Consider the following 59,581-nt stretch of genomic DNA (forward strand, 5'->3'; position numbering starts at 1 on the left):
AGCTGCATGACAAAGAGGTGTCGCAATGGCCCTATTGTATTTAACTATGGAAGTAGAAGAATCTCTGATGAGAGTGACCAGAGTCAATGGTTTTCATGGTGGAGGACGCTTCAGTTTCTGTACTTCTTGCCGTTTTTTGGCTGATTTGTGTACAAAGTTATTTATTTGTCTTCAGGAATGAATCGGGTTGGAAACAAGTATATGGCATTTGAAATGTTTTTCAGTATCATCTCAAAGTAGTCACAGTCATTTTCCTCCGTGCCGTCTGTATTGCTTCTCATTCTTTACAATAACAGCTAGACTCCCATCTTGCATCAGAGCAGCTTCTGTGAATCTTGTTTCATGTTATTAAATTTTGGCACTGCATCATCATTGAGCATTGTTGTTCTAAAAAAGTCAGGACAAGCAATTTTTGATTACATTGTAGCTTGTAAGTGTTACAAATAGTCATGTTCTATCATTCTTTTTCTTATGCTTTCATACAATTATCATTTGCATTCTTTTAACGGTCATACAAATCAACATATTTTTCATTTAGTTTTTTAAGCAATCATTCAAATGAGCCTTAACAAAAAGTGTTTTTTTCTTGAACAATTTTTCTTCAACAATTGTCAGGTAAGCACTTAAGGGCCATCATGGCCTTCTTGTTCTTCAGTCATAGAAAAGACTTTGTTGTGGAAGATCTTGCTCTATAAATATGAAAGACATTAAAGCAGCTTGATGGATCAGTTTTTGGTTAAAGTAAAATTTATCACACAAAAACTCACTTAACCAGTTCATTATTATTCATCTTTATGGCTTTATGAGATATTGTTCTTATGAATGTCTTATATGATAATCTTTAGTCCATTCATGATGTTGAAATAATCAACAGGCACAATTTTTGTTTCCTATCAGTGCTTTAACATCTGATTTTAAATAATTGCCTAACACTACAAGTTTTATTTCATGTATCACCTATGTTATGAAAAGACAGCAACCATATTTGGAATGCTGTTTTGCTGCCTTTTTACAGATGGTCAGAACCTTTGCCTTTTTTTTTAGATCCTTAAGTCTGTCTGCAACCTGATACACCAAGAAAAAAGATTGTCTCGCATTGAATTCATCAGAAAACCAGCTTGTGTTGGTCAAATAGCATGTGTGTTTGCGATTATTTGTAGCAGAAGTTTTACACAAATTGACATTTTGAGTTAGAGTGGAAATCTTTTATATTTCAATAAACTAGTGTGTGTTTTTTCTCCAAATAATGTTTTTTTGCATGTGAACCCTTCACAAGTTCATAAAAATACATATTTGAGTAATCAAAAACAGTTTATAAACTAATTGTACAAGACAAGAGGTCTGTGATGGCCATAAAGCGCTCATCTGAGTTGAAGTTGTCAAAGACTTGACCTGGTGTCCCATCTTTTGATCTCACTTGACACATATGCAACCATGGGAACCATATAGACAAAATTTTATTAAATTGAGTCATATGTTTGGGTTTTTTATTAGTAACAAGATAAAATATATATCTTTGACCTGCTGGCCTTGTTTAGGGACAAAAATGACCCAAAGTCCATCTTTACATAAAAATTCTTACCAAGTTTTATCAAGATTTAGTCATACATGTGGCATTAAAAAACAGTAAATTTTTTTTTAAATTTCACTTTGTTCCATACTTTGTGGGTGCATGCACAGTGATAGAGATTCAAATCTTGCCTAGATATAGCAAGATTAAAGTGTGGCCTCTAGTGTGATAAAAAGCTCATTAATGACAATGTACCACTATGGACAAAGACTGGACTGGATTTTTATTTGGTGTTTGTTTATGATTTGTTGTAAGTTTTCACACCAATGTTTGTTTATTTGATCATCTTTGGGGATGTCTGATATCGCCTTAATGTTGTTCATCCAATCTTGACCAACATTTTGCACAGCAGCCAGAAATAACTTCTCAGACAAGTCCAATTGTCCTACTGTTGTTTTCTTGATAATCTAGGAGACGGGCAGGCAATGTGTGGCAGACATTGAAATTAGAAAATAACATGTCTGGCAAATAACACATTTTTGTCTGATGCAGTGATGACACCCAGGTGTTTTGGCAGGATAAAAAGAAAATATAATAAAGCAACATTTTTTCTGTCCTGGACATTGCAATTGATTTTACTGTTTGTTTCGGCTTGCACAAACAACAAATGCTGTAACTCTTTTTACTTCTATCATTGTTGGCATGCTTTTCCTTTCAATAATTTTCATGAATAATTTAAGATTACTTTTTTTGTTAATTTAGCTGTTTTACCAAACGTGAAACAAGTTTTCTTGCCAACTCTGACAATAACAAGTACTTGACAGCCCAAGATGGCTACTACAACATATGAGTTTTGCTCTAGGAAAACAAAGCTTGATGCATCTGTGTAAAGTGTCCTCAAATATACACATGTGAAGTCCGTATAGGCCAGTCAGGGACAACACTTCTGACAAAACTGAATTTTCTGTAAATGCAAAATTCATAAAAAGTGGAAAGTGTCGTCTCTGATTTACCTCTTCAGAATAGACAGGCTTATCTGGGATGACGCTTCACCCACATGCATTTAGCTCTGTTTTCCCAGGGCATTGATCATAAACTAATCCCGGAGATAGCTTTACTGTCCTCAGACAGCATAGTATGTAATAAACTAATCCCGGAGATAGCTTTACTGTCCTCAGACAGCATATGTATGTAATAAACTAATCCCGGAGATAGCTTTACTGTCCTCAGACAGCATATGTATGTAATAAACTAATCCCGGAGATAGCTTTACTGTCCTCAGACAGCATATGTATGTAATAAACTAATCCCGGAGATAGCTTTACTGTCCTCAGACAGCATATGTATGTAATGATCGAGTAGCAAAATAGAAATAATGAGTATCAATTTTATTAATGCATATTTTATTTCAGTACACAATTTTGTTAATTAGAATCTACTGGTCAGTCCAAAATATAATTTTCTAGTAAAAACACTGAGAACCCATTGAAGGACAAGTAAAGTATGTTAGCTGTTACCTATAGTCTGATATCAATTAATACATTTACAAGAATTAACATAATGTATGTCATCACAAACCTAAAAGTTTAAACAACATCAACAAAACATCTACATCAATATAACACAAGTGGACATGTGCTTTGGACATTGCTTATTATATGTAATTAATATTTCTCAACCATTTTCTTTGTGAGTCCTGCATGACGATAAATGCTACTACATGAATTATGAAATGTGTCTCGTTCTGATAAAACTCAGGCATAATGCATGTGCGTAAAGTGTCGTCCCAGGCTAATCAGGGATGACACTTTCCGCTTAAACTAGGTTTTTGGTAAAAATGGACTTCCTTAAACAAAAATACCATTAAAGCGGAAAGTGTTGTTCCTGATTAGCCTGTGCGGACTGCACAGGCTTATCTGGGACAACACTTTACGCACATGCATTTCGCCCAATTTTCACAGAACAAGACACATATGATTATTTTTGTCCAAGCATCATCATTAGCACTTTTTAAATATCAGTCACCTTTCTAAAGCTTAAACTATGATATATAGGATAAAAGCACGAGGCTTTACTGGTGAAACATGCAACATTTCTAGCTTTTTATTAATGTCTTCCAGAATTGCTAGCAGAGTTCGAAAAAGCAGATATTTACTGTGTTGCCCAGAGGACTATTTTCACTGACTAAATTAAGATGGATTTCTCTTTGTCAGAAAACTCAATAAATCTTGAATTTAAAATGTTATCTTTGAAACTGCATTTGGTGTGGTGCATATAGAAATAGATAACTTTCAATGTTGGTGATAAAGGGAAATTTAATAATTGTTTCTAACAAAGCGTTCAACCGTAAGGTAATCTGGATATGTAATTATAATTAATCTTAAAGGTGAACATGGTGCAGTTTAAAGGATATTTATGTCAAGGTTTTCAGACTTCTCTGTAATACAAATGATGTATATATTTATGTAATCCCAGATTGCACCCTTAGATCTCTGAAATTGGATGCAGCTACAATCTATGGCCAATTATCACATGCATACTTTTAAAGTTTAAAGTTTTCGCATTTTTTAGATGAGTTAAAATTTGACCAACATGCTCATTTTGTTGTTCACTTGTGTTTTTATGAGTTTTGAATCAGATTCACTACTGACTTTGAGAAATAATATGCTGAAATTCTTATCGCTGAGACTTGGAATGTTTGTGAGCTGACTGACATTCTCAATACTCATCTTCTGAGTTGAGCTCAATCCTTTAGAATGTTTGTCATGCTGGGCCCTAATGTTTGCCAATCTGATTGGATAAATAACAAAAGATCCATAAGATTATATCAGTATATTATTGCACATTATGCAAGGTCATTATTAACATGATCATATTTGCCGCTCTGACTTAGAGAATTAAAGGTTGTTCAGTAAATTGCAGATAAGCGTTACAGTAAATATAATATGTGTAACATATTTATGCAAATTTCTAATATTATTAAAAAATACCAGAAAATACAGCCTAATGGCCACTTGCGCCCCTTTGTGATTATCATGTCCTTACGTGATTGTCATAATATATGATATTTAGTACATTATTTTCAATTTGACTGAATTAAGTGTCTGTAATTTTTGCACAATTCCAAGCTATTTTGCTGCAACTGCTTGCATTATATTTTTAAGTGACAGGGTTCAGTAAGTTTTCTAGATACTAACACATTTTGTTTGTGTTCCAAATATTTATAGAGACTGAGTCAAAGCATTTTCTGATTTTTAGCTCCACTGGCCAGAGGGCTTATGTCATGGTCCTGTGTCCATCGTGCGTGCGTGCATGTGTTCGTGCGTTAACTTTTTCTTTAAACATCTTCTTCTCCTAAACTACTGGTCCAATTCTGATGAAATTTCTCAGGAATGTTCTTGGGGTGAACCTCTTCCAAATTTGTTCAAATTATGCTCCTGGGGTTAAATTTGACCCTGCCCCGGGGGTCAAAAAATTGAAAATTTGCTTATATAAGGCCTATTTTGTGAAAACTTTAAAAATCTTCTTGTCCATAACCATTTGGCCTAGGGCTACCAAATTTAGTATGTAGTGACATCTTATAGTCCTCTACCAAGTTTCTTCAAATTATGCCCCTGGGGTCAAATTTGACCCTGCCCCGGGTGGTCAAAAAATTGAAAATTTGCTTATAAAAGGCCTGTTTTGTGAAAACTTTAAAAATCTTCTTGTCCATAACCATTGGGCCTAGGGCTACCAAATTTAGTATGTAGTGGCATCTTATAGTCCTCTACCAAGTTTCTTCAAATTATGCCCCTGGGGTCAAATTTGACCCTGCCCCGGGGGGTCAAAACATTGAAAATTTGCTTATATCAGGCCTATTTTGTGAAAACTTTAGAAATCTTCTTGTCCATAACCATAGGGCCTAGGGCTACCAAATTTGGTATGTAGTGACATCTTATAGTCCTCGACCAAGTTTCTTCAAATTATGCCCCTTGGGTCAAATTTGACCCTGCCCCCGGGGGGTCAAACAATTGAAAATTTGCTTATATAAGGCCTGTTTTGTGCAAACTTTCAAAATCTTCTTGTCCATAACCGTATGGCATAGGGCTACCAAATTTGGTAGTCCTCTACCAAGTTTGTTCAAATTAAGCCCCTTGGATCAAATTTGACCGTTCCCCAGGGGTCACAAAATTGAACATATGCTTATTTCAGGCCCATTTTTTGCAAACGTTAAAAATCTTCTTGTCCATAACTATTGGGCCTATTTCTACCAAATTCGGTATGTAGTGACATCTAATAGGTCTCTACTTAGTTTGTTCAAATTATGCCCCTGGGGACAAATTTGACCCTGCCCCGGGGGTCACAAAAATGAACATATGCTTAAATAAGGCCTATTTTGTGCAAACTTTAAAAATCTTCTTGTTCATAATTATAGAGCCTAGGGCTACTTAATTTGGTATGTAGTGATATCTAATAGTCCTCTACCAAATATGTTCATGACTCGCAGATGACCCCCCTATTGATTTTCAGGTCACAAGGTCAAAGGTCACGGTGACCTGAAAGAGTAAAATGGTTTCCGGATGATAACTCAAGAATGCTTGATCATGAAACTTCATAGGTACATTGATCATGACTCGCAGATGACCCCTATTGATTTTCAGGTCACTAGGTCAAAGGTCAAGGTCACGGTGACCCAAATTGTAAAATGGTTTCCGGATGTTAACTCAAGAACACTTATGCCTAGGCTAGGATCATGAAACTTCATAGGTACATTGATCATGACTCGCAGATGACCCCTATTGATTTTCAGGTCACTAGGTCAAAGGTCAAGGTCACGGTGACTCAACTTAGAAAAATGGTTTCCGGATGATAACTCAAGAAGGCTTACACCTAGGATCATGAAACTTCATAGGTACATTGATCATGACTCGCAGATGACCCCTATTGATTTTTCGGTCACTTGGTCAAAGGTCAAGGTCACAGAGCCAAATAACGTATTCACACAATGGCTGCCACTACAACTGACAGCCCATATGGGGGGCATGCATGTTTTACAAAGAGCCCTTGTTATATTTTGAGATGATTCTTTACAAAGAAAGATGCTACTATTGTATTTGTTATAGATGTGTGAAAGGCTCTTAAGAAGGAACCAGAGATTATTAACCCTTTACCAAACACTAACAGGATTTTACAGGTTTGTAGCTGACAACTTTATAAATAATTGTTATAAAAGGAGAAATTGCTCAAGATGAGCAATTTCTCCTTTTATCACAATTATTTCTTCCCTACCTGATCATTTCCTTCAGATTCCATTAAAATTTAATTGTCGTCTGCAACCTCTTTCAAATTGGGAATGTCTAAAATGTGTTGTTTGGTAAAGGGGTAAGGCATTTTGATTCATATGGGTCTTGTGAATCTGTTTCAAATCAATTTCGTAGATTTGATCTTCAGCATCTAAAAATATGTGAAATAGAAAGAAGGACAATATCTTTTGGAGAGATAAATGTACCTACGTTATAAGCAAAGGACCCGTGCAACAATTCCCAGGCTTTTTAGTCTGTTTAGTTAACACAGTAGTAACTTTTTATGTCCCCCACTATAGTAGTGGGGGACATATTGTTTTTGCCCTGTCTGTTGGTTGGTTGGTTGGTCTGTCTGTCTGTCTGTCTGTCTGTTTGCGCCAACTTTAACATTTTGAGATAACTTTTGCTATATTGAAGATAGCAACTTCATATTTGGCATGCATGTGTAGCTCATGAGCGGCACTTTTTGAGTGGTGAAAGGTCAAGGTCAAGGTCATCCTCCAGGACAGAGGTCAAATATATGTGGCAAAAATCGCTCATTTTATGAATACTTTTGCAATATTGAAGATAGCAACTTGATATTTGGCATGCATGTGTATCTCATGAAGCTGCACATTTTGAGTGGTGAAAGGTCAAGGTCATCCTTCAAGGTCAGAGGTCAAATATATATGGCCCAAATCGCTTATTTTATGAATAGTTTTGCGATATTGAAGATAGCAACTTGATATTTGGCATGCATGTGTATCTCATGGAGCTGCACATTTTGAGTGGTGAAAGGTCAAGGTCAAGGTCATCCTTCAAGGTCAGAGGTCAAATATATGTGGCCCAAATCGCTTATTTTATGAATACTTTTGCGATATTGAAGATAGCAACTTGATATTTGGCATGCATGTGTATCTCATGGAGCTGCACATTTTGAGTGGTGAAAGGTCAAGGTCAAGGTCATTCTTCAAGGTCAGAGGTCAAATATATGTGGCCCAAATCGCTTATTTTATAAATACTTTTGCGATATTGAAGATAGCAACTTGATATTTGGCATGCATGTGTATCTCATGGAGCTGCACATTTTGAGTGGTGAAAGGTCAAGGTCATCCTTCAAGGTCAAATATATGAGTCAAAATTGCGCATGTAATGTCACTTCTGCAATATTGAAGCTAGCAATTTTATATTAGAAATGCGTGTGTATCTCAAGGAGCTGCACATTTCGAGTGGTGAAGGGTCAAGGTCAAGGTCATCCTACAAGGTCAAACATCATATAGAGGGACATTGTGTTTCACAAACACATCTTGTTTATATATAAAAATGCTCACCCTTCCAACTTTAAGCGCCCAGTGGGACGAGGGATAGAAAGAGAAAGTCACATGCTTGAGTACATTTCAACCCATGCGCATTGCACGTTTTTTTTCACATAAAAAAACAGTGGAGCGATACAGGGCCATCATGGCCCTCTTGTTTAATCTTAATTTAGAATTGGCTTATGCTTGTAAAAACGTTAAAATCAGTTGGAAATATGTTGTGTGTTTTTTTCACAGGTAAACTACATTCTGGTTTGTTCATCATAGAAGATAAAACAATAAATCCCACAGGAAAATGTTTCTATTTTGGAATAATGATTTTGTTTTTGTTGTTTAAAGCCTCAGTGTAAGAGACTTCTTCAATGCATATAAAACACAGCAAATTAATTGATAAAATTAATGAGTGTTTGGGGAATTTCCTCTTTGCCAATGTTAAAAGAGAATACTGTGCCAGTAGACATATTTCCATCAATGTAACAATTTTTAAATACAAGGCCCAATTATTCTGACAGTCACTGTCATTTAAATCAATAATAAATGTAACTTAGAGATCTTATTATGTGACAATTCAGGCAAAAGATATTGATATATGTGTTTGCTAATGAAAAACATATTTGCTGGTTTCACAGAAATCTGTTGGATTTCCATAAAATGCAGATTGAACTAAGAATCCAGGTTGCTTATTGTCCTTGCCAGTTAGGTCATATCATCAATATTCTTGCCTTTGTTCTACCAACAATTTTGTCTGAACCATCTAAGGCCATCCCCCAACCATTTTTTTAACGAATCCAAATTTAATAAGAATATTCAATGACATGCAGAAATCTTTCATATCTCTATTTTACATTCTTTCTTTATGTAATTTTAGTTAATTTAAAGTTTAAAGCAAAAATGATCAAAACCCCAACCTGGAAAACAAAATAAGTATAGGGTCCATTTTTTTTTAAATAAGAAGACACTTAAAATTATTAAAAAATTAACACTTATATTTTTGGAAATTGAAGGGATTTGAAACAATTAATTTTTGTGAAGATATTTTAAAAAATTGAATAAATGTGGGCAAATGTATTCTGAAATATTTTATTTGATAACTGGTTTGTGAGATTGATGAAATTATTTGTCTATCATAGTTTGCTATCGTTATTTGTCTATCATAGTTTGCTATCGTTATTTGTCTATCATAGTTTGCTATCGTTATTTGTCTATCATAGTTTGCTATCATTATTTGTCTCTCATACTTTGCTATTTTTATTTGTCTCTCATAGTTTGCTATCGTTATTTGTTTCTCATAGTTTGCTATCGTTATTTGTCTCTCATAGTTTGCTATCGCATATCGAAGGGTAAGGAGTATAGAAGCGTAGGAATTAAATCTTGAGTGTTAATATAAACTAGGAGAGAAAATATACTATTTTGAATCTTACCCAATTATGCATGAGAACTTTATTTTTCCATACTCAACCTATCTTTCTACTTAGTCCAATCACCTGCAAAAAGCAATGACGTCATCGAACCATAACAATTCAATATAGTGTGACCTTCATTCATAAAAAGTATAACTAGAGATTGTATGGCAATAGTTTGCTTTTGTTATGAAATTGCATGTTTGTAACAATATTGATTACTTGTAAATGGGTATATTTCACTGTTTAATTTCCCACGGGTTTCCTAAGAACTATTTTCAAAACATATTCAGGCTCCAACATAATAATTGCAGAATGACACATGTGGGATTTTCTTCCTTGTCTATAGATAACAAGTCTCATGTTGTGCTAGAATTACTGATAAAGTATTCTTTATGTACAGTTGCTTTTAAACAAATAACTACCTGTGTTAAATGGCACACTATGATTTATTGGTGATTTATGTTTCCATTGTGCCTGTAAAAATACATAGAAACTGAAATATGGACATGTTTTTATATCCAGACAACAACATAGTCTTACTTTATTGCACCATTCTAACAAACTGAAACCCACAAATATTTCATTTATTTCTCATTGTTGACAGATAATGAAAGTGAAAGTGGATGGGATGAGTGAGAAACCCAGGTCAGCTGAACAAGCACAATATGGAGTTTCATCGGAGGCTGAACTGGAGAGCGACGTTGCTAGGCAACAAGAACAGGAAGGGGATGCAACAACCAATGGAAATGTTGACCCTGGACCAGATCAGGAGTTTGAGGGAGTTGAGAGGGTTTGTGGATTGGATTTCTCATTGGAGACTAATTCTACAAAAAACTGGGCTTTATGCATGTGCAGACTGCGCAGGCTAATCTGGGTTGGCACTTTATGCACATGCATTAGTTTTCCCAGAATCAGGCTTATTGAATAATTCTAAGTTTTAAATGTGTTAACTATTTCTAAGCTTTATCATGTTTGATTAGATTCTATATAAATGTCATGCTTATAAGCTTTGAAAGCATTTGTCAAATGATACTGACAGCATCTACTGAACATCCTTGTGGATCCTTTTTTTAAATGATTGTATTTTTTTAAATACATTTTTGAGATTAGAAACAAACAGTTTTTACATTTCCATAAGGCTGCAATAATTCCTGACCCAGATTTTTGCTTTGAATGTTGAGTTTCTTATAAGGTCTACTGGAGAAATAGATCTTAAAATTTAATTTCTTTAGGATACAGACAGCATCGTAAAACCAGAACCCCCACCGAGGGTGGACAGCAACCAGCCCGAGAGTACCCGCAATCAAGGGGTAAATGTCTCCAGCGACCCAGAACCAGTCAGCTTATTCAGTCAGCGAGTCTGTCCGCCAAAAATGCCCCGGAAGCGCCACCTAGTGGATTATCTGGGTCAAGAGGAGGAGGGAACTTTCATGTGGGATTCGCAGCGGGCGTACCTCATCACATGCATGGGCTTCATAAACAGTCTTGGATGTCTGCTGAAGGCGTCGGTTGGCCTCGTGAAACATGGCGGAGGTGAGTTTTGTAGTGTTTATTGCTTGGGTAAGAATTGAAAAGATCATGCACATGAACTATGTGACTTATCATGTAAAAGCATGGTTGAACCATGTAAAGCATTAAAAGAACATGTTTTATAATTAATTATTTCAAATAATCATGACAATCCAACCTAAAAGTCACTTAAGCAAATGTTAAATATATCAGGTCCTGCACAAAGATTTTTCCAACTAATTGAACTTGGGTCAAAACTGGCCATGCTCAAAGCATCACATGCTTATTTTGTTTTACATATTTGGTCACTGTGAGTTCATGCATCCGTCTTACCGGAAAAGCTTATCCAGACGGTCAATTAGTCATTCTATCATAATTATAGGTCATAGGTAAAATTTAAGAATTTAAATACAGTTTGGGGGGATTTTGACTTGATCATAAACAATTAAAATAAAACATGTATGTTTGTCATAAAGAGACAGTGTGTTATGTGTAAGACCCTTGTCACTAGCTCAAAGTTCAATTGTACTCTTAGGTCAAAGGATCTGTTTGGGTACATAACACTTTCTGTAGACTTTTAATGCCTCATGTTTCACCCTAAATGTTCACCTCATACAAAGTACCAGATGTTTATCATGCAAAGACAGGTATTCCCCTGGACCTCCCATGCCATGATGAGTATACTCATAATAGGTCCAAGAATGCCCTGACTTTGTCTCTGGTTCAAGGTCAAAGTCACAGTAAGACGTTTTATGTCAAAACAAGGCATGATACTCTTGTTGAGAGTGTAACTTTAAAATTTATAATTTCCCTTTCACATGTGTTCAGCATGTGGGGATGGCTTGTCTTTGGAAAATCCTGTGTCTTTTTATGGTCCCCCAAAAAATTTTGGGAGGAGCATATATTCGCCGCTTCGTCTGTCCATCCGTGCACAAATTTGGTCCGGGCTATTTCTCAGCAATGAATGGCCGGAATTCAATGAAACTTTATGGGAAGCTTCACTACCAAAAGGAGATGTGCATATTATCAGCCGGTTCTTTTTGGATGATTTAACACAGAGTTATGGCCTTTTGAAATTTTCCATTAACTGTACATATAGTGCAATTCTTGTCCGGGCTATTTCTCAGCAACTAATGACCGGAATTCAATGAAACTTTATGGGAAGCTTCACTACCAAGACGAGATGTGCATATTATCAGCGGGTTCTGGTCGGATGATTTTTCACAGAGTTATGGCCCTTTGAAATTTTCTATTAAAAAAATATTGTTCCCCCCAACTACTGTGCCCTCAAGACGTTTCCTTTTATCTGAATATATAGTGCAATATTGTGACAAAAAAACACTTTGGGGAGCATCACCCGTCTCCAACGGTTTCTTGTGTTCAAATGTCAAGGTAACACCTAGAGGTCAATCACCAAATATGGACATAATGAAACTTTTTCAGACAGTTACTTGGTCATTCAAAACACATTTTACAATATAATGCCAAAACAATGTTACCAATATGACAGTCAAGGTCACAATTTAGAGTGTAGGCTCTTATGTTGTCATCATTTAGCCTGTGCAGACTGTTACTTTGTCATATTTAAAATGATTGTCCATGGGGTTTGTTTTGTACCATATATGTATTTAAGACCATACTAACAGCCATGTTTATATAATGGCATTCTTGACCGCAAGCACCACATGTTGCTGATAGCCATCTTGTATAAACTTCAATAGCAAAATGGATTAAAAAATCTGCTTCAACAATTCTTCAATAAAGCTGAAATACTCCGATCTTGATACAAAGTGAGGGCATTAGGGCCATCATTCTGGTCCTCTTGTTTCATTTTGTTTTAAGATGATGTGTGTAACCATATCTTGCTGTAGAATTTACTACAACATAAATGTGATCATCTTATGAAGTTTTAATAGAAAGAAATTAATGAATAACAGCATCTGAGAATGTTTAATGTTGCTTTATTGCCTCAACAAACCTTTTATCGGAATAACAATAATTTTGTTTTAGCTACTGACTTGTTCATAAAAAAGCCATCAAATGTGCATGCCACTTTCATTTCTTATCTTTATATATGTGAACCCTCTGACATGCCTAACAAAGTACATGTATCATAAAGTAAACATTAAATGACAAGTGCTAATAGCTTGAGGTATGAAAGCGGCAGATTTTATGCATTCATTTGTGGAATTATTTTTTTTCCTGCATCATCAGGTGCAGATAAAAGGTTTTCTGTGAGAGGGGGTCGACTATAAACTATTACTTATCCTTCAATTCACAACAATCGCACACAACATTAAATAGGGTTTTATTGGCTAACACTCATTTACACAATTAGTAACAAACAACATGTAAACTTCACTCATGTACCAAGTGGAAAACAAATATGTCAATGATTTTGTAATTAGGTGGGATAGCCTGATGTGGCAAATTTTGTATACATTTGCATTGACTAGACATTGGTTCAATATAAATGTGTACACAGGAATGATATTGTGGTTTTCATTGATTGGAGATCAGATGTACAGCATATTTTGATGGAGGCTCCACATAAGCACAATGATGTAACTCAACCTTCATTTTTCTGTTATTCAAAATCGGTCACTACTGTTTCTTACAAAAGGTTATTATAGCGATAAAAACCTGCCGACCACTGGCCTCCCAAAAGGTTCATGCAAGCCAATTTGGCAAAGTAGGCATGTTAAAGGGTCTCTTTGTAATGACCTTGGATTATGACGTTCCCAATTGCAACGCTTCTGCATCTTTTTAGCGCCTTTGTAGCTTTATTATTATCCCCACCAGAGGCGGAGGGATATTGTTTTGGCGTTGTCTGTCCGTCCGGCCGTCCGTCCGTCCATCCGTCCGTCCGTCCGGCACTTTTGTGTCCGGAGCCATATCTTGGAAGTGCTTTGGCAGATTTCATTGAAACTTCGTATGAGTATATATATATGCATAAGAGGATGATGCATGCCAAATGGCATTGTACACCATCTGTTAAAAACAGAGTTATGGCCCTTTGTATCTTGAAAAAATGCTTTTTACTATAGGCACTTTTGTGTCCGGAGCCATATCTTGAAAGTGCTTTGGCGGATTTCATTGAAACTTGGTATGAGTATATATATGCATAAGAGGATGATGCACGCCAAATGGCATTGTACACCATCTGTTAAAAACAGAGTTATGGCCCTTTGTATCTTGAAAAAATGCTTTTTACTATAGGCACTTTTGTGTCCGGAGCCATATCTTGAAAGTGCTTTGGCGGATTTCATTGAAACTTGGTATGAGTATATATATGCATAAGAGGATAATGCACGTCAAATGGCATTGTACACCATCTGTTAAAGACTGAGTTATGGCCCTTTGTATCTTGAAAAAATGCTTTTTACTAAAGGCACTTTTGTGTCCGGAGCCATATCTTGGAAGTGCTTTGGCGGATTTCATTGAAACTTGGTATGAGTATATATCCCCCACCAGAGGCGGAGGGATATTGTTTTGGCGCTGTCCGTCCGTCCGTCACTTTTGTGTCCGGAGCCATATCTTGGAAGTGCTTTGGCGTATTTCATTGAAACTTCGTATGAGTATATATATGCATGAGAGGATGATTCAGGCCAAATGGCATTGTACACCATCTGTTAAAAACAGAGTTATGGCCCTTTGTATCTTGTTATTTTGAGTTATTGTCCTTCGTCTGTCCATCTGTCAGTATGTTCATCCGTCCGATTTGCACCCATCCTCAAACAAAGCATATGTTGCGGGGGATATCAATTCTACGAATTTGCTTGTTGGAATTTAAATAACCTGACCATTCAAATTTAGAAAAGACGTAAAATTTGGGAACAAATTGTTTTATTTGCACATTTGTTTTGCATGTAAGCGTAATTAATCTGCTACCCTTCTGGACATTCTGCAACAAATTGCTACTAACTCAGCTTCTTTTGAAAGTAAATGATTGCTTCATATGTCTGTAATACATAATCCACACAGTTGATATTGATCCTGGTTGTATTGGTATAATTGCTTGGCTAGACACATATTTCAAGCCTTCAGCAATTCATTTGAGATTTCAATATTCATTAAGACTTTCTGTTCTAAGACCTTAAGGGATACACTGACTTTCGTAATCAGACACTGCCATGCCATCAATTTGCATCTCATATTTTATGCATTTTGTGTGTAAACATCAATATTATCTTATTTTCAATGAAGTGATACAACCTTAGAATAAGAAACTGTCTGAGACGGATGATTCTCCCCAAAGGTTTTTTGTGTCACAATATTGGACTATATATTCAGATAAAAGGAAACCTCTTGAGGCCACAGTAGTTGGGGGGATAAGAATTTTTCAAAGGGCCATAACTCTGTGAAAAATAATCCGTCCATAACCCACTGATAATATGCACATCTCCTCTTGGTAGTGAAGCTTCCCATAAAGTTTCATTGAATTCCGGTCATTAGTTGCTGAGATATTGCCCAGACAAGAATTGTACTATATGTACAGTTAATGAAAAATTTCAAAGGGCCATAACTCTGTGAAAAATCATTCGACCAGAACCAGCTGATAATATGCACATCTCCTCTTGGTAGTGAAGCTTCCCATAAAGTTTCATTGAATTCCGATCATTAGTTGCCGAGAAATAGCCTGGAAAAAAAATTGTGCACAGACGGACACACGGGAACACGGACTGACAGACGAAGCGACGACTATACGCTCCCCCCAAAATAAATTTTGGGGGAACATAAAAATACTACAACATAAAAGACTGATTTGTTGCCATTTACTTTAAGAACAGTGTTTGCTACAGTTTAAAGAGAATATATACATGTAGGTTGTTTGGGAACAGCCACCTTGGGCAATTTTAAACTCAATTAATTGAGGCTAGGTCTGGGAAAACTGGGCTTAATGCATGTGCGTTAAGTGTTATGCCAGATTAGCCTGTGCTGCTTTTAAGGTTGTTTTGTTTTAAGGAAGTCTCTTCTAGTGAAAATCCAGTTTAGGCGGAAACTGGCGTCCAGATTAGCTTGTGTTGACTAACAATCTGAGAAAACACTTAACGCACAATCATTAAACCCAGTTTTTCGAGAACATGGCTTCTTTAATACTGACACAGGGTAGTTAATATATAATGGGCCCTAGCTACGCCCAATTTCAATTTACTGACCCTGTGTCAAAATGTTTGAGGTCAGTAAGAATGAGGCAGTTCAACTAATAGTACAGGAGTCAACATTTGACTTCGTTAAGTGAATGACAAAAATATTCTGAAACAGGTAATATAATTATTCCCCCCTTCGAAGAAGAGGGGGGAAATTGCTTTGCACATGTCTGTCGGTCTGTCGGTCTGTGGGTCCGTCCACCAGGTGGTTTCCGGATGATAACTCAAGAACGCTTGGGCCTAGGATCATGGAACTTAATAGAAACATTTATCATGATTCGCAGATGACCCCTATTTATTTTGAGGTCACTAGGTCAAAGGTCAAGGTCACGGTGACCCGAAATAGTAAAATGGTTTCCGGATGATAGCTGAAAAACGCTTATTCCTAGGATCATGAAACTTGATAGGTAGATTGATCATGACTCGCAGATGACCCCTATTGATTTTCAGGTCACTAGGTCAAAGGTCAAGGTGACGGTGATCTGAAATAGTAAAATGGTTTCCGGATGATAAGTCAAGAATGCTTAGGCCTAGGATCATGAAACTTGATAGGTAGATTGATCATGACTCGCAGATGACCCCTATTGATTTTCAGGTCACTAGGTCAAAGGTCAAGGTCACAGTGACAAAAACATATTCACACAATGGCTGTCACTACAATGGAGAGCCCATATGGGGAGCATGCATGTTTTACAAACAGCCCTTGTAAGATATAGATTGTTTTAAGTAATTTAAGAAGAATATCACAAAATTACAAGAAAATACAAGTTAATGAAAAAAAAAGTTTTTGGGTAAAGAAATTGTATCAGATGTATAATTGGAAAGCAGCAACCATGCACAGTTTTACATTCATTTCTCTAAATGTCCATTTCAGGGGTTTTCTTCATAGCATACGTGATTAGTATGGTGGCATTTGGCTGCCCCCTGGTCTACCTTGAAACAACGCTCGGACAGTACGCTGTTGGAGGGCCACTGAATGCATGGAAAGTGATACCTCTGTTTACAGGTTGGTATATAACATTGTGTTCGTGTGTGTTTGTTCATGCTACCTTATATGTTCTAGAGATTTTTTATAAATAGATATTCGCAAGTTTTTGGTATCTCTTGATTTCCTGGGATTTTTAGTTGTGAACGTTAGCTCACAACTTATGTAGAGAGGCAGTTTTGCAAGTCAGTCTGCTTTAAGCTACGCAAGGAATGATAACCACTGCCTGTCTGCACTACCTGCAGTTAACTGATGCAGATGACGAATGCTAGGAGTGTCTGCTCTACTACCACATCTGCCTGTTTATAGTTCACCACTGGTACACTGCAGTGTGTGTATTTAATTAATAGTGTTTAACAGCTTGTAAGACAGGATTGGCCAGTCTAGTGTTTATCATTGAAATCTGTACATATTGGCTGCTTTCTGGGAAAATGGGGCTGAATGCATGTCAAATAAGATTAGCCTGTGCACACTGATTAGCCTGTGCAATGCGAACAAGCTAATCAAGGACGACACTTTCTGATTTTATGGTGTTTTTCATTTAAAGACAGTCTCTGGTACTGGAATGACAATTAATGCATATGCATTGAGCCCTGTTTTCCCAAATTGAAGCTTAAAGGATCTTTTTTATTAATGATTTGAAAAAAAACAACACATCTCAACCTGTGCTTTAAGACATACGCTTTATAAATTTGAATGGGTTGTGTTCATTTCAAACTTGCAATATAAAAAGCTATAACATAATTTTGAAAACTGAGTTGAGTCTTAGAATAAACAACAGCGAACACCTTCTGTGCCTTCAGCACTTTGATTGCCATTGAGTTGGAATGGTCATTTAAATCATATAAATTAAATAGAAAATTCTCTAATTGATAATTGGTAAACATCAAGGAAAGTACTCAATTATTTTATATTTGTGGTATTATGGTGGAACATGGTATGATAAAGGTGGTAATTCATTAATTAACATTATTGACATTTTAAATTCATTATGGCAATATTGTGGAGTTTTGCATTTCAAGATGGGGCATGCTATTTATTTTTACTTGAAAACTTATTTGGCATATGGTCATTCTACCTGACCGTGTGATAATCCTTTTTGTAAACTGCTGTTTTAGTTCTGCATTTTGACTTCAAAATTAACACTGTTACATACAATTGTGTGTTCCGGGTGTGTGTTGTTAATCAAAAGAAACGTTTATACAACACACTTAAAATAACAAATTAACAATAATAACAAATAAGCAAGAAACATACTTATTTGTGAGACACTTTGAAGATTTTACATGAGTTTTACATTAGTGCATGCATGTCAATATTTTTTAGAAGAAAACTATCTTAGCACTTGACTAATAGGACTCACACTTTCAACTGAAACAGTGATGCAATTGTTATTTAATTACTACCTTTAATACCAATACACAATCCATAATGTTTTCCTTAATTCTTTTTATCTTCTTCACATCCCATGATTGTTTGCTGGGAAAAAATATCAATGATTATTGTCTTATTGAGGTAATTGGACTTAAGTCATCTCAAATTAAGCTTTTCATGAAAGATGCAACTCCTGGGCATATTTTATCATATAATTTAAAATAAAAGGCCTAATATTTCAGTAAAAAAATAATGAGAAGTTCCTGTTTGATTGTAACAACCAGGATATAAAAGCCGGGATATAAATATGTCACTGGTGTGCTATAAAGTACAATTAGAATAAGAAAGAAATGTTAGTGCAAAACCAATAATTACTTGAAAGCATGCCATTTGTACAGCCAGAAGAACTCAGAATCTTTCTTGCCTTTTCCAGTTTTTATCCATTACAGAATTGATTCTCAGCAGTTTCATTGGATTGCAGCATGCAGCATTTATGTTTGCTTTGACATGTAATACTGGTCTTATACAAGGCTCTTAAAACACTTTGGTCCAGTTTATGACGATGCAAGGCCACTAGAGGCCTATTCTGATGGCTTGTAAACATTTCTGGGAATGCTCACAATGGAATAAATGAAATAAAATATCTTATTTGGGAAGATGATTGCCATTAATCCAAGTGGTTCTACCCTCGCAAGCAATAATGGTGCAAATATGGCGATTTTATACTGTAAAGATCTTGTGAACATTGCATACACGTAATTTTAGCTTATTATGCAACAATTACTTCCCAATATTAACAAACACATTTGAATAACGTGTTTAAATCAAAAAGGCAAATGTTCCTTTTTTGACGGAAGGGAGAGGAATTTTTAGGGAAAGAACTAAATTTTGTGTTTTCATACTAATATTTTCTTTAATGTACAGTTGTATGTTTCTGGGTTAAAAAAAATGAGGGTCTTGTTATCACAATATTTTTACTGATTGCTAATAGTCTTTGGTGTCATAACAGAGTACATTTTTTTTATAAGTGGATGCATCTGACTGTTAATTTGAAAATTCTTGACAATGCATCACCCAAAAAGAGGGATGCTTTAAGTTAGAAAACTGCTTTCTGAGAGTGAATCAAGTGTTGAAACAGTGGACATGGGTAGAAATGATATGCAGAAACTTTATATGACCACATGATATATTCTTAGATGATACCATATTGAAGAGCTTGCAATAGTACTGTATCCATTTAAATGAAAATCTCAATGTCAACAACAATGGAGGTATAGCATTTTAATATTAGGGGGACATTTTGTATAATCATACCATCTGAGCCAGGTCATGTTAAAATTGGTCTATGTCATATGCGGCAAGCAGAGCTCCAGACCAGCCTGCACATTGGAACAGTCTGGTAAGGATCTACCCTATCCACTAATGAGACCACGAAACCTTGTGTGACTTATGGCTGACACAGTAGCTTAAGACCGGACTGCGTGATTGATCTGGCTGGTCTGGAGCTAGGTTGGCCTTATAAATTATTAAGTTATAATGCGTGAAACCCATTTTTGCAGGACTCTGTGAATTGTTTTGCTGTTCAGGTGTAGGTTACTGTATGGTGGTCCTGACATTCCTGGTGTCCTCCTACTACGTGATGGAGGTGGTCTGGGCCATCTACTATTTTGGGGTTGCCATGTCAGTAGCCCTCGGTGGGAACCTGCTACCGTGGCAATGTGGCAATGGGTCAGGTAAGGAGATACTTGAGCAGAAAAACAGGCTTAATGCATGTGCGTAAAGTCTCATCCCAGATTAGCCTGTGTCGTCCGCCTAGAAGTCTCATCCCAGATTAGCCTGTGTCGTCCGCCTAGAGTGGATTTTCATTTAGAAGAGGCTTGCTTTAAATTGACAATGCTGCACAAGCGGAAAGTGTCGCGCCTGATTGACAATGCTGCACAAGCGGAAAGTGTCGCGCCTGATTAGCTTGTGCAGACTGCACAGGCTAATCTGAGTAAAACTTAATGCATTTGACACTTACACTTAACGCACTTGAATTAAACCCCTAAGTCTGTCAGCAAGTTAGTGGAGTAAACTACTTTCACATTTGTGTGGCTATCAAATTTAAGCCTACAACATTTCATTACCATGAAGTGTAGATGTGCAACACACTTTTGAACATAGCTCACAAAGAGGTGCATGGGTATAAGTTATGTGTGTGAAAAATCTCTAATCTTTGCTTTTATTAACATCAGTTTAATTTAACTTTTTTTAAAGATAAAAAAAATGAAATAAAGTTCTAGTCTTGTTTATAATATCTTAATTCTGGTAACATGCATGTTCAGTTTTTGAATTACTTGGATCACATAGATTTCTTTAAAAGAAGAAACTGTTTGCCAGGAATGGAAATTAGTTACATCCTTATTAGGAATTCTGTAACAAGTTGGCAAAGGTTCTGTAATTATCCCATGTTATAATACATACTTGTGTAAGCAAAATGATCAAATTAAGATGTTGACATTGTGCATTGTCTATAAAAGAGACAAGACCAAAAACTTAATTGATGTATTTCTAGAATGTGGGGCATCGAACGAAACGCTAGTAGCATTTTATGGCGACGTCAGCCATTTGCCGCGACATTGGGTGGACAACTCTTCACAGCTGATGCCAGAATCTCGGAGACATGCTGCAGAATATTCTGGAGCCTTCCAGTATTTCAAGTGAGTCCGTTTGACATGTGCAAACTAAATTGATTGGTTTCTCACTCAATCTTTCCTAGATTGTTTGAAATATTTGCAACCATTTCGAAGGGTTGGAAACATCTCATTTGATTGACTTGAATTGAATTGCAGTTTCCTAAATTGTTTAACTTATTGGTGACGTTTTGAAATTACTTTAAGTCTTCTCATATCAATTCTTTAAAAGATATTTATATTTGTAAGGATTGAGCGATTCTATTGAATGTATATTTACAAAGCAAGATATTTTAAGTACAGTTCTTCCTTTTTCTCCTCCATCTCCTCTTCCTCCTCCTTCTCATCAAAAGTTAAAGACCATTTGTTTCAAACTTTAGTTAAAAAATGAGCCTGGCTATGGGAAAACAGTACTAAATGCATGTGCCTAAAGTGCCATCCCAGATTAGCCTGTGCAGTCCACACAGGCTAATCAGAGACAACAATTTCCTTTTTTAATGGATTAAAAAAAAACTCATATAAATACAACTCCAGTTTAGGCAGAAAAAGTACTCCCTGACTCATCTGCAATGCCACTCAACAAACATTAATTAAGTCCAGTTTTCACTCAACATACATGAATTAAGCCAAGTTTTGACTCAACATACATGAATTAAGTCAAGTTTTCACTCAACACACATGAATTAAGCCCATGCAGTTTTCACTCAACACACATTCATTAAGCCCAGTGTTCACTCAACACACGTGAATTAAGTCCAGTTTTCACTCAACTCATGAGAATTAAGCCCAGTTTTTACTCAACACACATGAATTAAGCCCAGTTTTCACTAAACACACATGAATTAAGCCCAGTTTTCACTCAACACACATAGATAAAGCCCAGTTTTCACTCAACACACATGAATTAAGCCCAGTTTTCACTCAACACATATGAATTAAGCCCAGTTTTCATTCACCACACATGAATTAAGACCAGTTTTCACTCAACACACATGAATTAAGCCCAGTTTTCACTCAAACACGCATGAATTAAGCCCAGTTTTCACTCAAAACACATGAATTAAGCCCAGTTTCACTCAACACACATGAATTAAGCCCAATTTTCACTCAACACACAAGAATTAAGCCCAGTTTTCACTCAACACACATGAATTAAGCCCAGTTTTCACTCAACACACATAAATTAAGCCCAGTTTTAACTCAACACACATGAATTAAGCCCAGTTTTCACTCAACACACATGAATTAAGCCCAGTTTTCACTCAACACACATGAATAAAGCCAAGTTTTCACTCAACACACATGAATTAAGCCCAGTTTTCACTCAACACACGTGAATTAAGCCCAGTTTTTCTCAACACACATGAATTACGCCCAGTTTTCACATAACACACATGAGTTAAGCCCGGTTTTCACTCAACACACATGAATTAAGCCCAGTTTTCCCATGGTTTGGCTCATTCATTAAATTGAGCCAATACAGCACAGCATTCCTTTCAGTAGTGACATTCTGCAAGCCACAGAAGGCGTTACCAAGTTGGGTGAGCCCATCTGGTACCTGGTATTGTGTCTGCTTCTAGTCTGGGTGTTCATCTTCACGTGTCTCATCCATGGACCTAGCAGCATCGGCAAGGTACATGCTAGTGTTGTCCTGTAGGCAAGGTACATCCTAGTAGTGTCATGTAGGCAAGGTACATCCTAGTAGTGTCATGTAGGCAAGGTACATGCTAGTGTTGTCATGTAGGCAAGGTACATGCTAGTGTTGTCCTGTAGGCAAGGTACATCCTAGTAGTGTCATGTAGGCAAGGTACATGCTAGTGTTGTCATGTAGGCAAGGTACATCATAGTAGTGTCATGTAGGCAAGGTACATGCTAGTGTTGTCATGTAGGCAAGGTACATGCTAGTGTTGTCCTGTAGGCAAGGTACATCCTAGTAGTGTCATGTAGGCAAGGTACATGCTAGTGTTGTCATGTAGGCAAGGTACATGCTAGTGTTGTCATGTAGGCAAGGTACATGCTAGTGTTGTCATGTAGGCAAGGTACATCCTAGTAGTGTCATGTAGGCAAGGTACATGCTAGTGTTGTCCTGTAGGCAAGGTACATCCTAGTAGTGTCATGTAGGCAAGGTACATGCTAGTGTTGTCATGTAGGCAAGGTACATGCTAGTGTTGTCCTGTAGGCAAGGTACATCCTAGTAGTGTCATGAAGGCAAGGTACATGCTAGTGTTGTCATGTAGGCAAGGTACATCCTAGTAGTGTCATGTAGGCAAGGTACATCCTAGTAGTGTCATGTAGGCAAGGTACATGCTAGTGTTGTCATGTAGGCAAGGTACATCCTAGTAGTGTCATGTAGGCAAGGTACATGCTAGTGTTGTCATGTAGGCAAGGTACATGCTAGTGTTGTCATGTAGGCAAGGTACATGCTAGTGTTGTCATGTAGGCAAGGTACATGCTAGTGTTGTCATGTAGGCAAGGTACATCCTAGTAGTGTCATGTAGGCAAGGTACATGCTAGTGTTGTCATGTAGGCAAGGTACATCCTAGTAGTGTCATGTATTTGAGTCTTGTAGTGAGGAAACGGGGTTAAATGCATGTATGTAAAGTGTCGTCCCTGCAGATTAGCCTGTTCAGTACGCTCAAGCTAATCAAGGACAACACTTTCCCCTTAGAATAAATTTTCATTTAGAAGAGACTTCCCGTAAACCAAAAATTATGTAAAGTGGAAAATGTTGTCCTTGATTAGCCAGATGAAAACTTACATGCATTTTATGTCATCAATTACTTTACTTCATGCTTTAAATAGGGTAGATATTATCAACTCATTCAAAAAAGGCCAAAAATGCAAGTTGGGTTTGTATCAAAAGAGTATATTTGGTCACACATTTTAAAAACAAAAAGTAGTACTTATAAAGGGAGGTAACCTATGAAATATTAGTAGATAGTTTCAACCCAGTTATAGCACAGCAATTATTTATTTTTTAATTACCATAGACTTTCTTTATAAAAAGACATTTATTTAAAACTTTCAAGTGGAATTTCTGTTTTAAAAGCTGTATACATATATGATTAAAAATTCAATTCATAGAAAAAATGAGAGCTGCCTTACCTGGATGGGTCAGGCAGGAGCGTTCTAGCTGGACTAGAATTATTAGAATGATGTTGCAATTGGCACTGTTTATTACTTGAGCAGTGATCTGGCAAATAGCTTCAGTAGTAAAAGTAGTTACAAAAGCAGTAACAAAACTATTTTATTACCTCCATTGTACAATCACCATTAGTAGAGAAAACATTTGTCCTAATTGCTCATTAGCTTTTGAACTGCAAATATTTTTCTGATGTTTAATTATGATTATTTCAGATAATGTACATGCTTGCCCCATTCCCGTACGTCGTGATGCTGATACTGTTCATCATGGTGTGTATGAAGGAAGGCAGCATTGCTGGGGTACGCTTTTTCCTCAGCCCTGTCTGGCACAAACTGGGAAAGTCAGAGGTGCGTTGGGTTTTGTGTTCTGGGATTGTATATAAGAATTATGAGCATTCAATGCGAAAATATGTCTGATGCCATAGAATAGCTCAAGGCCAGGGCGTGCATGTGTGCAGTCTGATCATGAAACACACTTTTATGAATACAATTTTAAGATTGGCAAATGCTGTCACAAGGGAGACTACTCAAACACACTTGCTTTTATGGGTTACATTCCACTTACACCTTTTTTTGATGTGCAGTGCTGGAACTCATGTTATGATAATATCAAAAAGGACACAAAATGCAGAATACACTGATTGGCATATACAAACATCATGCAATGTTTAATTCTCACAATGTTCGCAATTCATTTTCATTCTTACTTTCAAAAGTCACCAAAATGATTTTCTGATACACCTATTCAAATTTAAATAAAAAATAATGGTCTTCTACTCAACAGAAAAACAATAAAATAATTAACATATATAACTGCCAATAATTTTCATTTACCATCAGGAACCAAAAGCGATGAATTGCTAGTGTAGTATCACTACTGCTCAACTTTGACATTACATAATAGGTATTTTTGTTATCAACACTGATAAAGGGTTCAAGTGTTCAGGCTGCACTGTATAATTTATTATTTTGATTGGCGGGTACATATTGCATCTCAGTGGGACGCCATGAAAAACCTCGCGAAACCAGGTCAATCACTGCAAGCCCTCAATATTTGGCAACTACCATGGAATGATGGGTGTATATATATTGTAAAAGCCTTGGAATCACTAGGAATGAAGTTTGATACCTTGTTTGGGAGTATTCCGATTTTGTTCTTCAATGACAGTGATTATAATGGGCTCTTCCAAAATTAAACTCTGTCTTTTGCTGCTATTAAGCTTAAATAAAAAAAGGTATACATTTATGTGTTGATTTGATTCCACTGCAAGCAAGGGATATGAATCACACAAAAACATAATATAATGAACGAAAAATTGATATAATATGACTCAAAACTGACAATCCTAACGTCACACAGACAAAGTTGAAATATCTGAGCCACACATTGGGAAAGCAAGGCTTAATGCCTTTACGTAAAGTGTCGTCCCCGATTGGCTTTTGTAGTCTGCACAGGCTAATCAGGGATGACATTTTATGCCCATTCATGAAGTCCATTTTACCCAGAGCACAGCTCATCTATAATTCCAGATCTGGTATGATGCTGGAAAGCTGCTATTTCTAACACTTTCACTTGGAATGGGGAACCTGCACACTCTAGCAGGCTACACACACTTTCACAGTCACTGCTACAGGTCAGTTGAAAACAATTATTGATAAATGAGAAACACCAAGCAAGCAATTCAAGTAGTAGTAGTATAAGATACTTATTTCATTTGTTAGGAAAGATACACTTTACGGTTATAAGTATGCTTACCGTAATTACTCTATGTTTTCGGACACTTAAAAATAATTAATTTTTTTCGTGTCCGAAAACATTGATATTAAAAATATTCACAAAATTCAGGTGTCCGAAAACTTAGAGTCGAAAATTGAAGTGTCCGAAAAAAGCATCAATTGTATCAACGACTACCGGTAATAGTATAGCCGTATAGTATAAATTACAGTTATATATAATTGCACTGCATCTTAAATCATTTTAAATGCTTTATTTATTTGACAGAAAGTTACTACAAGGTTGTACTTTGACCAAAGAGTTCAAAGATGAGAATGTGATGTACCGATATTCGCTAGTATGAACCTGTTATTAACGCAAAAAAAGCAAACTATGAATTCTTTGTTTGTTCATTTCCGATACCGGTAGTTGTTTTCTAACACCTTCCATTGTTCGTAAAACTTGCAATAGGGTGCATCACACTTTGAAGCGTTTAGTATTTGTCCCAGTTATTTACTTAGAAGGGGTAGGACTATTGCGGTAGATAATTGAACTGTTCATCGGTACTGGCCCTGGTAAGTGTCATAACGCTTATGCTATCGGGCGAAACCATTGTTTAATACCGGTTTACACTGTTAGTTACCCAATTACGCAATGTAATGGTCCGTTTCCCTCAGGCATGCACCTTCCATGTTTTATGATGTTAATCTGGTTGTAAAACCCCATGATCGAAGTGTCATTAGATATCGAAAACAGGACCGAAATTTGGTAAAATAGCACTGTAAAATATTCTGTCCGAAAACTTAGAGGCATAAATAATGGACGAAAAATCGTGTGTCCGAAAATTAAGAGTCATGAAAAATAATTATTTTTGCTAAAAAAGGGGGTGTCCGAAAACTTAGAGTGTCCGAAAACATAGAGTTATTACGGTACATGCATTTTAAGTGAATATTAATTATATGTTCAAGTGAACTAATACACTTTTTGAAATATGGAACTGAAGAAAAGAAACTTCCGCGCAAATACAAATTCAAAATTGTATGCCCATTAAATACGCTTCAAATATGGTGCCAATACTTTAACATTGTACATGTGTATGTGGATTTTTTGCATGTCAAACCTTTCCAGCTCCTAAGCAAAGTGAAAGTGGCTTAAAGCAACCAGTATAAACACAGAACAGGCTGTACAGGTTTTACCTTTCCAGCTCCTAAGCAAAGTGAAAGTGGCTTAAAGCAACCAGTATAAACACAGAACAGGCTGTACAGGTTTTACCTTTCCAGCTCCTAAGCAAAGTGAAAGTGGCTTAAAGCAACCAGTATAAACACAGAACAGGCTGTACAGGTTTTACCTTTCCAGCTCCTAAGCAAAGTGAAAGTGGCTTAAAGCAACCAGTATAAACACAGAACAGGCTGTACAGGTTTTACCTTTCCAGCTCCTAAGCAAAGTGAAAGTGGCTTAAAGCAACCAGTATAAACACAGAACAGGCTGTACAGGTTTTACCTTTCCAGCTCCTAAGCAAAGTGAAAGTGGCTTAAAGCAACCAGTATAAACACAGAACAGGCTGTACAGGTTTTACCTTTCCAGCTCCTAAGCAAAGTGAAAGTGGCTTAAAGCAACCAGTATAAACACAGAACAGGCTTTACCTTTCCAGCTCCTAAGCAAAGTGAAAGTGGCTTAAAGCAACCAGTATAAACACAGAACAGGCTGTACAGGTTTTACCTTTCCAGCTCCTAAGCAAAGTGAAAGTGGCTTAAAGCAACCAGTATAAACACAGAACAGGCTGTACAGGTTTTACCTTTCCAGCTCCTAAGCAAAGTGAAAGTGGCTTAAAGCAACCAGTATAAACACAGAACAGGCTGTACAGGTTTTATGCTGGTTGCCGGCTGTACAGGTTGTATGCTGGTTGCCGGCTGTACAGGTTGTATGCTGGTTGCCGGCTGTACAGGTTTTATGCTGGTTGCCGGCTGTACAGGTTGTATGCTGGTTGCCGGCTGTACAGGTTTTATGCTGGTTGCCGGCTGTACAGGTTGTATGCTGGTTGCCGGCTGTACAGATTTTATGCTGGTTGCCGGCTGTACAGGTTGTATGCTGGTTGCCGGCTGTACAGGTTGTATGCTGGTTGCCGGCTGTACAGGTTGTATGCTGGTTGCCGGCTGTACAGGTTGTATGCTGGTTGCCGGCTGTACAGGTTTTATGCTGGTTGCCGGCTGTACAGGTTGTATGCTGGTTGCCGGCTGTACAGGTTTTATGCTGGTTGCCGGCTGTACAGGTTGTATGCTGGTTGCCGGCTGTACAGGTTGTATGCTGGTTGCCGGCTGTACAGGTTGTATGCTGGTTGCCGGCTGTACAGGTTGTATGCTGGTTGCCGGCTGTACAGGTTGTATGCTGGTTGCCGGCTGTACAGGTTTTATGCTGGTTGCCGGCTGTACAGGTTGTATGCTGGTTGCCGGCTGTACAGGTTGTATGCTGGTTGCCGGCTGTACAGGTTGTATGCTGGTTGCCGGCTGTACAGGTTGTATGCTGGTTGCCGGCTGTACAGGTTTTATGCTGGTTGCCGGCTGTACAGGTTGTATGCTGGTTGCCGGCTGTACAGGTTTTATGCTGGTTGCCGGCTGTACAGGTTGTATGCTGGTTGCCGGCTGTACAGGTTGTATGCTGGTTGCCGGCTGTACAGGTTGTATGCTGGTTGCCGGCTGTACAGGTTGTATGCTGGTTGCCGGCTGTACAGGTTGTATGCTGGTTGCCGGCTGTACAGGTTTTATGCTGGTTGCCGGCTGTACAGGTTGTATGCTGGTTGCCGGCTGTACAGGTTGTATGCTGGTTGCCGGCTGTACAGGTTGTATGCTGGTTGCCGGCTGTACAGGTTGTATGCTGGTTGCCGGCTGTACAGGTTTTATGCTGGTTGCCGGCTGTACAGGTTGTATGCTGGTTGCCGGCTGTACAGGTTTTATGCTGGTTGCCGGCTGTACAGGTTGTATGCTGGTTGCCGGCTGTACAGGTTTTATGCTGGTTGCCGGCTGTACAGGTTGTATGCTGGTTGCCGGCTGTACAGGTTTTATGCTGGTTGCCGGCTTTACAGGTTTTATGCTGGTTGCCACCAATCAGTATCTTAGGGTTTGAAATAAAGCCTTTAAATTTTGAATCTGTTTAAAAAGGTCTTCAATTTCATTTTATTTTCTATTCTATCACACGACTTCTTTTCTATAGACAAAGAAGGAAATCAAGTGTGGGTTATTCTTCAATAATTATGGGCGGAGCTTTATGTTTCGAAAATAGTTAAATAAATAAAGAAAATATTGCAGTAAAATGCACGTGCTAAAACCCGCTCTAAAAGAAATGTAATAAATGTAGCATGAATATAAATGTAATGAAACAACAAATTGTATATTTGATGATAAGTGGCATAAACACGCCACAAAGAATGTTATTTGTTAGGAAACGTAATTAAGAAAACATTTATAGCATGTCAGCTTTTCAGTAGCATCAATAAACGTGATGTCATTTAGTATCTACGATTTTTGTTCTCAATGAAAGTTACGTCATTTGCAAAATATTTATGAATGAAAACGAGGTCATATGTATTTGCAATTCAATGACGTCACTAAATAGTGAACTTTGTACTAAGAAGGGCGGAGTATTGAAAAATATAGTAAACGTCCAAAAGCTTGACCCAAATCAATCAGAATCATGTTAGAATCAAAATAATAATTTTCTATGATGGTTTGCTGTCGAATAACCGACAGTGAGGAGTATAGATGCGTAGTAATTAAATCACAAGTGCGAAGAAATATTTTTTCTTAAATTGAATACAAATGGGTCAAAATGTGTATCTGAGGGGTAAAGGGTCAAAAAGACTTTTGAGAAGTTCTGTGTTTGATATTCTTCCAGAAATCTGTTGCTGATATGCATGTCTAACGTGGCGGCCGTGCTCCTCGGAGGTCTGACCGTGTGTTCAGGACTAGGAATCCTTGCAAATCTTAAGAACATATCGGTCTACAACATATCCAACATATCAGTAATAAATGGTAGGTTGTTTGGTTCAGCGCGAGCCTCATTCTGGGAACACTGGGCTTTATGCATGTTTGAAAGTGTTATCACAGTTTAGCCTGTGCAGTTCTTAAACTACAGAATAATTCCTTTAAAAAGAAAAATTCCATAAAGAGGAAAGAGTTTTATTTGATCAGCCTGGTTAGACTGCACAGGCTTATCTGGGATGACATTTTACACAGGCTTATCTGGGATGACACTTTACACAGGCTTATCTGGGATGACACTTTACACAGGCTTATCTGGGATGACACTTTACACAGGCTTATCTGGGATGACACTTTACACAGACTTATCTGGGATGACACTTTACACAGGCTTATCTGGGATGACACTTTACACTTATACCTTTAGACCATTTTTACCAGAACTAGGCTCATATCAGAAATGAATGGTGGTTGTTTTTTACAGTGTCAGGCCATGTGCTTTTTGCAGTTTTACCGTAAGAATTTGAAAGTGGAAGAAAGTAAGCACACAATCCTGGTGCATGAGATTATGATCTACAATCTTGATATTCCATATTCAGCTGTATCCGTCCTGCATAGCGATTTCAAATTAGGATTCTGTTTGTATCAAATTCTGTCTGATCTCTAAAAAATACAATAGTATTCTTTTTACATAAAAGTAACAGTTCTTGAATTAATAAACACAATTAATGATAACCCTTGTTAATGTTTTTAATGAAAGTCTATGTATATACTGCAGTTTTAAAGGTGTATTAAACAAAAGGATATCATGATCTTGTTTTCAGAATACGATCTAGGCTATGCCATTTTCCCATTTATTTTGACCCGAGTCTCCAACTCCATGGTGTTTGTCATGCTCTTTTACTCTGTCATCATTGTGGTGGGCATGTCCACCTGTATCATCTACGTGCAAAGCATCATGGGAGCCATTGTTGAGAAGCTCAGAGATTTTGGGGTCATAGTCACAAAACGAAGGAGGTGGTTGATTCAGATGATTCTATGCCTTACATTGTTTCTCATTGGGCTACTCTTCACAACGAAGGTAATTTGAAATAAATTTTTTTTAACATAAAAGGGCTGTTACATTAAGGGGCTGTACATCAAAGATACCTAAATTTGTGATTTGACCGAAAGCTTCATAAGTGGGTAATTTTCTATATTTATATCAACTTGTCATTAACACAAAGAAAATGCAATTATACTTCATGAAAAACCTTAAAATAATTATAACGGAATTAAACAAGTATGTTGATATCACATTAATTACACTTAATTGTTCTTTGTGATTAAACAATGTAAGATTTATTTTTGAGTCACGCTATATTAAATGATTGTTATATTAGGAAACCATTATAGTACTCATCATCAAAAACCACAACTTATTATTTTGCAGATGGGAGTGTATATTGTGTTTTTTGTTGACCGCTATGTGACACGGATAGCACCGTTCATCGTTGTGTTGCTGGAGTGTTGTGGCCTCATGTACATATTTGGCGCACGTAAATTCATGCACAACATTGAGGACATGATGGGCCACAAGAACTCCCCTTGGTGGACTGCAACCTGGAAGTTTATAACACCATGCGTTTTGCTGGTAAGGATTGGTGATTTTACCCATTTCCACTTACACATTCTTTGGGGCATGTGTTGTCCCTTAGAAAACAAAATAAATGTAAGACCTGTCTTACTATATTCAAGTTTTAATGGCTTCATTTTAAATCCTAAAGCACTGATGAGCAGCAAACAGAATAAAACCTGAACAGATTTCGAGTTACTTGCAGGCTGTTCTGGTTTGAAGCTGGTTGAATATAGCCATTTTCTGCTTGCTTCTGAGCAGGAAAGTATTAAGCAATCATTGTATGCCTCAACAGAGTTATGTCAACTCCTCTTTAATTGCTTTGTGGATTTAACTAAAATATTCACATCAGACTGACCATAATGTGTAGATAATTGTCAAGACAGGAATTTTGGATGCAACCAATTTTGGCAGAGTTATGAACCTTTGTCATTGTTAACATACCGGATATATATGACACATGCTCTGGAGACATGGGGCTTTATGCATGTCTGTAAAGTTTCATCTCAGATGCACAGGCCAATAATGGACGACACTTCAAACTAAACTGAAGTTTTGCTATGAAGAGACTTATTTTGAACAAAAAATACCATAAATGGGGAAAGTGTCATCCCTGATTAGTCTGTCTTGATTGCACAGACTAATCTGGGACGACACTTTACGCACGAGCATTATGGCCAGTTTTCCCAGGGCGCTGCTCATATTGCAATTTCTTGTTGTTTTTCAAGTATATTAAGTGTAATTTTGGGACGATCAAGTCCTCTGCATCTTACTACTGACAAGTTGACTACATTTTGTTTGTATTCAGATATTAATAATTGATGCATCTGTGTCTGTGTTTTAGATGCTAAAAAGTTGCAGAACATTTGAATTTGAACTTTTTTACACCATTTTTACTTGTTTTAGGGCCTTCCTATTGTTATTAACATTTGTATAGCACCTTTTTTGTTGGAAGTTTTATATAGCATTATTATTGGGCAGTGTTTATGGGTTTTGAATATTTTTGCAATTTAAATAAGAGCTGTACTTCATTGTGGTCAGGTAAGGAACTTGTAATTTTATTACTTGTATATAGGTTTAATATTATTAAAATAATAATATTCGTGTAACAACCTGTTATCTATGTATCGCATACACTCAGTAATATCAATCCAACTGATCCGAGTAATTTAAGTCATGTATTAACATTTTATTGTTTTTCAAACTGTAAAGGTGTTTTTGTAGATGAAGTTTACATAATGCTGTTTTGTTTTCAGGGGCTGATCTCATGTACATTCATTTTTCCTGTATCAAAGAAATTCAAGGACATTCTCTATCCTGATTGGTCAGAAATCCTCGGCTGGTGCCTCTCATTGGCTCCCTGTGTTTGCATTCCAACTTTTGCGGTTTGGACTCTTTCCAAAGAGACAGGCACGCTTTTTGAGGTATTCATTTTAATGCTTATCTCAAAAATAAAAAGTAGGCATTATTCCCTAGATAGTTTCGTTGAAGCCATTTACGAATTGAAAACGCAATCCATGATATAGTGTATTTGTGAGTGTCTTATAGGGTACCGGTATTCAGTGTCCTACAGCCCTACAGGGTATAAGTATTGGTTGTCTAACAGGGTACCAGTATTCAGGGTCTTACGTGGTATCTGTAATAATTGTCTTACAGTGTACCAATATTCAGTGTCTTACAGGGTAGTAGTATTGAGGGTCCTACAGGGTATTGGTAATCATTGTCTTACAGGGAACCAGTTTTCAGTGTCTTACAGGGTACCAATATTCAGTGTCTTTCAGGGTATCGGTAATCATTTTCTTAAAGGATACCAGTGTTTTGTGTCTTACAGGGAACCAGTATTCAGTGTCTTACGTGGTACCAGTATTGATAGAGAAGCTCTACAAGGCAACGTCTTAGTTTTAGCATTTTTCTTTTTTTACATATCTTCTTAAGGGTTGTTTTTATAAGGCTAATAAATAATTGCAAAAAAGGAAGAAAGATTTTTTTTAAACATTACTAAATTAAGCAAAAGATGTTTTTAATTATTTTAAAGATAACTTCAAAAACAAAGAAACAAGAATTTGAAATCATAAACATGCAAACAAGGTCCTATAATAATGCTATTCTTATTTATATAAACTTCCATAGATTACCAAAAAACAACATGGTTATTCCAGCGTATAAAGTGCTCATTGAAGACTCCCACTGACTGGGGTGCAGGTCTGCAACACAATCCTGAACAGACAGCGCCGGCACCCGAGTATGTTATATGTAGCGCTGACAACCATCGGCCCATGCACGGACTGGCAATGCTCACCCATAACCTGTATGTGCCCCAGTTGCCTCCCTTGTCTGCAGAAGAGGTGAGTGACTTTCTTTGACATTTAAAAAAAAGAAATTGTATAGAGATTATTTTAAGAAGGTTTAGAGATTAATAATAAATAAGGGGTTATACGATTGTATAATTAAAAACATATTTGGAGATTAATCTTTAAACAAAATTTTAGATTTATTTGGTAAATATATTTCAATTTTAACTGTAACATTTGAACAAAATATGAACAAAATATTATTACTGGCATTTGTTTGGACTGCCAACATTCAAAACGGTATTCTTATTTCCACACTATTTTGAAGAATAGAATCAGTGGATCTTTACTTAGCATTTACACATTTCCTGTAGTTACCATCCTCTACTTTTGAGGTAAGATGGTATTTATACCAAGACTCCTAGCTGTCCCTTCCTTGCATATTATGTTTGTGAAACATTTCAAAGCACAAAATACCATTTGCATCAGTATTGAATCAACCTTTGGTTTTGTTTTAATATAAGCCTTAATGTTGTTACTTTTTTTAGCGTTTTAATTTTATACCTTTGGTTTGACTGACAAATGGCGTTCACTTATTTTGCTCAAATGATGATACAATGCCAAATGACGTAATGCAACTTTCTAGTTGAATCATTAAGTTTAGGCTAATATTCATATTCTTTGATGATTTACTAGTAAAAGCATGTGATAAAAAGATCTGACACTTGTTGTCATTCCATATTTTTAAACTCTTCCTTGAAATTTGTTTATACCAACATTCCTTAACTTGATGTATAAAAGGAATACCAGCATACGAAAATGGGTTTTGTGCTATACGTTGCTAGCGCAGCAAAGGACTAGCCAGTGCATTTGTGTAGTCTGGTCGCAAGCTTCTCTGTGAGCTGATGTTACCACAAAACTGTGTGATATGTGCCAAGCGTATTCTAAGCTCCAGACAAGCCTACAAATTGTCCCAGTCTGGTCAGAAGCTACCCAGTCTGCTTATGAGACCTCAAAACTTTGTGTGTCTTTATATTGTACATAGGAGCTCCTTGTTAGACTGTGCAGATGCAACAATGGGTCTTATGCCATACGAGGTTAGAGAAGCTCCTGATCAGCTTGCATATTTGTGCAGTCTTGTTAGAAGCTCCTGATCAGCTTGCATATTTGTGCAGTCTTGTTAGCAGCTCCTGATCAGCTTGCATATTTGTGCAGTCTTGTTAGCAGCAACTTTGTTTGCTAATGAGACCACAAATCCTTGGCTGACTTTAAACATATGCACAGACTGGTCTGGGGCTATGCAGGCAGCATAGGTCATAAGACCCATTTTTGCATGATTAAACTCATATGATAAATTTAACAGAGGTTATGGTGCTTTTGTTGCAGGGTATGAAGATGTTCCAAGTTATATCCCCTATTAGAGCCCGTATTCACCAACCAATGTTTATACTTTAGAATAAAGAATAGACATAGACCAATGATAACATAGACCAATGATAACATAGACCAATTAAAAATAGACCAATGATAACATAGACCAATGATAACATAGACCAATGATAACATAGACCAATGATAACATAGACCAAAGATAACATAGACCAATGATAACATAGACCAATGATAACATAGACCAATGAAAACATAGACCAATTATAACATAGACCAATGATAACATAGACCAATTATAACATAGACCAATGATAACATAGGCCAATGATAACATAGACCAATCAAAACATACATCAGCATTAAAATGTATGCAGGCTAAAAATGATGCTTTTATCTTTAACAAACTGTTCTAAGTAAAGAATTGTGTAAGTATAGATTTGAAATGACATGGCAGACTACACTTTTAAATATGTATAAAACATAACAGCTCTGAGGATATTCTTAATGTTTAGACTTAAGTCTAAGAATCAGATGGTGAGCCCAGGCAGAGGTTCACAGTCTTTGTTAAGAAATCAAGTTCTTTGCAACACATAAGTTTTCCCATACAAAAATCTTAAGGCTTCGATGCACTTGAAGTAAAATAAAAGGGTGATCAGGATCCAAACTGTTTGCTATTCTGATAGTATTCTTTGAAAAAAATCAAAGAAAATGCTAATTTTAGAAATTCAGCAGACAACATTTTTGCAGACGACAAGTTTCCCAGCATGCAAAGGTTTAAACTGAAGTAAACATGAAATAAATAATTATATTCGCACATACAATTTGATTTGTGTATATTCAAAGAGGTTATTTTGTTGTCAACTTCTTTTTGTAACGCTTTTGTATTGTTTCCTAAGTATTTCTTTTGAATAATCTTAAAATAATATAATATTATTAATCATATATGAAGAGTGCCAATGTAACATATGGGATAGAATGCCTTCGAAACGCGTTTAAAGATTTATGTTTGTTTACATACATACCCTCTGTCAACAAGATAATATGTGAATGAATCTGTATGTTATCTTTTGTGTTTTGCAAATTATAAAAAAGCATATCTACAAATGTATGCAAAGGCTAGAGGTCTGTTTGCAAAAAAAAGTATATCTATGCAAAAGGTATTGGTCTGTTTGCGTTTTGAGATAAGTAGTGACCGAATATTTAACTGATACTCGGATTATTGAATGTACATGACATATTAGTGTCGGAATATTTATATATTTTTTTATGTAATATAAACTAGATCAAATGTATAACGTAATTTTTTTTACAGTTTTATAAATAGTCACATTAAATGCTACTTAAGTAGCAGTTTTGACTTTTATTATATAACATTAAAATTGTAAACCGTTTATGATAAATCTCATGGTTATCTATTATTAGATTCATAACAATTGTTAATTCTGTGTACAAAGGCAATTTATTAATGAGCTGGATGGTCAAATATGTCCTTTAAAGGTTAATTATTAAAATGTATTGGGAGATGTAAAAAATGACTTAAAAAGGAAACTGATTTTTGTCATATTAATTGCTCCTGCTTGTTAGTGGGTTTGAGTGTTGGCAACAAGAGAACAATCAATAACCACAGAAAGGGTGGCAAATGACATATTTGTTGTATTTGCGCCATTTTGTCATTCTGGCCGGTAGATTTCTTTTGAGTTGGCGTGTTCAAAGGTCTCTACAACAAGCTTGAACTACAGATAATTGTTTTTCTTTAATATTTGAAGTTCGAAGATTTTAAAGTCACCAACATGACAACATGCTACAATGACAAATATGCCCACTAGATTAATTAAAAATTATAATCATTACTGGCATATTGGTCCTCTGTATTTCATTCCGTCAGGTATATTTGTTGTTCTTCCGTGACATTGTGTCTGTGATTGAGGCCTTCTTTTGTGACATTGTGTCTGTGATTGAGGCCTTCTTCTGTGACATTGTGTCAGTCTGTGATTGAGGCCTTCTTCCATGACATTGTGTCTGTGATTGAGGCCTTCTGTGACATTGTGTCTGTGATTGAGGCCTTCTTCTGTGAAAGTGTGTCTGTGATTGAGGCCTTCTTCTATGACATTGTGTTTGTGATTTAGGCCTTCTTACATGACATTGTGTCTGTGATTGAGGCCTTCTTCCGTGACATTGTGTCTGTGATTGAAGCCTTCTTCAAATTCTGCCAACACTCCAAAACAATTACATGGCAAAAATCAGCCTCCATACATTTCGTCTGAACACTGTTTGACATATACAGTAATTTAATAGATGAACAAAGTGGATTTACAAGAAACAAAAGTTGAAAAGTGCTTCATATGATCGATTTATATTGTTTATAGTGTATTTTCTTCCCTGAAAAAGTAGAGGCTTTGCAGTATTATGATGAGTGTGATAAAGGAGATATTTCATAATTGCATAGTATTTTGAGTAGTAACTATTTTTTTCCAAGCACAATTGATATACCTCGATGATATTGTAAGATTGCCTAAATTAAAACAAAAATAACTTGGTTGCAATGACGACTATTTGCCTGAAATGACAATGTTTATCACTGACTTGGGAATTTTCCCTGCATTTCTAAATGAAACAGTGAATAAGAAATTATTTGAATTTTTTGTTAATGCTTACTTTTCATGGAATTGTGTTGTAAAGCTATTCATGGAATTGTGTTGTAAAGATATTTAACAAATTTAAACGCTATCTGGATTGCAGTGTAAATGTCACTTTTACAAGGCATGGAAATTTCTGTTGAGCATAAATGCTCCAAGGAGGATTTCTTTTTTAACTCTTACATTCATGGCCGTCGCATATCAAATGCAAAGAAAGAGGTGAGCCTTTATGATGACATTTTCACCCTCCAAAGACATTGGGGTACATGGCCTTGCACCTGTTAGTCTGGGGAAGAGGACAATTACAACGAGCGAGGCATGGTATAGGGGAGATAACCCTGGGTTATGGTTAGGGTTAGGGGTCGGGTTAGGGTTAAGGTATGGCTCAAGGCTTACCCTAACCCAAACCCGACCCCTAACCCTTACCCTAACCCGACCTCTAACCCCCCGCCCCCATGCGCATTACAATACCATGCCTCGCTCGTTGTCGTTGTCCGCTTCCCGTTAGTCTGTGCGGAGACCATTTTGTTTCTGAACAATATCTAGAGGAGGCATAAACCTTTAGCAGTACTTTATTTTGGTATGCTTGTTACAAGGGAGGAAAGGAAGATATATACATATTGATTTTGAAGGCAAAGGTCAAGGTTACATGGCTTTCTTAGGTATTATTTGTATCATCAAAATATCCAGGGAATACTTTGACCTCAAATTGTCCAAATATTTGTGCTTGTTTTCTTGGGGGAAAGGAAGAATCATATGAATTTTCAGGTCAAAGGTAAAGTTCACAGGTACTTGCAACATGAAATTTGTTTCTGCACCATGTATACACCATGCTTTAATCTGCAATCATTCAGTGAAAGTTATGCTGGAAGCGAAAATATCTGAGAAAAAAAAAGGACCAAGATCGGGTTGATTCAGAGTTGGAGAGTTTCCATTTTCACTACTGGCAAGCACTGCGACAAGAAACCAAAATAAATAAAATCGGATTGTTTTGTTTTGTCGATGTGTTTAAGCAGAATGATGAGTGGCATATTTTTCGGATGATCAAAAGTGCAGACATTCTGATCTAGCAAAACAAGATTTTTTTTATGCTTCAAATATGATTTTGAAGGAGTCCAACAGACTTCCGTGTTGTTAGTTTTGACCCCAGACACATTATTTGAGAGAACTTATGAGAAGAAAAGAGGAAAACTATTTTAAGTTACACACCAAATATCAAACCCCTGACCCTTGCGGTTTCAAAGAAGAAGATTTTTGAAGTTATCAATATTAACTAATCAAATCTTCATAAATAATTTGAGTCCCGGGCTTTTACCCAAGGGGGCGTGATTTGAACAAGTGTAGCAGAGGACTACTATAAGACTTACATGTAACATCCCAAATAAGAAGCCCTTTGGCACTGCTGTTTAACAAAAGAAGACTTTCAAAGTTTTCACTAAATATATATATATATAAACAAGTAACCCATACGGCTGTGTCAATTTAACCCAAATAGGGATGATTTTAATGTAGTTGTCACAGGACCAGAATACGATGATAAACAAAAATAATTCAATTCCCTAACGTTTTAAGAAAAATTTTTAAATATGTAAGTCTTCGTACATTTCTATATTATCTGGCAGTTTTTACCCAAGGGACAATATTCACTGTTTCATTTAGAAAAAACTTGGTAAAGGACCAGAATAAAATTATTCATGCCAAAAACCAAACCTCTTGGCCTTGCGGTTTCAGAGAAGACATTTTGCTCAAATCATATAAAGCAAGTAACCCTCAGAGGGCCAATATTCAAACCAGGGGATTAAAAAAAACACTTTAAAACTTCAGACAAACCAAACAAATAACAAGAATGACTTCTATATAATTCAATTCTAAACTACCTCACCTTAAGTCATATTTTAAATCGGACATAAACAATTTTGAATTCAGTTGAAATATGATGAGTAGAATTGTTCTGAAAGTTTCATTATGATTTGGCAAAACATTTTACTTCTAGATTGTTCACACAGTTTCATAACACCCACATAAGGGAAACATCTTAGCCCACTGGCACTCATAATTTTCAGTAGATCTAAACCGTTTTCAAACTCAGCAGATATACCATTAGAAAAAGCGTTCTGATCAAGTTTCATGAGGATTGGGTACACATGTAACTTCTGGAAAGTTCAGAAACTTTTTGCTTAATTTGACATAGCAACCTTTTTTTGAACGCAGTTTTGTAATTTACCCAATTGTCATTTAGACCAATTTCTTACAGTGCTTGGTAAATATTGGAAATAAATATATTCTATAGAGTGTTAACAATGCACACTTTGACAACGGACACTGCAGGAACGATGAATAACAATGGGCAAAATATAATCACAAAAGCTCACTGTAAGCAAGTTGTGCTCATTTGATCTAATACGGATTGGCTAGGTACAGTGTTATTATTTAACAATTAAGATAGACTGGGGGTCCTTTGCGTTCCAAGTCATTTGACTAAAACCTATAAATGGAATTTCCTTTTTTGCTTACATACACTATAAAATTGAAAAAGTATTTTCATCATAATAATACTATAATAAGTATACACAATGCATCTATTGAAAACAAGAAAAAAAAAGAAAAATACTTATTCAAGTGCATAGTCCAAATGATGGTATTGTTCTTGCTTTGTATATGAGTTCGTTTTTATTGAACACTTCTCACTATCAATAGACCAGCTGTCAATAACCTTCCATGTTAAGGAGAACTCTTACAGCTCTCAAGCAGTGGTTGAAGTGTGAGGTCATGACTTGGTATTCAAAACTTCCTTCTGCGGAATGTAGATGGTGAATATTAAATTACTACAATTTTACAAGTCTCATTTCCCCGAGTCTCGGACTACCGGACTCCTGTTAGTATCGAACACTTAAGATATGTAGATATATGGTATTGTTTCAGGGCCTGAGTGTCTCCAAAATGTCTTATGACAGTTTAAGAATATCTGGCATAATTAAAACCCTTACTTTATATTTTCATATTAGTATAAAAAAGTTTATGATAATGTAGACAATAGTAGTATTGTGTTGTTTGTTTCACATTCATATTTAATTTTTTAAGCTTTTCATATTTTTTAAAAACAAGTGTAAATTTGGACACTTAATTGCAGTACAAAAAAGTGAGATTATGCTTATCATCTTAACAAGGCTGAAGAATTTTTAAATAATGGGAATTTGGAGGTGAACCAGTCATACCTGTTCAAGGTTTCTTGGGCTTGTAAAATGAACAAGTGTTCATCCTGTAAAAGAAAGGAAGAAACCTTTAAATTTCAAGGTCAACCGGTCAGAGTTCAAGGTCACAATGGTTATTGTTGCATGAAACTGTCTCAAAACTTTAATGTTAGACTGCTTTTATCAAGACTCACATGAAGTGATAGTATTGAGAAAAAGAAGATTACTATTGATGTTTAAATTTATGTTCAAAATATGCTAGCAAAAGCACATATTGATGACTTTGATCCCGTGTTTAAGATGTGAATGGATTATTTGAGGATTCTCATATTTTGCAGACAATATTCCAGTTTTCAATTATTTTGACAATATTGTTTTCTTTATAACATAAGACCAGAAGGTTAGTATGTTGCTTTAAATGCACTGTAAACCATGCCGATGATTATCATAACTTATCCAATATGGCAAACAAAAGGTCCCATATTGAAGAAAGCTGCCAACATTAGGTTAAGCTTGTCAGTATTCAGACAGGCTTTATACAAAATGAGAGTGTGAAGATTCATAATAACCATTTTCAAAAATTATAAATGCTTTTAATATTTTGCATCTTGTTTTATTACCAATCATTGTTTACACCTTAGTTATTAGCAAGGGTATCTTTCTTTCACCATCACACTTTCAAATAAGATACACATACTGACCAATAATATGGCATAACAATGTAGAGAGTTCAACACTTTAACGAAAAAGTATACAATTGTGTATTTTTAATTATTGATGCTTTCAAATTGAGAGAAATTATAATAATTACTGTTTTAACCCTTTTACCCATAAGCAAGGTGAAAATGGCTTTTGTAACCAGCATAAAACCAGACAAGCCTGCGAGTAACTCGCAGTCTGTTCAGGTTTTATGCTGTTTGCTGCTCATCAGTATCTAAGGGTTGGAAATGAAGCCATTAAAATTTGAATCTAGTAAGAAAGGCCTTTAATTAAATTTAACTTTCTAAGGAACCACAAATGGATGGTCAAAATACATATCTAAGTGGGGAAGGGTTAATGGCACAGAAAACACAGATACCATCCAAGGGATAAATGATTGTGGCTCCCTGTTATCAAACAAGAGATCAGTTAATGCTGCTTGTATGACTCTGTTACAAGGCCAAACCTTGTGCCAAGGAGACATGTAATTTATCATTAAATAATGTGCCCCAGGGTCTGTTTCCATTAATAGGCAATTCTGTGCCTATTTATGGTATCAAAATGGTGATAAAGCAGTCTCCGAAAAATGTGTTACCAGATTTTGTTGGAAAGTTTGATATTGGAAAAGGTGAGAAACGCAGTAGTTTATATTGTGCCATGTTTAATAGGAAAGAGATTCAAAGGGCTTAAAGTAATTTTAATGGATGTATTGTGCATACAAGACTGTGATCAAATTAAAAGTATACTTAACTTAGTGTTAACCAGTGCCATTTGTAAAGTCTTTACTGTCAGTACTGTTTTTTCTAGTTTATTGTGTCTTGTATTTACAATTTACAAATGTGTGAAAGAATTGTCTTGATACATCTTTTCAAAAACGTATGTGAAGCGCTTGGCTACACAGTGACCAGTACCTACATATGGATTAATTTCAGATATAATGGCAGCAAAATATGATCGGTAACTCAAATCTTATTCCTTCTTTTTCTTACTACAAAGATGTATAATCTGGAATTTCTTGAAATTTTACATATAGTAAAACAACATTCATATTGTTTAGTTCTTCATTTTGTTTGGTAATTTTCCAGATTTGTTCATTAATTTATATGTTAAGAATAGGAATATTATATATAATAGTTATTTCTACAAAATTTGACTGGTTTATTTTCATGTATAGCGCAAAAAATACTCATTAGTGTTGAGGAATATTTAATGTTTTAACACTACACTTTAACTTCAAAAACCATGACAGCAAGTTTCTGATTGCTAGATTGACAGGTTGTCAGGTGACCATACATGGTTGTTGTCAGATCATTATTTTAGACTCCTTTTAATTTATAGTCACATTTTGGGATGAGCAGCTCCTCGATTAAAAAAGAGCCTGTAGTAGCTTAATTAGCCGCATTTTAAAATGGGTTAAAGTAAAGTGTCGTCCCACAGGCTTATCAGGGACAACATTTTCCACTTTTATGGAATTTTTCATTCAAAGGAAGTCTCTTCTAAATGAAAATCCAGTCTAGATGGATAGTGTCGTAGATAGTGTTGTCCCTGATAAGGGTGTTTAAAATGAACAAGCAGATCTGGGACAGCACTTGATGGAGTGAGTAATATATTGAACGTCATTTATTGACTTCATTTGAACCAATGTCAGTATTGGGGCTAACTTTGGTTAAGTTGCAGTTTATTGCCGCTATTTTAGTCAATTGAAAACAGAACCATAAACTTTTCTGAAATTTCACATGTTTACGAACAAACTAGAACATTATCTTCACATGACTTTATAAGAGACTGGGTTGTTTTTTACCAGACTGTGCTCTGGAGCTATGCTAGCAGCATATGGCATAAGACCCATTTTCGAACAGCGTTGGGCAGATCGAAATAACAGCTTGTGCACACTTCAGCATTTATGGATATTCTACCTTATATAGCCATTGTTAGTCAAATTTATCAATCATTCTTTAGGAAATCACTTGCTAAAGTAGGTTTGTTGTCTGTTACTCCTAAGTTACTTGACAAAGATTTCTAACCTTTTGGGTAATTAGATTGCTTTTTATAGTATTCCTTGTTGCCTAGTACATTATTTTGAATTTGAATTCATATGTTTTGTCAATCTCTCAATGAAAAACTAATTTATCCAATTTTGATTTTAAATTAGTCATATATAAAAACAGAAAGCTTCTTTTACTAAAGGTCTAAATGGACTCGATGCTTGAGTTATTGAAGGTCTTACTTAAGTTATCAAGTTGTGTATATTGACACGTGCAATACCAACATTTTTTCAAACTAAAATAATTGTAATAAAATTATAGCAGTGGTTTCTTTTTTATTAATTTTGCATTTGATTGACAAAATTATCATTTGATTATATTTTATGGAATTAATTTGATAATATCTGCTGACATTGTAGACTTCATTTAACCCGTCCCGCCCAAAAGGTAGGTAAAAATGGCCATATGCAATCAGCATAAGGCCAGAACAGCCTGCGCGTCACTCACAGTCTGTTTGGGTGTTATGCTGGTTGCTGCTCATCAGTATTTAGGGTTAGAACTAAGCCTTTTAAATTGAATCTAGTAACAAAGGTTTTTTAATTTAATTTGATTTTCTTAGGGACTTCAAATGTATCAAAATGCGTACCTGAGTGGTAATGGGTTAAATCAACTATGCCAATCTCCTCCTGCAGGTTCATGAGACCAACTCAGAGATGACAGGGGGCGGGTACATGTCTGACCTGTTAACAATCACGAGCTCCGAGAGCATCGACAGCGTACCAGAGAACGAGGAACGTGGAAACTGGCGCACAAAACTTGAGTTTGTCCTCTCCTGTCTTGGATATGTCATCGGCTTGGGAAACATCTGGAGATTTCCATTTCTTGTCTACCGCAATGGTGGAGGTAAATTTTTTGATATTTATTTCACTAAACTTTTAAGAGACATGAGGTACCTTGACGATACATTCTTGCAATGGTGTAGTTTTAATGATGATCATCATTTCAAATTTTCATTTTTTAATGCCAATTTGTACCTTTTACTTTTTCAATTAGCTAACACAGTTTGAAATCTATTATCAGATGCATCCTTGGAAAACAATATTTTGAGCTATATTATATAATATTATTTCTTGAAGTAAATTTTTACATGCATTTTGAAATATTATATCCAGCCTTGTGCCTATATATTTTGATTGTTCTTTATGAGCCTTGTTCTAAGAAAACTGGCCTTAGTGCATGTGCATAAAGTGTAGTCTTAGATCAGGGACGACATGTTCCGCATAAATTGGGTTTTTGCTATGAAGAGACTTCCTTTATAACAAATAATACTGGTGCAAAGTGTCATCCTTGATAATACTAGTGCAAATGGTCATACCTGATAATACTAGTGCAAATGGTCATACCTGATAATACTAGTGCAAAGTGTCCTCCCTGATAATACTAGTGCAAATGGTCATACCTGATAATACTAGTGCAAAGTGTCGTCCCTGATAATACTAGTGCAAATGGTCATACCTGATAATACTAGTGCAAATGGTCATACCTGATAATACTAGTGCAAAGTGTCCTCCCTGATAATACTAGTGCAAATGGTCATACCTGATAATACTAGTGCAAATGGTCATACCTGATAATACAAGTGCAAATGGTCATACCTGATAATACTAGTGCAAAGTGTCGTCCCTGATAATACTAGTGCAAATGGTCATACCTGATAATACTAGTGCAAAGTGTCGTCCCTGATAATACTAGTGCAAAGTGTCGTCCCTGATAATACTAGTGCAAATGGTCATACCTGATAATACTAGTGCAAAGTGTCATCCTTGATAATACTAGTGCAAATGGTCATACCTGATAATACTAGTGCAAATGGTCATACCTGATAATACTAGTGCAAAGTGTCGTCCCTGATAATACTAGTGCAAATGGTCATACCTGATAATACTAGTGCAAATGGTCATACCTGATAATACTAGTGCAAATGGTCATACCTGATAATACTAGTGCAAAGTGTCGTCCCTGATAATACTAGTGCAAATGGTCATACCTGATAATACTAGTGCAAAGTGTCGTCCCTGATAATACTAGTGCAAAGTGTCGTCCCTGATAATACAAGTGCAAATGGTCATACCTGATAATACTAGTGCAAAGTGTCATCCTTGATAATACTAGTGCAAATGGTCATACCTGATAATACTAGTGCAAATGGTCATACCTGATAATACTAGTGCAAAGTGTCGTCCCTGATAATACTAGTGCAAATGGTCATACCTGATAATACTAGTGCAAATGGTCATACCTGATAATACTAGTGCAAATGGTCATACCTGATAATACTAGTGCAAAGTGTCGTCCCTGATAATACTAGTGCAAATGGTCATACCTGATAATACTAGTGCAAAGTGTCGTCCCTGATAATACTAGTGCAAAGTGTCGTCCCTGATAATACTAGTGCAAATGGTCATACCTGATAATACTAGTGCAAAGTGTCATCCTTGATAATACTAGTGCAAATGGTCATACCTGATAATACTAGTGCAAAGTGTCGTCCCTGATAATACTAGTGCAAAGTGTCATCCCTGATAAGCACATGCAGACTGCTCAGCCTAATCTGGGACAAAGTTAACACACATGCTGTATGCCCAGTTTTCACAGACGGAGGCTGAAATTCTCTCCAGGTGCATTTTTCTTTGCGTACATCATCATGGTGGCACTGTGTGGTCTGCCCCTGGTCTACATGGAGATGGCGTTGGGTCAGTACGCCAGCCTCGGTCCTGTCACGCTCTGGCGCGCTGTGCCGCTGTTCAAGGGCGTTGGATATGCCATGGTGGTCGCTGTGGCGATCATCTGTGTGTACTACAACGTGGTGAACGCTTGGGCATTCCACTACTTCTTCTCGTCATTTACAGCAACCTTACCATGGGCATCATGTGGAAATAAATGGAATACTGAAGGTATTTTCTGATGTTGAGTATGTGCAATAATATAATTTGTGAACTACTCCGCTACAGATCAGTGCTCGAATTCGAACAGGGGTGCTTAATTCAAAACCATTTATATATATATTTAATAAAATAACAATAATTAACCAACTCTAAACAATGCTTTAAATTTGACTGTTCAAAGACAATTAAGGCATTAAATTTCACTGCAAGTGTTTGGTGTACATTAAAATAGTATACAATACATTTTAAACAATCTTAGAACACACATTTTACTGTTTATTGCTAAATTTATTAGCTATTTATGTTTTGGTTTTGAAGTTTACATCTTGTGTAAGCACACTGATGTTTTGTTCCAAATTTTACAGACTGCAGACTGAACAAGTTTGCGGTGACCAACTGTTCCCTGGTGAATGCTACATACTTGCTGGTTCCTGAACTCCAGGGGGGTGCATGTACCCACCACCTGCTGGACTGCATCAATACCACTAACATGACCGGGTACCAGCAGAACAACACTACTGGTATACAGAATATATATTAGCCCCGCTCTGGGAAAACAGGGCTTAATGCATTTGAGTCAATTGTTGTTCCAGATTAGAATGTGCAGTCTGCGAAGGCTTATCAGTGACAACAATTTCCACATCAACTAGATTTTTGCTTAGAAGAGACTTCCTTTAAACAAAAATGTAATAGAAGCCAAAAGTGTGATCCCTGATAAGCCTGAGCAGACTTCACAGGCTAATCTGGGACACCACTGCACTGCTCATGCATAAGCTCCATTTTTCAGAGCAAGACTCATTTGTACTTTATTGTGGAGTGGGGCTGTAGTGTAATTAAAGTTTGCCTAAAGGCCACAATTTATATATTAATATTTATTGGGCATGCCCAATCGTGTGACTATCCCATTATGAGTGTAAACAGAAGTGGAGTTTTATTTTAAGTTAAGTTTATTTAAGTTTTAAAGTCCCTGATTACCTGTAAGGTGAAACATTAACATCTGTCATAAAGTTTTCATCAAAGAATATACATGTAATTAACTTCCAGTTGGTAACTGATTGATTTGTTGCATGTGAAATAGTTACATTCAGTCACATAACTGACGCTTACTGAAACCTTACACATTTGTTCAATGAAATGTATCAAGAAAAATTATGTATGATAATCATCTTCCCATTAATATCCATTTTATGAATATGAATATAGCATGTACATGTACATCTGTAAATACTCATACTTGTTTGAGGCATAAAATGAACCGCGCTCTGTGAAAACCGGGCCTTAATGCAAAGGTGTAAAATGTCATACATGATTAACCTGTGCAGTCTGCAATGTTGTGCCTCTTTTGGCTATGCGGACTGCACAGGCAAATCTGGGATGACTTAATGTTATGCCCATGCATTAAGCCCCATTTTGCGAGAGTGACTTTCAAATGTTATACTTAAAGCAATCTGATTGATTTTCAGAATGCATCAACTGGTTGGAGAGTATTTATGGAGAATCCATTTACATGCCTGAAAGAAAGAACATCTTGGCCAAACTGAAGGACCCTAGTGCAGAATATTTCTAGTATGTATCGCAAATGTCAGTAGTCTTGTGGCAAATTTAGTTGACTTTGTTCTTTTTAAATGGTCAAATGTTGTCATGCTTTTTATGCCCCCTTTCGAAGAAAAGGGGGTATATAGTTTTCGCACTGTCCGTCTGTCACACTTTTCGTGTCCGCTCTCTAATTCAAATAGTTTTCATCCGATCTTTACAAAACTTGGTCAGAAGTTGTATCTAGACAATATCTAGGTCAAGTTCGAATATGGGTCATGCCAGGTCAAAAACTAGGTCACGGGGTCGAAAAAAGAAATCCAAGGGAAGTAATAAGCTTTAAATGGACATAATTATCTGACCTGCCAAATTATTATTTTTTTTTAATAAATCAAAGCGGCGCAGTAGGCGGCATTGTGTTTCTGACATACACATCATGGTAAAAGGTCAAGGTCAAGGTCATCCTTCATTGTCTAAGGTCAAAAATACAAATCCAAGGGAGGTATTAAGCTTTAAAGGGAGATAATTATTCAATATTGAACATAGCAACTTGATATTTGGCATGCATGTGTATCTCATGGAGCTGCACATATTGAGTGGTGAATCTACAGTCACAGTAGTGGCTTTTAATTATTTGCTACTAAAAATAGAGATTTGTTAGAGACAATTATTTTCAAAGGAAGTAATTTATATAATTATAAATCTCAGATTATATATTTCCTTACCAAGAATTTAAGCTCTTTTCACAGTTACTGTACATATTTTTTATTTCAATTATTTATAACTCAAATGATTGTTTTGTCAATTTTTTTTTTTTAATGACATATTTATCATTTCTTTCCTGTACTAATTTGTGAATGGTAAGGTTCATTACATACCTGTAGACTTATGTCCATAGATACATGATGAACTCTGGCTATGATCTCTTTGATAAACCACAGGCCTTGGTTGTCAGTGATGTCTGACTTGGTCATTTTTGACTGTCTACAGACCCCCCTCCCCCCCCCCCCCCGGTTGGATTGAACAAAATCCAAGGGAAGTAATAAGCTTTGAAAGGAGATGATTTCTATAACTGCCAAATGATAAATAGAAATTTTATTTCAAAGCGGCGCAGTAGGGGGCATTGTGTTTCTGACGAACACATCTCTTGTTTTAGTTTTTATTATACCAATGTTTGATCAGGCAAAGCTGTGACCACACTTAGGCAGATCAAGAAAGTTGATTTGGCGGAAATTCGTTGAATGGAAAAAAACTTTTTCGTTATAGGTTTTGAAAATTATAAGGCAAGATAATCGCAGTTGATGGCAAATTTATTTAAATGTATATAAATGTTAATTTATTATTAACTGTAATTATAACTATTAATTATAATTATGAAATTATTTATATTTCATAGATTTCAATAGGTTTCGTGTTTTGTTTTTGTGGTCTATAAAGTTTATTTTTGAAAAATTGTGTTTTTATATAAAAAAAAATTATTTTTATTTTATTTATTTTTTAAACCCATTTATGCCTAGTGTCTAGAAAAAAGGCCTTGGCAAACAGCGTAGACCCAGATGAGACGCAGCATGATGCGGCGCCTCATCTGGGTCTACGCTGATTGCTTAAAGGAATTTCTGTAAGAAATATTCTACATATAGAAATAAATATACTAGACATCCCTAATTTTGGAAATAAATTGCTCCAATTTAGAAGGATGGCAAAGTCCACTAGGCATAAATGGGTAAATGGAGCTGTTAATGCACCAAATCAAATTCACACACATCATAAATACCCCTGATGTTGTCTGTTGCAGCAATGAAGTGTTGAACGTGTCAGACGGGCTCGATGACATCGGTGGTATCCAATGGCAACTTGCCCTCTGCCTGCTGCTGTGTTGGGTCATCGTGTTCATGTGTCTTGTCAAGGGAATCTACTCTGCCGGAAAGGTAGCCGCCATGTTGTGACTTGAATGACTTGGTTTATTATGCTCCCCAAAATTTTTTTTGGGCGTACTGTCCCAACGTCGCTTAGTCTGTCAGTGCGTCCGTGTGTTTGTCCGTGCACAATTTTTGTCCGGGCTATTTCTCAGCAACTAATGACCAGAATTCAATGAAACTTTATGGGAAGCTTTACTACCAAGAGGAGATGTGCATATTATCAGCCGGTTCTGGTCGGATGATTTGTCACAGAGTTATGGCCCTTTGAAATTTTCCATTAACTGTACATATAGTGCAATTCTTGTCAGGGCTATTTCTCAGCAACTAATGACCGGAATTCAATGAAACTTTATGGGAAGCTTCACTACCAAGAGGAGATGTGCATATTATCAGCCGGTTCTGGTCGGATGATTTTTCACAGAGTTATGGCCCTTTGAAATTTCCATTGACTGTACATATAGTGCAATTCTTGTCCGGGCTATTTCTCAGCAACTAATGACCGGAATTCAATGAAACTTTATGGGAAGCTTCACTACCAAGAGGAGATGTGCATATTATCAGCCGGTTCTGGTCGGATGATTTGTCACAGAGTTATGGCCCTTTGAAATTTTCCATTTTACATATAGTGCAATTCTTGTCCGAGCTATTTCTCAGCAACTTATTACGGGAATTCAATGAAACTTTATGGGAAGCTTCACTACCAAGAGGAGATGTGCATATTAACAGCCGGTTCTGGTTGGATGATTTGTCACAGAGTTATGGCCCTTTGAAATTTTCTATAAACTGTACATATAGTGCAATTCTTGTCCGGGCTATTTCTCCCAAACTACTGACTGGAATACACTGGAGCTTTATGGGAAGCTTAACTACCTTGAGGAGATGCGCATGTTATTTGTGGGTTCTGGTTAGATGATTATTTTGTTAAGTTATGCCCCTCAAGACAGTTCCTTTTATCTGAATATATAGTGCAATATTGTGACAAAAAAAAATTTGGGGAGCATCACCCGGTTTCTTGTTAAATGAGCTATGGAGATTGATTATTTTGTGTATTATATGCATGTCTGCAGATTATTTTTTTGCAATCCATATAAGTAATATTTCTACAAACGTAAAACTGTGTTCAGTGCACTTAATTGGAGGTTGTTAGTCACAAGAAATTCAGGATCCCAAGGATTCCATTTTAAGCAAGTCAGTTAAAATAAAAATAAAGCAAAAATGGAAAGAGTCCTCCCTGATAATCCTGTGTGTTCTACACAGGCTAATATAGGACTGCACTTCATGCACATGTATTAGCCCCTTTTTTACCAGAGTGCTGCTAATTTTATTTCAGGTTGCCTATTTTGTCATCATCATTCCCATAATCCTCCTGCTCGCGCTTCTCGTCTGCGCGCTGCTTGTGGAGGGCCATCTGGAGGGGATCCATTTTTATTTGACCCCTAAATGGGACCACTTTCTATCACTGCGCGTATGGAGTGATGCGGCCTCCCAGGTGTTCTTCTCCCTGTCTGCCTGCGCTGGGGGACTTAGCACCCTGTCCAGCTATAACAAGTTCCATAATAACATTTACAGGTGCGCTTTTTTTTTTAACTTCTGTATTTTAACTATGTTTTAGAGTCCTTAAGACCTATTTATTGATTTGGTCATGTTAAGGCTGTTCTAGCCACAATAGTTACATACATGTTTTCTTGTTTTAATTTCCCACAATGCAATCTGTAGCAATATTTCCTAGTTGCTTAACAATATGTTTTGTCAACACCTTTGGCTGTTTTTTAAAAATCATTTATGAAATTTTTGAACAAAGTTAAATCTTATTAATCAAACAGTTTTAAACAAAATCTCCCAATTTAAAGTTCATTTAATCTATAATTCCTTATTTCTTGGGTCATCATCCCAAAATGATCAAAGAAGCATTTCTGTGTTTATGCGTTCCAGGGATGCGATCCTCATCTGTGTTATTGATACCCTGATGAGTGTTCTGGCTGGGTTCACAGTGTTTGCCTCCCTTGGCATTCTTGCCCATCAACTGGATACGACGGTAGAGAATGTCATTACATCCAGTGAGTTATAACGTTGTTTCTTGGAGTTTTTGCTCTTGTCATTAGTATTTCAGTCACATGATGAGCCGCAATCTGACAAATCTGTGTGTAATTCAGGTGCGCAGTGACGTCCAAGATTAGCCTGTGCAGTCTACATGTATAAATCCCCATTGTGCCAGAAATAAAATTAAATTTAAAAGAAAAGAAAACTGTATACATTTTATCTGAAACCATAAGGGTCAGGGCTGGAATATTTGGTTATATTGTCTTGCAGTCCTCTACTAATTTTTTTCAGATCATGCCCTTCAAAACTAGCCATGTCCTTGGGGTTACCTTTTTTCCTTATATGCATGTGGTGAACACTTTTTTGTCTCTGAAACCGCATGGCACAGGGATAATTGAGTCGCGTTCTGAGAAAACTGGGCTTAATGCATATGCGTAAGGCTAATCAGGGACGACACTTTTCGCTTTTATGGTATTCTTAGTTTCAATGAAGTCCCTCCTTACCAAAAATCAAGTTTAGGCGGAAAGTGTCATCCCTATTTAGCCTGTGCGGACTGCACAGGCTAATCTGTGATAACACTTTACGCACATGCATTAAGCCCAGTTTTCTCAGAACGTGACTCAATTATTTGTCAAGTAACACCTTATAGTGATCCTATAGTGTTCCCTTCTGAGTTTGTAAATGTCCAGGAGTCGCATGCTTTATATAAACTTACATCATAAATAATTTTATTCTATTAAACCAGAAGGGTCACAGGTTTTATCTTTGGCGTGCAACATCCTATAGTGGTCCTGTACAAAGAGTGCTCAAGTCATGTCCCTGTTTTCAAAATTAACCCCACTTTAGTTTTACTTGTTGTTTTTATTTTTTAAGTAAAACTTAAATCTTTAATTTGTTCTGTCTGAGTGAGACCACAATAAGTCTGTGTAATACAGAGTAAAAAACCTAGATAAAAACTAGAGTTATTACACAAACATAAAAATCTCCACATAACAGTTTAGTGTCAATGTGTCTCAGGTGAGCGACCTAGTTCAGATATTGGTCTAGTGTTCGTCGCCATTCCTGCGGCCGTTACCCACTTTATGCCGTCTGCTATGTGGTCAGCATTCTTCTTCTTGATGATCGTCATGATGGGAATGTCCTCACTCCTTGTCATGACGGAAATCATCGTCACCGTCATGATGGATGAGAAAGTGGAATTCTTCCGGAAGTCCCGTATCCTTGTGCTCATTGCCGTCTGCTCCATTTTGTACCTTCTGGGATTGCCATTGACAACCAGGGTAAATATACTTTACCCACAATTCCAGCTTTCATGTTAAAAGTTTTTCATGTATCATGCATCAGCATGTGTTAACTTCATTATATAATGGAGAAAAACATTGTTTCTAAAATCCAAAATGAAACAACATGTTTTAAGGTTGAAGATATTTATTTAAACACAGTTGTGATTGACATAATTATAAGGCCAACATTTTATGCAGAATTAAGGACCTTCCAATTTTGAGGGTACCATGCCTTCATTTACTTGTATGCATATTTAAAGGGGCCTTTTCACAAATTTTGACATGTTTTAAAGTTTGTCATTAAATGCTTTATATTGATAAATGTAAAAAATCAAGAATAAAATTTAAAAAAAAAAGAACAAAAAGTATCCCGCTGCAGGGCTCGAACCAGTGCCCCCGGAGTTCTGGAGTAAAAACTAGTTAAAACCAATTAGTCCGCTCAGCCATCCTGCCAAGTATGCATGAGTGAGGAATTTTATACTTTATATAAGCAATCTTCGTAGTTTCACAAAATTAAACAACAACAAAAGAACTTTCCAAATTATTCAATTGTTTCGCGTTGCAACGCTTTATAATTTTCAGGTTTTTAAATCGTCAAAAGATGCATATAATAGCTATATTAGACCATGGTACCTGTTCAGTATTACTGTTTCCTCACAAATATCATAACTAAAACGAAAATTTGCGAATCTGAAACAACTTTTTTCAATTTTGTCAATTTACCAAAACGTGAAAAGATCCCGTTAACATTCAATACAGTTATATATAAAAAAAACACCCTGATTATTGCAGAAGGGCATAAAGTGTTACTCATGTGTTTTGTGTGTATGTGTTTTATGGTTTATTCCATGTTTTGCTCGTTACTTTTATGTACATGATGTTATTTTGAAATAAATTGTCACAAATGATCATCATATCACGACCATGACTTTGTGTGATGCGCAAATTGGCGAGTGCAAAACCATGTTTCTGGCTTATAGGTTAAGGTAACAGTTGACACTTGGTGTATTTGCATATTCATATATGTTTATGTTCAAAGTTCATGTACATGTTTGTGTCTGGCTCATAATTTGTGCATGAAGGGATTTCAAAATAAAAATGCACAAATGACCATCATATCAAGACAGCATGCCATGTGCAGCCAGCAAACACGTGGCTTGCTTCAAGGTAAAGGACACAGTGGAAATTAATCAAAGTACTGACAGTACTGGTGTGACGATTCTTTTGAAGAGGATGGATATACAAGCATCAATTTAAGTTAATGTACATCACCACAATTGTGTATGTGGGTACGAAAAAAATGGTTACGAAAATTTTGGGTACAAAATTATGCCCCCAAAAATTGGGTTCGGAAAACAATTTGGTTACGAAAACAAATTTGGGTAGGAAAAAAAATTGGGTGCGAAAAAAAATTGGGTACGAACAAAATTGGGTACCCATGGGGAACTTGACCCATTGATCAGCGAAACTGGGAGGCGAGTTACATTCCCGATCAAATATACCAAAAAATTTCTTTAAAAAGATATCCGACGTGTATTTTCTGTACCACTTATCTTAAAAAAACGTTCTGTTACAGTAAAACGTTTGTGGGTTATAACATTACGTTTCAGCAGATATATTCAAAACTTGACATGCTCTTTAATTACACCATGCTCTTTAATTTCACATGTATATCATACCAAACTTTATTTTTTGTTGTTTCCTTTCCTAAGTTAATGATGCTATGTGTATGGACGTGATTTCACATGCCCATGTGCATGAACATATAATTTTTCTCTATTGATTATTGTTTTTTTCTCTAATTCAATTTATTTACTGAATCACGACTAATGTCAAATACAATACAGAAAATGCATAGTTGTTTCATTGATCTATTAACATATAATGGATTGAATATAACTGATTCAAAATTAACGTTTTCAAACTACCGTAAAACACTGTGTATAACGCGCATTTATGTATAACGCGCATCTACTTTTTTAAGCTAAAAAATCAGGAAAAAAGTTTTTGAAGCAAAAAAATCAGGGGAAAACTTCCGTACCACAGGCTAACTGAAAATCGTTATATTTACATTGCCGATCTTACCTGTTCTTTTATTGCTTCAATTATTAATTATTTTAAAGACAATAACGATACAACAAGTTTGTGTGTGTTTTGTTTATAAATCATATTATGCGTAAAAATAAATGTTTGGATTTAAATGAATTATGCATGAAATGCACACTTTCCACGAGGATACCATCAAGGTTTTCATCATATGTCTCCGAAGTAACTGTCCACGGCAATAATTTCATGATGATTCCGAAAGTAGGTATGAGCACATAGTCGAATGAGCACTAGAATAAATGAGTTTGCCCATGAACAGATGGTTAGGTTAACTAAATCTCCGCGATATGACCTAATATACGTTTACAACAGCAAACAATATCCAACAAACTAATGAATTATCAAACATAGTATGTTCACTGAGGTGGCTCTGTAATTTATGTTTGAAAAGTTTTTTAAATATGCAAAATGAGAAAGCACGCATAAAAGCGAGTTTCATAGATGTTGTATGGCTATTATGCTGTTTATATACCATACTCGCTATAACGTTTACAAATGGCAGGTTCGAAATAATTCGTTTTCTTTACACTCAATTTCGCGTTAAACGTTAATTATACATGTTTTCATTTGCAATTTATTTACAGAATCACGACACATGCAATTACAATACAGAAATTGCATTGTTGTTTCAATTATCTATAAACATATAATGGATTGAATATAACTGATTTAAAATTAACGTTTTCAAACTATTATTAAATCTTTTCCCAGAATATGCTGTCCTATTTATAGCTGAGCTTCCTATACCTTTATCAATGATAATCATCGAGGTATGCCGATTAGAAAAATCGAGCTATCTCAATCGGACTGGCTCGGTCTTTTACATAGGTCGCCATAGTGAAGAAATTTTTCATGGTATGATAACTTAGACGAGGTGCTTCGCAGCATCGTCAAAAATTAGTGCATTTGCCTAATGAGTATAATATTGTTAAAGTTCATTTCATGTCTGGCCCATAACTTTGCTGTTCATGATCGGAATTCTTAATGAGTTAGCACAAATGATCATCATATACAGACGAAGTGTCACATGAAAACAACCATGTTGCTCCCTTCAAGGTCAAGGTCACAGTGTACATATGAAGTTTATACATATACCTCATTTGTGTCCTGTTACAAGAACATGTTGATGTCCGACCCATAACTTTGTTGTGCATGATGGGATTTCTATATGAATGTGTTCACATGATCATTCATCAAGACAATGTGTATTGTGCAAAACATGTTTGCTTCAAGGTCAAGGTCACAGTGAACATTTGAAAGTTTTGCATATTCCTTATATGTGTATTAGGAAAGTACATTTTATCTGGACCATTACTTTGTTGTGCATGATGGGATATAAACAAAAAAAAATTGCAATAATGATCATGATATTATGAAGACAATACATATAATTCACTTGCAAAACCATGTTGCTCGTTTCAAGATAAAGGTAACTGTGGGCACTTTAAGGGTATGCATATTCCGTATATGTTTATTGCAAAAGTAACCGTTTGTGTCCAGGCCATAATTTTATTGTGCATGTTAGGATTTAAAAAAATTTTTTGCACAAATGATCATTATATCAAGACAACATATCAATCACCAATTACATGTATGATGCTTGCTTGAAGGTCAAGGTCACAGTGTACACTTGGAGTTGGTGCATACTCCATATATGGGGAATAATTTTGTCTCTGATTACATGATTTTGAAATAAATTGCCACAAATAATAATGTGGACAATATATTGCTTGAAACAATAATGTCTGTTGCTGTAAGTTCAAGATCACATTGGTCACAAGAAGTTGTGCATATTTCATGTATGGTATAACTGATATTTGATATTCATGTGAATTTCAGTTCTATTTCTTGATCGTGCACTTTCAAAATCTAGATGACATGATGCATGCATTTCAGAAGTGCAAAAAATTGCCAAATGAGCCTTGCACTTGGATAATTGTGCTCAATGCTTGTGCATAAGTGTTGTCAGAGATAAGGCTGTAAAGTCCTTTAAAGGAAGTATCTTTTTATCAAAAATCTTGTTAAGGGGAAAGTTTTGACCCTGATAAACATGTGCAGACTGCACAGGCTGATCTGGATGACACTATACCACAGGCTGATCTGGGATTGACACTTAACCACAGGCTGATCTGGGATGACACTTAACCACAGGTTGATCTGGGGATGACACTTAACCACAGGCTGATCTGGGATGACACTATACCACAGGCTGATCTGGGATGACACTATAACCACAGGCTGATCTGGGATGACACTATACCACAGGCTGATCTGGGATGACACTTAACTACAGGCTGATCTGGGATGACACTTAACCACAGACTGATCTGGGATGACACTTAACCCAAATGCATGAAACCCAGTTTTCCCTAGAGAGGCCAAAATATTCAATATTATTTTGTTTCCAGGGTGGTCTCTACATACTACAGTTGCTGGACGAGTACTGTGGTGGGGATGCCTAACCTTGTCATAGGCTTATTCATGTGCGTAGGCCTGGCATGGGTGTACGGTGTGCGTAAGCTGTGCTTGACATCCAGCGCATGATTGGTCGACCTGTGTCGTGCTGGTGGAAGGCCATGTGGAGTGTCGTCTCTCCCCCCTCATCATGCTGGTGTGTTGGGCACGTTGACCTTCATCATGCAAAAATGAAGTCTTATGACATATATGACCAGCTGGCTCTCAAATTGCATGTGCGTAGTCTGGTCTGGAACTACACTCTCCGCTAACGAGACCACAAAACCTTGCATGACTTTATAGCGGACAGCATATCTCCTGACCAGACTGACCAATTGCACAGGCTGGTATGGAGCTTCACTTGCAGCTTATGGCATAATGCCATTTTAGCTAGACACGGTCTCATTTTTTTCATGTTTCCATTTGAATTTGGTGTGTTATTGGTTGCATTTTTAATGCATCATGCACATAACAACTGTTCCAACAGCTCAAAGGTCAAGCTCACACTTATTATTCCTAAAGAAGAAATGGGTTGTTACCAAAATTATGGCCCTTGAAAATATTTCCTCCATTAAACATACTGATAATTTCTATATACAAGCATAAGTGTTTGTAAAAAATATACCCATTGGATGCTTTTCAGCATAACTTTTCTCTGGCTTTTTTCCAGTTCATTCTTGTATCAACCATTGTGACGGGCCTGGATCTTGGAGGACCTGCATTTCCCCGCTGGTCAGCGATACTGGGTATCACACTACTGGTCCTCACTGTGCTTCCCATACCCTTGTTTGCATTCAGAAAGATCTGTACTCTACAGGGGTCATTTATACAGGTCAGTGGGATGATCCCAGTGAGCATGATTGAATTTAAGTGTGATCCTAATGAATGTGATGGAATGTTTGGGTGATCCTAGTGAGTGTGATGTAATGTTTGGGTGATCCTAGTGAGTGTGATGTTAAGTGTGTTTAATCCTAGTGAGTGTGATGTAATGTTTGGGCAATCCAGGTAAGTGTGATGTATTGTTGAGTGATCCTAGTGAGTGTGATGTAATGCTGCTTGATGATCCTAGTGAGTGTGATGTAGTGTTTGGTTGATTCTAGTGAGTGTGATGTATTGTTTGAGTGATCCTAGTGAGTGTGATGTTAAGTGTGCGTATTCCTAGTGAGTGTGATGTAATGTTTGGGCAATCCGAGTAAGTGAGATGTAATGTGTGAGTGTGATGTTTTGTTGATTCTAGTGAGTGTCATGTAGTGTTTGGTTGATTCTAGTGAGTGTGATGTATTGTTTGAGTGATCTTAGTGAGTGTGATGTAATGTTTAGTGATCCTAGTGAGAGTGATGTAACATGTGAGTGGTCCTAGTGTGATGTAATGTGTAGGTGATCATTGTGAGTGTGATGTAATGTTTTGTGATTTGAGTGATTATGATTTAATTTGTTAGTGATTTAAGTGAGTGTGATGTAATGTTTGGTTGATTCTAGT

At 36.4% G+C, this 59,581-nt stretch overlaps 1 protein-coding gene across 1 annotated transcript; it reads left to right on the top strand.

Moving 5' to 3' along the window:
* Positions 1–9,947: 9,947 nt before the first annotated feature.
* LOC127864108 (uncharacterized) lies at positions 9,948–58,933 on the top strand (the record flags this gene model as incomplete). Its single annotated transcript, XM_052403805.1, has 22 exons — positions 9,948–10,280; positions 10,723–11,023; positions 17,024–17,155; positions 20,095–20,241; positions 21,063–21,207; positions 22,681–22,813; positions 24,538–24,672; positions 25,855–25,958; positions 29,927–30,063; positions 30,837–31,093; positions 31,445–31,645; positions 32,884–33,051; positions 33,787–33,972; positions 44,514–44,724; positions 46,500–46,775; positions 47,132–47,287; positions 48,230–48,332; positions 50,095–50,227; positions 51,549–51,787; positions 52,151–52,275; positions 53,276–53,538; positions 58,772–58,933. Coding segments are annotated over exons 1-22 (3,897 nt in total), but the record flags the coding sequence as incomplete, so codon positions are not given.
* Positions 58,934–59,581: the final 648 nt, after the last annotated feature.

The sequence above is a fragment of the Dreissena polymorpha genome, unplaced genomic scaffold, assembly GCF_020536995.1.
Source record: "Dreissena polymorpha isolate Duluth1 unplaced genomic scaffold, UMN_Dpol_1.0 chrUn124, whole genome shotgun sequence".
NCBI lineage: Eukaryota > Metazoa > Mollusca > Bivalvia > Myida > Dreissenidae > Dreissena > Dreissena polymorpha.